The 72089-nt window shown below is 33.2% G+C and overlaps 4 protein-coding genes and 1 non-coding gene across 6 annotated transcripts; 1 reads left to right on the top strand and 4 right to left on the bottom strand.

The window, feature by feature from the left end:
- Positions 1-892: 892 nt before the first annotated feature.
- Positions 893-5329, bottom strand: LOC132030475 (protein IQ-DOMAIN 22). 2 transcript variants are annotated; one of them, XM_059420124.1, is made up of 4 exons: positions 4558-5329; positions 2593-2742; positions 1859-1936; positions 893-1779 (listed from the first exon to the last, which is right to left on the bottom strand). In XM_059420124.1, the coding sequence occupies exons 1-4, from the start codon at positions 5122-5124 to the stop codon at positions 1075-1077; spliced, it is 1500 nt and encodes a 499-aa protein (XP_059276107.1). In that variant the 5' UTR covers positions 5125-5329; the 3' UTR covers positions 893-1074. The 2 variants fall into 2 exon arrangements, with proteins under 2 accessions (XP_059276107.1, XP_059276106.1); XM_059420123.1 differs by having other exon boundaries at positions 2542-2742; positions 4558-5326.
- A 24294-nt stretch (positions 5330-29623) lies between these two features.
- On the bottom strand, positions 29624-36400 carry LOC132030474 (uncharacterized). The gene is made up of 15 exons (XM_059420122.1): positions 36063-36400; positions 34642-35035; positions 34422-34547; positions 34244-34336; positions 32870-33449; positions 32607-32647; positions 32437-32505; positions 32249-32349; positions 32031-32109; positions 31819-31917; positions 31667-31735; positions 31514-31563; positions 30543-30624; positions 30312-30406; positions 29624-30083 (listed from the first exon to the last, which is right to left on the bottom strand). Exons 1-15 carry the CDS (start codon positions 36386-36388, stop codon positions 29963-29965), a joined length of 2325 nt encoding a protein of 774 aa, XP_059276105.1. The 5' UTR covers positions 36389-36400; the 3' UTR covers positions 29624-29962.
- Positions 35130-35201, bottom strand: TRNAD-GUC (transfer RNA aspartic acid (anticodon GUC)). The gene has a single exon. It is a non-coding gene; the product is annotated as a tRNA-Asp (tRNA).
- A 10475-nt stretch (positions 36401-46875) lies between the features above and the next one.
- Positions 46876-56576, top strand: LOC132030472 (protein HAPLESS 2). Its single transcript, XM_059420120.1, has 18 exons — positions 46876-47057; positions 47585-47728; positions 48701-48789; positions 48885-48924; positions 49335-49392; positions 49485-49545; positions 49694-49772; positions 50471-50605; positions 50772-50966; positions 51538-51618; positions 51694-51794; positions 51923-52040; positions 52685-52717; positions 52807-52900; positions 52984-53072; positions 54365-54477; positions 55508-55608; positions 55697-56576. The coding sequence occupies exons 1-18, from the start codon at positions 46887-46889 to the stop codon at positions 56212-56214; spliced, it is 2220 nt and encodes a 739-aa protein (XP_059276103.1). The 5' UTR covers positions 46876-46886; the 3' UTR covers positions 56215-56576.
- Positions 56265-59584, bottom strand: LOC132030473 (cytochrome P450 87A3). Its single transcript, XM_059420121.1, has 9 exons — positions 58970-59584; positions 58533-58854; positions 58110-58259; positions 57734-57985; positions 57565-57654; positions 57395-57473; positions 57191-57297; positions 56933-57060; positions 56265-56847 (listed from the first exon to the last, which is right to left on the bottom strand). Exons 1-9 carry the CDS (start codon positions 59167-59169, stop codon positions 56745-56747), a joined length of 1431 nt encoding a protein of 476 aa, XP_059276104.1. The 5' UTR covers positions 59170-59584; the 3' UTR covers positions 56265-56744.
- Positions 59585-72089: the final 12505 nt, after the last annotated feature.

The raw sequence follows: 72089 nt of genomic DNA, 5'->3' as shown, positions 1-72089 counted from the left end.
AGATCTTCCTGGGAAATTGTAAGATATGCTTAAAAGGGTTGGCGCCAGACTGCCAGTATTGAATTTTTTTTTTTTAATCATATATACTTCTTCCGTTTCAATTTATGTGAATCCATTCGACCTTACACATATTTAAAAAAGAATAAGACTTTTGAAACTTTAGTTCAAAATACGTCAATATTTTTATTGTAAACCATTTCATAAAGTGAATTTGTTTCCAAATTAGAAAAGGGGTCATTCATTTTGACACGAACTAAAAGGGAAATAGGTTCACATAAATTGAAACAAAGAGAGTATATTTTTCAAATTTTTATACCAGTGTGAATTCAGTTCATGTTGGGGGGTTGAATCATTCCAATAATCCAAAAAAAGAAAAAAAAAAATGAAATGTGAGATTATCCACACGATATTTTCGATATTTTCTTCGGGGAATAATAGATTACCCCGATTTTCTATTGATCGTAGTTACTCTTCGAAATTAGGTAGAAGAAGAGGGAGATTATCAAAATGCGAAAAAGGATCCAATGAATTAAACAAGTAGCCGCTCTTAGTTCAATTTGGTAAAACGTGAATCTCCAAAACTCAATGTCATAGGTTCAATTTTTATTTTATTTTAATAATTTGGGAGTTGAAATACGATGGGGCGATGATTTTAGAGAAGATTCATTTTGCTTTACACTAATTTATAAGTAGAATAGCATCTACTGGCTATTTTTCAATCCTGTAGTTGAATACTCCATAATAATACCCTCAAATTTCACGAATAGAATTTGAAACTCTATGAAAATAATTATTTCTCAATTATAGTCGCTGAAAATGGCTATTTGTGAATTTTACCGAATTTAACCGTTGACATACACAAGTGACTAATACAAAATGATACCAAACAATGTGGTTATAAGTCACTACCAAGAGATTGCATTCTTTTTCCAAGTAACATTAAAACTAGACATAAAATACTTCACTCTAGCGCCGTGGTTCAAACAAAACACATTAGATATTCATAATTAGCTACATCTGGTTAGCATAATCAGTTATATAAACTCAAAACTGAAAAGTTCAACTACAATCTGCTTAGTATCTGTGTCGAAGACCGCCACTGAATCCAGATGGATCTGCTCTAATAACCGGCATACCAAGCCGGTCTAATCTACCCGAACCGGGATAAGCTTTACCACTGAAGCTGGCGTATAAGGAACCCTTTTGTGAGTTAGTTCTTGACTCACCGTACCCGTGAATCGAGTACCTTTTTGTTGAGCTCGATCTCTCATAGTTAGGCCTCTGTTTCGGTGCGCTCATTGAGCGTACCTTAGCTTTCGAGGACTCGGTGTAGGACATGTAGTTAGGATGATCAGAGTAACCACTCAAGCAACTTCTTGAACCGTCGCTCTTAGTTGGAGTAAACGGGCCCCTCTTTGAGCTACCGCCTTTTGATGAAGCCGAGTAAAACTGAGGGCTATTGTCAGCAGTACAGAAGCAAGCTTCATCAAGATCTTCATGATTTCCACAGGACGATGGGCTGGGAACCGTTTGATGAGCTGTCGATTCCTTCGATGTTGTTAAGCTATAGCTGTATTGTTCAGAATTCAAGCTAAGATGTGAGGAGTGGAAGAGGTTCCTTTGTTTAGGCGTAGCATATGGTCTCCCGGTATCTATCTCGAGGATCTTGTCACAACTCTTTTCATCATCAATAGAACTGGTCCTTGCAGAAGATCCTTGGGGTCCAATTCGTGCCTTTTCCGAATCAATCACCTTCCAATTTGATTTCGAGGTATTCCTCTGCATTGTTAACACTCCGTGTTAGTCATTAATAATTAAAAATAGTTGCTGCATTTGATTAAAATACCCCAGACAACACCTTGAGCAGAAGTGTTTCATCGTGCTTTAAGCTCCTTGTGCGGATAACATGCTCGAATTTCTCTGGAGTTGTAGGACTCTACAATAAAGAACACATTTGATCAACCATAGGCGGCTTAGAGAAAACTAAGCCCAGTACCAAGGACAAGATTTCATTTGGTCGGTCGGCCAAAAATAAATACATTCGCTAGCCAAATATACAAAAAATGTAAACACTCTTAGATATAAAAATGTATATTATATGTATATTATACATTGATATGTGAAAATATACACTTTTTGGCTATTATGTTGGTGTGCGGCTATTTATGTGAATTTCACTTTGTGTTAATTACAATATTACTATAATTAACTCATTTAAAATAAAATAAAAACGTGTGAACTGCTTTGAGCTTTCCCCCAACAAGTAAAAGAATTTTAGTGTCACATGACATGTTTATCCACTTGCAAAAGAGTGACTACTATAAGAGGAAAAAAAGAGTGGCATCTTTACAATAGATGGAAAAAAGGTGTGGGGACTGAAGTGAATGTTTAAAGTATGTATCTTTATTCTAGAAGAAGTCATTATCAAAGTATGGAACTGTTTTTAAAGACTCTAACTTTAGTATACCAGTTTTTAAACGAAATAGGAATATCTTCTTCAAATTTGTAAAATTAGAGGGGAGGAGGATCAAATTTGCTTACAGCATGAAGAAATTGAACAGACTTAGTGCTTGAGTGAGGGGATCCTGAGACCTGTGACCGCCCAGCACGAGCCCTCGACTGAGCTCTGGTTATTGCTTGTATTTGCCGTAGATAATCAGCAGTTTGTTGCCTCACAATGTGACCTCTCACCAGTGCTTGAAGCTTCACTAGCCCCTTCAACGCTCTTAAAGCTCTCCTCGACTTCAAATTACATGAAAAATTCCGAACTTTTAGTAAACTATTTCCATTAAATGTAATTACTAATTGGCAATCAAATAGTACAACAGTAATTTGATGATGCCACAAGAAAGCATGAATATTTTCAAAGGTATTGGCGCCTTAAAACTTCATTTTCACAACCCTGAAGGCTTCTTCTAAAGTGAAGTCTGACATTTTCAGAAGATTATGACATATGAGCATTCACCAAACTTCCATTAAAGAAATGAAAAGTACCATAAAAGCTTCTGACTTTCAACTCCCCAAGTACAAAGAAATTGTACTACAAAGAAAGTTCTCATCTCTTTTCCTCTATAATAATCCTCTTGGAAATGGAGGGAACAAAATCAGACTCATCAAGAATGCTACACTAGTTAGGCCTTAAAAAGAGATATCAAGAACTCCAAAACTAGCACAAAAGTTCTGATCTCAAAAATATTTCATAGATAATGTTCTCAATCATATTGATTATCATCAACTAATTCAGCAAGTGGTCCACAAGATTAGCTGAACTTTATTAATAAAACTTTGCCCTCAGGGCACAGAAATGATGATGTTTCCATATACTGAACTAAGTTACCTAACACTTAGCCATATTAAGTGTGAGATATTAATATGAAATTCGTCAGTGCCTAACCAACATAGAGTTTCAGGTTCCAGTCATCATCTATGATGCTCAAAATACCCAAAAATAGAAAACAACAAAAGAAACACAAAATTCCAAAAATTTCTCACTAATTATTTTCCTTTTAACTTAATTTTGGCTTTAATTTTTGAGATGTAATTCAAGATGTCCATCATATAAGAAACAAAAGAGTACCTCATTACTAAATGCATGCAACTTTAACATCATCAAACAATGCTTGTGACCTTGCTGCTGGCTGTAATAGTAAAACCACAGTTGCACTAATGTACAAAAACACAATCAAAGTGAATAAAAACAAGAGAAAGACAGAATAGGATCCCATCTTGGAATTCACTTTTAGCCCATTTCTCAAAAATTTTATACAGAGTACAGTTTATCCTATTTCTTTACAGTAAATTAATTGAATCTTGAAAACTCCAACCTAACCCACTATATTTCCATTTTTAGATTTTCAGGTCCACACGTCCTATTTTGCCCCATAACTCTTCTCTTCATTCCCACTCGCCATGTTCCAACTTTTAACCCCACCACCACACCCCTACACCCACAAAACAAAAAAAAATCCCCTTTTTTCTTGAAAAAGGGAAATCAAATATGCATAGAACACACTGTAAACTACTACTACAATATAAGCTACGTCGGTTATTTTATTACAAAAAAACACAGCAAAAGAGGACATCGGAAAACAACTTCAATAACAGAACTTTCGGCCCCACAAAAAGTTGTTTTTTTCTCAATAACATAATAAAAATCAATATGAAAAAGGAATTTTCACAATATCAATTCACCTAAAAAGTTATTTACTCAATAATATAATGAAATCAATGTTAAAAGGGTTTTACACTATCAACTCACATAAAAAGTGGTTTTTTTCTCAATAATATAATAAAATCAATGTAAAAAAAAAAAAAAAAAAATTCAACTCTACCACTTCACATAAATAATAACTACTTGCAATAAACTACTAAGCCAGATTAGCTGCAACGACATGTTAAAGATTAATATTCTTTACATTACTACTATATACATAAGTTAAAACCATCATATTATTTACACACTAATAACTAACCAGATAAGCTGTCAACAATATAATAAAATCCATGTAAAAAAAAAAGAATTTTCATGCTATCAATTCACATATTATAATAACTAACCAAATAAGCTCGAAAATGTGATTGTATAACAACAGCAGCCCAATCTTCAGGTTTATCAACTAAGACTCCGTTTCTTTTGACAGCCACCGTAGAGGAACTTAGAGAAACACCATTCCACGTCATCACTGCACCACCACTAGTATTATTATTTTTGTTATTATTAATACTAGTAGTTGTAGTAGCTCTACCACTACTAGTGAGTTTCACCACCGCAGCAGCAGCTTGTGCTGCAGCAATAGCAGCTTCTGCCACGACAGCAGTTGCTTCTGCCACAGCCATCGCACGCTTTGTCGGATCAACAACACTGACACTGCCACTAACAACAGCGTTGTTTTCAAGTGAATTTGATGCAACAACACCATCACCACCACCACCATAGTGTGATGATTTAATAAACGTAGAGTCTTTTTCTTTTTCTTTTTCTTTTTCTTTTTCTCTGTAAGATTTAACAAAGCTCCATTTTTTCTTTGTTTGTTTAGTGGGGTTTGGAGTTTGGTTAGAAGGGGGTGATGAGTCGTGTTTTTTGAGGCCAAGAAGACCTCTAAACCATTTGGATGCTTTTCCCATTTATTCAAAATATAAAAATGGGATTAAACAGAACATTTTTCTTCTTCTTTTTTTTTTTTTTTTTTTTTTTTTTTTTTTTGCAGAGAAATGGAAGTGAAGAGGAAGAAGAAGAAGAAGAGGAAGACGTGGGAAGAGGGGAGATTTGTGAGAAAATAAGAGAGAAGTCTAATGATAATGTGCTACTACTTCTTTCTTGTTCTTTTATTTACTTGGGATTATAAACTCTGTGTTTGTAATTTATTGTAAGCAGTGGAAGTAATATTTACTCCAATGCTGGGAACTGTATACATATGATGTGACGAAATTACCCTTGCCAAACTCACTCCACGCACCCCAATATAAAAGTTGAGAAAAAATCTTTAAAAAATAATTTATAGATATGAATTTATGATTTATTAGAACTTATATACTACCACTAGCTTTGCAGTTTTTGTTACTTTTTATTTATTTTTAAAGTTTTATGCTTCTACATGTGTATGTTGAGTGAGTTGCACGTATATGTTGAATCATGTTATATATAGTTTTCTAAAATTTATGTCAACATTATCAAAACAAATTGCATATAATAATTATGCATCAAATTAATATTAAAGTACAAGTTAATGAAATGATGGACAAGGATCGTCGTATGATCAATTGTTTGTCGAGGTCGAGATGATTGGATGTCGTTGGGACGATGAACAATAGAAGTTGAATTAAAGATACACAATGTCATTAATAAAAATAACATAATTAAATAGTAGTAAAAGACTATAATACAAATTAAAATTAATAGTACCTCTTCGTCAACCAATATTATAGTTATTGCAATACAATAGGATTAGGATCTAGTGTCTCACTTGGTTGGCAACCTGAACTTTCAACTTATTAGTGAGGGTTCAAATCCCCACGTTAAGTCTTTATATATATATATATATATATATATATATATATATAGTTTCTCTTCAATCTACCAAACATAGTTTATTAAAATATTTGACCCTAATAAAAAATGCTCATTTAAAAAATCTAAAAGATCAAGAATTGCTAAATACATATTAAGGAGAATATTTGAACCTATCCAGACAAAACGGACAATTATTGTGATTTTCTCCATTTTCTACTATTGGATTTAGAAAACTTAATTACCCTTAGATAGAGACTAGAGAGAATTATGAAGTAATTGTATAATTTTCCTCTAAACAACACTGACGTGGAGTGAAATGGTGATAAGTGACAACCTTTTCAAAAGTTACGGAGTAATTAAGGATACAATTTTGCCTTTGAAAATATTTATGTTAGGTAACCTTCCTTAACCTTTGGTTGACAAATTAGTTACCTCATTGGTCATTTGATAAAGGAGCTCTCCTCAAAATTATTTGAGAGGTACTTCTGAGGTATTTTTTTTCGTTTCAATTGATGTGAACTCATTTTTTTAATTAATTTATGCCAAAAAAATAATTTTATTTCTATTTGAAAGTAATTTATCTTTATACAATGATTTATAGTCATACAAAATATACGTGACTCATTTAATACGACAAATTTAAAAATCTTCTCTTCTTTTTTAAACTTCGTATCCAATTAAATGGGTTCACATAAATTGAAACGGATGGAATATTGATTTACTCCTTCCCTTTTTATGTGATGTTATATCATTGAACGCGGGATTTAAGTAAGAATCATTTTTAACTTTTGGAAATTCTTGTTGTAAACTAAATTATGATATTTGTGTAGCGATAAATAATCTCAAGAAATAAAATGAAAATTTAAGGTTAAATTATCTTTGAATATGAAGAAAAAGGAATTGTATTATTCTTTGAAATATGTTAAAAAGGGGGGAAAGGGTCAGATTTGCCCCTGTACCCTCACAAATAAGCTATATTTGCCCTTTGTTATACTTTTTTTATATACTTTTTAAAAACAAATATTCCCAGCATTGGAGTAAATATTACTCCCCCGGCCCCGTATTAGTTGTTACTTTTTTCTTTTGCACGCCTCTTAAAAAAAATATAAATAAAATGTATTTTTACTAATTTAACTCTTATTTCTTTCTAATAAATTATAATACTCATGTCCCATATTAGTTGTTCTGGTTAGCTTTTCGAAGTCAAATTGACTAATCTTCGGAGCTAAAATCGACTAGATTAATTTAATATTTTAAAATTATAATTTAGATATTCAAAAACTATACGAAAAGTACTACAAGTTGTAATTCTTCTCATGTTTATATGGTGAAAAACTATATCTCAAAATATCGGTCAAATTTTATATAGTTTAACTTTTAAAAAAATGAAAGTGGACAGATAATATGGGACATAGGAGTAGTATAATCAATATTGGTCATTTTTAAAAACACTTAATATTAAGGATAAAATGAAATAAAAATAATTAACTTCATTTTGATTTGTAAAATGACAAATATTTTGGGAAAATTATTTCAGTGACCTTGACAACCAATATGGGACGAGAGTGTCACGACCTATTTTGCCTAAGTCGGGCGGGCACTTACCTACCCACCTCGGTAAGCGAACCCTCAACCCAACAATGAATAAATACATAAAAGAATGAAATTAAGCAAAGGAATAGAATAAATACGTAAGTCTCACGATATAGATATAGCAGTGATAGGATAGTGCGGAACAATAACAATACCCTTAGGGTCTGGTCTGAATAACACAAAAGTCTCTAAGAAGGGAAATAGTACAAATCTGGAATACTAATACATAAATATCTATGTCTCTAAATAAAAATATATATATTCATATGACATAAAGATAAATGAAAATATTTGGTCAAAAGTTCAAGGTAATCATAGATATTCTATTTTTATAAAGATGGTTAATTATTATATTACCAAAAAAAAGAAGATAGCGTTATATAGCAAAGAGCATGCTCACCCTGGAAACATAAAAAAATCGAGAAGGTGTTGTTATATGGGTGCCGTTATAGAGGCGACTATCGAATACGCATAAGTATCTATGTCTCCGAATAAAATAGGATCCAAAGATAGATACTCGGCCATGCTCGTAAAAGAATACAAATATCAGCAACAGTGGATCCGACCTGATACTGCATAAAAGAATGCAAGATTGGTAGGCATCATCGGCCGACTAAGCATAGCTAACACAATTCAGATAATAAAGCAAATAAGCAAATAAACTAACAAGTATAAGACAATGTAATCAATTCCAAATATCCTCATCCCCTATGTAAAGCATCTAATCTCAAATGTGCCAAGTCTGAAGATATCCAATCCAATACAACATCACAATACAACACCAAAGATCTAAATCAAGTCATAATGCAATGCAATGAATAATATATATATGCAATGCAATGCCATACAAATTTGTACACACATGTACTCCGGACGGAAATATCGACGTCTCGGTAAATGATCAAACTTTGAAGTCTAAGTGCCACTCGTCCCGGTCTTTGCCCACTGAGGTTATCACCGCACCGCCCCGGGGACCCGCAGTCCATACACTAATAACGATTCTAGAACTAACATCGGATATCGGCCATGTAACAACGATTCCGGAATTGATCATCGGCCATCTCACGTCACTCAAGTAAAAGAGTTTTATCAAGTATCAATTTCACTCAATCAACGATTCCGGGATGAACATCGGACATCTCACGTCACTCAAGTAAAAGAGTTTCATCAAGTATATCATTATCTCAACAATGTATCATGAAATGAGAGTGCGTGCAATGCATGAATCATATCAATAATCATGATCAATATCATAAGTACCAACTATGGGTACGCCAACAATGTACACGAGTCACAAATACCAACAGTGGGTATGCCAACAATATATATCCGAATCACAAATACCAACAGTGGGTATGCCAACAATATATATATTTGAATCACAAATACCAACAGTGGGTATGCCAACAATATATATCCGAATCACAAATACCAACAGTGGGTATGCCAACCATATCGCAATCAAGACGATAAACAAAATCAATTATCTATCAATAACATATGGCATCAAGCCAAAGATAATGAAACAATCAACAAAGACAACACAACACAACCCAGTCCCAACACGCAACAGCCCAACTTAAGGCAATATCCAACCCAACTTCATACCCGAAGGTTCATATGCTATATCGACAATATAATCTAAATATGTGCTTTCGCTATACGAAGTCTCACCAAGGTAAGCCATAACCTACCCGGATGGACGAACCGCAACACCAACAACTCACTCCTTTTGCCTTGCCTTTCCGCCGAACCTCAAAATCAAAGCGTCTAAGCATAATCGAAATCTAGATTCGAAATCATGAAGAATGATGCTAATATTGATAATATTCAATTTAGGTCAATTCCAATCCTAGAATTTGGGAAAACGGGCCCATAAGGGCAAAACGGGAAATTCGGAAGCAAAATCTCCAATTAAGTACTAGGTGATCATAACCCAAACACTAACTGCTGATTTCACTCAAGTATTAGCCTCATTTCTGATTTCAAGCAAAACCCCCCAAATTGGGTATAAACCCTAATTCTTTGATTCCAAAATTTAACACTAGAAATGGAAGATATATGATTAATAAGCTTAGATTCATTAAAATCTAATCATAAACATCACCAATTTCCTCATACATGAGCCTAAGGAAAAAGCTCATCAAAACCCTCTTTCAACTTCCATTACTAAGTGATTATTAAAGGGAAGGGGGAAATCTAGGACGATTATGATTAAGGAAGAGTAAAGGAATAGGCAAGATTTACCCCCAAGAATTTCTCCAAAATATCTCCGAGAACTATTCCCCCAAGCTCTAATTTCGAAATGGAAAATAATGAGGGTCTAAGGGCTTATTTAAATCACACTTAGTGAAAATACCATTGCCCGTCACCGCCATGACGGTAAAGGGGCTGCTACGCCCATAAGGCCCATTAATACATGTGGCCGCCCCGGCTGGCCAACAATACACTGGCTGCCCCGGCCAACACACCGCAACAGCGGTCAATTGCCGAGCATTTCGGGGACCCAGAATTCCCCCAAATTTTCTAAGTCTCAATCGAAATCCCGAGCAATTTCTGAGGTCTTCTGCTCACAAACCACATACACAGACCCATACAAAAATATGCTACGAACACACTTGTGGCCTCAGAATTTCCAACGGAACTCTCGGTGACCGAGTCAACCCCCGATACCTTAGTTCCTGTAACATCTCGTAAATTCGAGTTAGGTGTGAATGTCAAAAAATCTAGTGTTAAGATGATATTATACCTATATGAATCCATTCTTGACGGATTGGAAGACACCAAGCGAAACCAACAATTGAATTTCTTAAGGGCTCTTAAATTCACCTAAGTTTTATTAGGTCTGTATTCTGGCGATTTTCATGAAAATTTGTTGCGAATTTGGAAAAACTTCCCGATGAAAGTTTTATATCTTTGAAATATCTTTCCAATGGTATGATCAATTTAAGCAAAGTTTATGACAAAAAGTTATGATCGTAATACCGAGCAAAGGTCAATTGTCAAAAAAAGAAAAAAATGTTTGGGCCGTTGACATGAAGAACTCAAAAACCAATATAAAGACATGATCGAGTTTGAATAAGTGTTTATTCATCAAACTGGTTCAATTATTTTCTAATTAAATATATATAAGTCCTACTCATTGTCTTATTTCACTTCGTTTCAAATCAATATATATAAAGGAAAAGAACCACTAGAAAGTCTCTACAACCATAAGGTTTCTCAATCAATATTGATCATCCTACACATATCCATCCCTCTCGACAAAATCATCTCTCAGAAAAAAAAACTAAGTTCTTGCATATTCAAGAAGAGGAAAAGATAGGCATGTGGGATTCCATCAAAAGGTAAGACTCTCTTGATTTTATGAGATTATTATTGTTGTTTGAACTAGTATAGAATAAACAAAGTTAGGAATCCAATGATTTAAATAACTTCAGAACGAGATTTATTGACACTAATTCGAATACATGAAAAACCCTAATTTTAAAATTCCAAGAAAACTTCAAGAAACTATTCAAGTTCTAATCTTTATCATCTAAAACCATTGTAGTGTATTACAAGCGAGTTTGGAAAGTGCGTTTGAAATTGATTTGAGATATGTCTCTTTAAAATAAAAATTTTTTAATATAAACTATATTAAATTATATTTTTATAAACTCTCTTGAAGATATATTCTTTATAAAAGCATGTTTTGAATGATATGATGAATTGGTTTATATTCTTGAAATTATTAATGCTTTGATTAATTAATTATATGTGCTTTCGTGAGGGACGAGCCCACATTAAACCTAGATTCTAACAAACCCTATATATATATAAGGTATTTTGTCATGAATGTTTTCCTAATGAGAGATGCAGATTAGAAATGATGGTTAATTGTTGGTATTGATGATTTTAAAAGGAACTATTCAATAATCTTGGTCAAAACAGTCCAATGTTTTCATAAATTTATGGATTTTCGTAATAATAATGAGCTTTAATGGTATAAAATGGTGTGACTATTTGAAAAAATTGTGAATCTCTTTGCAATGTTGTTGTACTTGGCCTAGATCATACTTGGGAGGAAAGGTAGCCACTAAATGGATCCTAGTGTGTTAATGCTCAGCCATTCGGGAGGATTAGTGGCCACATTTTTCGATTGTCAATTAATGCCCCAAAATGGGAGAAGAGTGGCCACCGGGATTCGCTGAGTGTGATTTATGTAACACTATAAATGGAGGAGATAGCCACCGATACATAGTCCGTGTTAGATTGATCAAGCTATTCGGGATCATAATACCATCGCGTCTTCCATAGTCCGGTGTGATTTATGCCAGCTAAGGGAAAAGGGGAGAAACGTGGGTTACCCGTCTACATAGTGTGATTTATACCTACTTTGCCAGGGGATCACTACATAGTCCGGTGTGATCTAAATGCCTAGCTATAGGGGAAGGATAGCCACGAGAATTATATGTTCCGGTAATCCTATGCGGTATGCTTGAAACGTAATTTCGGGACATTCTTATTCTCTTATGGAATTGTTGAATGTCTTAAAGATTTAAAGGCATATTTGATTCTGTAACTTGACAAAGGCTTTAGAATCGGTTTTGATACTTATTAAGATATATATATATATAAATAGCTTATTCTTACATTACTCACATGACTTCAATGAAAATTTCTTTATGTATTATGTACCCTTATTACTTATTGTCCACAACCAGCATGAAGTAATCAAGCATACCATTATAATTTATGATGGTATGTTAGGGTTTATCATGAATAAGTAGGTTCTAGAACCACGAGGGGCGTTTAGGAAGGACTTCTTGTTGCTGCTGTTCCCACGGTGAGCCCACACATTCATTTGTGGGACATTCTATTTATTTAATTCCATTTATTTATATTAGTTTCCGGCCTGTGTCCCAATGGGTTAGACATTTATTCCTTATTCTTAGAAGCTCCTTAGTATACATTCGAATGTGGGTGGAAGAAGAGTTGCCGTTTAACTCTTTCGGGCACACTATCATGTTTTGGGTGAATTATTTAAATTATAAAGACTTCTACTGACATGATTTGTTACATTTATTTTATAAACTCTTGGAGGCGAATATTGAACCTGGCGGGTTCAAGTGTTATTATGGTGTCATTGAGTTTCTTCCGATATTGTTCATGACATCAGATGCCGGTCATGTTTAGGGTGGGTTTTGGGGCGTGACAGTTCCAATTTCCAACCCAAGTCCCAAAATGCATCCAAGTGCATTGGGAACCGAACCAAATGTACACACAAGTCATAAGCAACCATCCGGACCTCTTAGAATCGACGGATTTTCGAAAAAGGTGCGTTTACCCAGAAGTCAACTTCAAGTCAAAATGCGCTAGTCAATGCTCGGAAAAGGCGAAAATGCCGAAAAGACTATAACGACCAAACGGGTTGTTACAGAGAGAGTACAAGTCAAATCGATAAAAAGAAAAAATAGAGGTAGAGATTGTACCATTAAAAGATTTTGTCTGATTTCTTACCCTGATATTCGGTATTTGTATTGGGTTTGACTATATTTGGATTCATACCGAAATCTCAAATAGGGAGATAAACGCTCCTAACAAAATCCAGGATTGAACTCAAGAACTTTAATTAACAATAAATGAGCACTTATCACTTTATCACAACCCTTATCAATAGAGTATGCTAATAAATCTTTTTAGATTGTCTCAGCTCAATAAAACATATTTGACTTGTTGTGCATAGAACTGTATATCAAAAATCTGAAATAATAAGATCAGTTTGAATAAGTGTTTATTCATCAAACTGGTTCATTATTTTATCTTCAAATCTAAAGTATGTTTTACAAGTTATCTCACAAAATTTCAATAATGTCTTCATGTCCAAATACAACTTCAACTTTAAAGTATCATTCTACAACTTAATTTCAAATAATACTTTTTTATAAATATCAACCAATTCATAGCCAAACGAGTACTTAATAATACATCTCAAAGGGAAAAAAAACTTAAGACTTTAATTGTTTGTACCAGAGCCATCCCAAGCAACAATTTTTTTTTTTTTTAAAAAAAAAAACTTTTTCTGTATTTGTTTTTATAGTAATTAACTGTTTTTCAATAATACAAGTCAACTAAACATGTGAAAGTCCATAATCAGTCAAATTATATTAAATGAACTCAGATTGAGAGAATATTATTGACACTAATTCGAATACATTAAGGGTTTGTTTGGAAAGCCAAAAAATAGTTGGTAATTGGAATTGGTGAAATTAGTAGAGGTAGCAATTACACGCACCTTATAATTACCCGATTGTAATTACAACAACTTATTTGTTAGCATACGTCATCATAATTATTTTAGTGTAATTACAAGCGTGTTGTGATTGCACAAGTGAAATTACATAGTTAATTTAATTTAAAAATAAAATTTAATTATCAAAAATTAAAAACTAATTTTAAAAAATGTGCCTTTATAAATGATATTAAACTATGTTTTTAACAACACATTATTTCTTGAAAATATATTAATTAATAATCATATATTTGTAACTAATATTGTAAACAGTAATTGATATATATTTTTCAAATTAATAATATTTTAATTTTAATTAATTATAAAAAAAATTAAAAGCAGACTTTTTCGTGAGAACATCATGGATTGGATGTTTGATAAACATATTAATCTTGATAAATATAATGCTATAACATTTGTCACGCCTCGAGCCATGGCCTGGAGGTAACATGGCACTCGGTGCATACTTTTCTCATACGTGACCGTAAGAAAATGAACCACATGCTTCTTAATCAATATATATCATATAATATATATATATATATATAAAATATATATAGTCGATTTATAAAGCGAAAGTAAGTCTGAATTAACCATAATAATATTTAGCCAAAAAGGCTACAAAGTAGAAATATCTTACATGACATGTATATATATTATGATAGTCTATGAAACCTTTAACATAATATTTAACTAAAGCATTTAATTTGTTTAGACAAGGCCCTTGAAATACCTTAAACTGAACTAACTAAACATGACATGAAATAAATAAGACTAACTTAGCCCTGAATGAAATGGGGCTCACCAAAGTGGGTTGATACGAGTGATCCTATCAAAAATTAGATGATCATTAAATCTATATCTGCATCATGAAATGCAGGCCCCCAAGTCAATAAACGGGGACATCAGTACTTTGAATGTACTGGTATGTAAACACATGAGAGAATAAGCTGGCACATGATACATAGACATGATATTGAAATTGAAACTGAAACTGAACATAAATATGAGTACTATAAGCATGAAATAATCTGCAACTGATATGAAAACATGGTAGTAACTGTAATACCGACATGAACCACCACGGGGAGAAACGTGGAGTCTGATCTTGGCCCGATCATCTAAGCCATCTCGTACTTTGCCAGGGTACGAGACATGCATGACATGAATGGATCCAATCAATTAAAAAAATCCCATATAGGGTAACATGAAGGAATCATCCTAACTGGGCGGAGCGATCCTGATCCTACGTTGGCATACGTAGTTTCAGGCTATCAGAGCCTTCTCGGTATTAGTACAACTCCCAAGCATGAAAGATAACTGAAGCCATGATTTCTGATTCTTAACATGAACATGGATACATGAAGACATGACAATTAAATACATATATACAAGATTTTCATGGAAATAAGCATAATACCTCATATCTTGTGTTATAGAACCCATGGGATGCAAGTTATAGGTTTTTCATAGATTAGGTACGAAGAGTCTCAATCACCAAAACGTGCTGAATTAAGACTAATCAAACGAATTATAAGACCCTAGACAATATAATATATCATGGTTCAATTGTCTAGGGTTTATCATGAATATACCTAGAACCCCAAAATCTGGTGTGTGTAATCATGGAATACTGAAACATTGGGAAGAATAAGGATGTTCCCACACGTGGATAGCGTCTACATACCTCGTTTGCTCCAAAAACGAATTAAAGCAATGAACTTGATGAAACAACTCCAAAGTTAAAAGTCTTGAACCCTTAAAGTTGATTTTTCTTAATAGTTATAGGCTAAGAACATGATCCTAGGATTAGAACTTGAACATACATGAATCAATATGCTTGGAAAGGCTTGGAACATTTACCTTGGTGTTCTTGGATACTTAGGGAAGGAGAGACTTCGTGCTAGGGCTTAGGAAAAGAATAAACTGATTTTTAGAACTGATCTGCTATTTATAAGTTTGCTGGGTTGGGGAAATTCGGCGGTACACTCGACGGTCCGTCGAGTCGATCGTAAAAATACAAATTAGAAAAGTCCCGAGAGTTTGTAGATCTGGGTTCAAAGGACGATGCATATCGACGGTGCATTTTGACGGACCGTCAACATGTTGACGGTGCATTTCATCCTTGTGCATTGACGGTTCGTCGATCTGCAGACTGCTCTGCGACCCTTCAGTAAAATGGTCATAACTTTCTATACAAATGTCCTTTTGACCTAGATAATATACCGTTGAAAAGGTATTTCAAAGGGATACAACTTTCATGAAGGGAGTTTCCCCAAATTCCCAGTGGATTTTCACTATATCGGCCTGGAAGACGGAACTACCGAAAATTTAGTCGATTCTATCAAATTTCATGCACCTCGCTATTCGATATCGGATCTTAAATCAACTATTTCCACCCAAACTCAACTTGATGGGACTTCATATGCCTAAAATGCCATATTAATACTCATGTATCACATTCACACCTAACTCGGACTCACGGGGTGTTACAACATTATTCAAATGTTTGACAAAAAAAAACTATCAACTAATCTATCAACTATAAGTGAAAAATAACGGAAATCAAATGTACCCAGTTTTATCAAACTTGTAGGATCAAACCTGCTCAAGGCATATTTAAGAGATTATTTTGAATCTACGCCAAACACAACGGATCATTTTTGTAATTTTCTCCATTTTTTTACAATTGGCTTCACCCTATCCCTAGTAAAAACTTATATGTACCCAATGCTCAATTCAATGAATACGTGACACGTATCTTAATTTATACATTTTTATTAAATTACTATAGTTAAATAATACATATTTTAACTCTAATTTTTTACTTAACTAAAATAAAGTTATATAAATTGATGTAAAAATGGTATGCTAATAAGTTTATACCATCCCAAATATCAACGAAATTTAGTAAAACTTCCATAGATTGAGACTAGAGAGAACTCTGAAGCTTTAGTATAATTTCCTCTAAACTACACTTGCGTGGAGTGAAATTGTGATAACTGATAAGTGAGTAACCTATTCAAAAGTTATACGGAGTAATTAAAACTTAAGGATACAATTAGCTCTGAAAATATTTTATGTTAGGTAACCTTCCTCGACCTTAGGTTGACAAATTAGTTACTGCATTGGTCCTTTGATAAAGGAGCTTTCCTATAAATTATTTGTGAGTTGCTTCTGATATAACTAGATTTACTCCGTCCATTTTATGCGATGTTGTATAATTAAATGGCGGATTTAGGTAAGAAACATTTTTTTTTTGAATTTTTTTTTGTCTAAATCAAGTTATAGATATTCGTGCAGCCATAAATAATATTATCAGGGATAAAATGAAAAATTTAAAATTAAATTATTTTTTAACACATATGATAGCAATCCAAATTCTAATGTGATCGTTTCTTTTCTTGTTTTTTTTTTTTTAAAAAAAAAAAATAGTTGGTACTAATCCACAAGCAATATTCTTTAAAAAAAAAAAAAAAATAGTTGGTACTAATCCACAAGCAATATTCTTTAAGTTAACTTGAAGGTTAAAGGGATAAAAGTTGCCCTGCACTCTAATCAAAATGCAATTACCTAAAATATGAAGTTAAAGCCTATTTAAATTTCATAGTCATACAAGTCATCATTGAAGCTGTCTATTTTAGGTTGAGTGACATGTATAGTTGATTTGATAAATCATAAAGTGAGATAGCACTTACCATAAGATTATTCAATCACTGGAGTACTATTTTTGGAACCAAAATTTAGAGTGAATTTCACTTTACCCCCTAACATTTAAGGGTTGGAAATGATATCCCCCTTACATATTGAATGGGAACGATAATCCCCTTATCCAATATTTTCCGGTGAGAATAAGTAATTAATTTCAATAAAATAATAAAAAGTCACTAAACTAGCCATTGAAACGAGATTTAATCTTTGTTAAATCTTACCTATATTTTTCTCTATATGTCCAAGTTTTGAATCTCTCTCTCTCTCTCTCTCTCTCTCTCTCTATATATATATATATATATATATGTATATGTATATATTAACAATTAAAATTAAAACACAAAATTTGTGGTTGTGAAACAAAAAAGAAGATAATTCAATTGCTTATGTAAAAAATAGTGCTAAGTAGTATATGTGTATATATATATATTGTATATTGTATATATATATATTGTATATGTATATATTAACAATTAAAATTAAAACACGAAATTTGTCGTTGCTCTCGTTGGAAACAAAAAAGAAGATAATTCAATTGCTATGTAAAAAGCTTGATGCTATAGTAATTATTAAATTTATCATATATATCTTACGACATATAATATATATATATATATATATATATATAAATACTTTTCTCATGTACATATAGTAAGAAAAGTATTTACGAAATATATATATATATATATATATATATATATATATATATATATATATAAATATATATATTGTGTATGTGTGTGTGTGTGTATATTATGAATTAAATCTAAAGATTAAATCAAATAATATTTAAAATGATTTAATTTGTTTACTATATAGATGTGTATGTGTGTATACATATTATGAATTAAATCTAAAGATTAAATCAAATAATATTTAAAAAGATTTAATTTGTTTACTTTAATTGTCTTTAAATATCGTTAATTTGAGTGTATTATATCGAAAATTAGATGATACTTAACATTTTATTATGATACAATGTCCTCAAACAAGCGACATCACAATTTAACATAGATTAGTGTTTTTTAATATCGTCCGCTCGCGCGGGTACTAATACTAGATTGTATTTAGATTGTATAATAATTAAGATCTTGGCCCTCTAGTCCAAAAAAAATAAAAAAAATCAACCATATCTAGCTTGAAATTTATTAACAGATTTTTTCAAGTAGTTGTTATACATTGTTTTCAGCGGAATAGGTGAATGGGACAATAATAAGAGTTATACATTGTATTTAATTCTAGAAAGAGAAAGAAAAAAAGATCTTTATTAAAAATAAAAGATTCTCACCGGAAAATATTAGATAGGGAGATTATCGTTCGCATTCAATATGTGAGGGGGTATCTTTTCCCAACCCTTAAATATTATGGGGTAAAGTGGGATTCACTTCAAAATTTGGGAAAGATGGTGCAAAAATCTAGATTGATGTGTCCACTAACTAAAGCAGAAACTACACAAAGTTCACAAACTTTAGCTTCAGTTTATTGAGTTGTTAATTCTAAGAAACTAACATTGGATTTTAAGGGACGTCAAAATATAGGAAATTGATACTTTTTAACAACAACTACTGCAAGTCAAAATGATCAAAAAAAAAATAGAGATAGGGATAGGGATTGTACCATTAAAGGAAATTTTTCTGGTTTCTTACTCCGTTATTGCATCTGGTTCAATTATATTTGGATTAGCACCGAAAAGACTCTTAACTCTTGATATTTGGCACAAATATCATATTTTGTGTCATTTTACATCCTACTCTTATGACTTTTATCGCTTAATTCATGATGCAATCGTCGTATTTGAACTTATGTCGTCATATTTCATGTGTATGGGTACGAAGATGACAAACAATGAAAAACTGTGCTGAAAGTGAATGATTTTGGAGCATATGACGATTAGACGAGGTGATAAGTCGAAGACCACAAGCGATGAACAAAAAAAGAAAAAACTGAACTGAAGGCCTCGCTTTTCATCCGCATCGCGTGAAGAAAGCGGACAAAAACCAGCCCCAGCACTATCACGCGATCCTTCCGCGAAAGCGAAAGCTATGTAACATTGCACCGCGATCCTTCCGCGATGCGGAAGAAAAGCGGGGTTCTGCGCAGCTTTCCCGGTTCGACTATGATTTGGTTTCCTTATTTTTTATTTTTACCCTAGACTATATAGACGTTTTATTTGCTGAGAACGGTGTGCTGGGATTATTTCAAAGACTTATAAGCCACCGTTCTCTTTTCTCTCTCTAGGTTTATTTATTTTTCATCTTTTTCAACTCTAGGTTATTCATGAATTCTTTTGTCTATGATCGAATCTAGCGAGTAGCTAAACTTCTTAATTCTAGGGTTGTGGCGAAAGACTTGAAAGTTGATTTGATGACAATTATTATCTATTGATTTTTCATATTTTGGGTTGCTTATTTATTCTTGATCTTAATTGTTTGATTATCTGGCCAATAGTTAGACACTATCTGTGGTGCGCGAATTGGACTTGAGAAAGGGAATTCACGTACGTAATAAGAATAAATAAAGTTTGTTCGATTTAATCGTTTCGCTACCGAGGATAAAGATATACCCTTTAGCCCTACTTAGTTGAATACGGAGAAATAAATGCGTTCTTGTTGCCTCTGATGACCATAGAGATATAGGCGTTATAGTAACATCTACAGGCTTGTGAGTAGGTCGAGAGAATATACAAAGTATAATTAACCGGAACTCAACTAGTAACTCCACAGAAAATAAAATAGGTGGAATTGTGTGCGTCTAAGATCAATGTTGATTGTCGAAAGCCATGACCCTAGATCTTTCTCTCATCCGATAATTCTTACAATCTTTGTCAAGATATTCTCAATCACAAAAACACCCATCACAAATTGTTTACTTTTCAGTTTTAGTTTAGTACAATAAACATCTTGATTTTCATTTTCTTGAATAGTTTCATCCGAATTTGAATTAGCTTAACGGTAGAATCTAAGTTTGTGGGATCGATATCCGGACTTAATAAATCATCTATATTACTTATACGACCACGTACACTTGCGTGTGCGTTTGGGAGCAACAACTCTTCCTAAAAAAATTCAGAATTCGAACTCGAGAACTTCAATTAAGGATAAAGGAACACTTATCACTTCATCATAATCCTTATTGAAAGAGTATGTTATTAAATCTTTCGAGATCAAGCTTTAAGCTTAATAAAACATAATTTGAGAAAACATATTTTGACTTGTTTGTCCATAAACAATGTATATTAAAATTTGGAATAATATTTGGAGATTAAGTGTTCATTTATCAAACTTATTCATTATTTTAACTTCAAATATAGAATATGAAATTTGTAGTTTGAAAAACATATTTTAGAAGCTTTTCAAGTTGTCTTACAAAATTTCAACTATATTTTCATGCTTAAACACAACTTTAACTTCAAAAATATCATTCAACAACTTAATTTCAAATAATTTGTAAAAAAATATCGAATAAATATGTAAAAGTCCATAATCCGTCAAATTATATTAAAGCAACTCATATCGAGAGAATATTATTGATACTTAAGTCGAATATATTAAGAAACACATTAAATAACTACTACTCCAATAACTTTCAATCCCAATAGGCTAAATTAATGGTGAATCATAGATAGTGTCTCTAAAATTACCCAAAGTTAACAACTTTCGACTGTGGGCAGTGGCTCGTGAGTAAAGATTCCTGGCAAAATCTTGTAATTTATTTATTGGAAGAAAAAAAGATCTACGTTGTAGGCTTTAGCCTTTAGTAGAGAGGACTGACATAAATATTCCACAAGACCACCCCCTAATTCCCCCTCAATTATATCTCACAATAGGTCAATACAAGACAATTTTCTAGTATAGTCCTGACATGCCTCTTTTGAATATTTGTCCATTTATTCAGCAACTTCAGAGTCTAGTCGTGACGTGCTTCTTATAACTGAAAAAATAAGATTACTTGGCCTCTTAGAATTCGAATAAAGAAAAATAATTTTTTCAGATATTTTATATTTTTTTTAAAATTTCTTGTGTAAAAAATAAATATTTTTTATAAAAAGATCATAAAATTAAAAATAAATAAATAATGGACTAAAAATCCATTTCTCCCAAATATTGTGGTCCATTTATTATACAGTAGTTTCTTCGTGTTAATATAATTTTTATTTTCCATACTACATTTTAGTTGAGAAAAAAGCTACTCATATTATGGAGAGAGTAGAAAATAGAAGCAGTGGTAGAGTTATAATTTGAAGTTTATGAATTTTAGATTCTAATAGCCTGTTTGGCCAAGTTTATTTTTCCTCCAAAAGTATTTATTTTTTCAATAAGTGCTTATATGAAAAAAAGTGAGGTGTTTGACCAAGCTTTTGGGAGAAAATAAGTGTTTTTGAGTAAGAATGGCAGTTTTTCGGAAGCTAAAAAAAATAGGCTTTTGCAACTAAAAACACTTTTTTTGAAAAGTACTTTTGAGAAAAATACACATATAAACACTTTTTAAAACTTGCCAAACACTAATTCGCTTCAAAAATCTTTTTTAAATTAATTGGCCAAACACAAATTCTTTTTTGCTAAAAAGAATTTTTTGAAAAGTACTTTTTAAAAAAAAAAATACTTTTTAAAATAAGCTGATTATAAACTTGGCTAAATAGGATATAAATTATCTTAAGTTTTAAAATAAACTAAACACAATATCTGAATCAAAATTATTGGATTTGGCCAAAATCCGTAGTCGATATTCTAGTTCAGCCCCGATGTGAAAGTACTCTCTCTGTATAATATTGTCAAATCCCTTTAAATAGTAGATTTTTTGGCTCTGAGGTCGAGTTACAACTATTTTGCTTCTAGTTAATTTTTGGCCAAATACATAGGTGGTCGAGAGAATTGGATTTTTGGTCTTTTATAAAATTTATGTAGTTTTATGATTTTTTTACAATTTTTTATTTTGAAAGTATAAGAAAAAAAAAACAAGCAGAGATTTAAAAAAGGCTTATTTTCTTATTTAAATTGTAAGAGGGCAAGAGATTTTATTTTCACAATCATAACATATATGCGTATAAAAATAATATCATAATTATGATATAACTAACCATTCTCACATTTATTCTGGATTATTTAATTCCTTCTCCAAGTCTCACCGATCAAACAACCCCTAACAGCAGACAAATTTTTATGGGGACCAAAATTTCATACTCATAAAGTCATAATTCAGTCTGTAAATATGTCATGTGTGCCGTTGCTTAATTGAAGGGAAAATCAGGTGGAAGAAAAGAAGAAGACGATGATAAGGAAAATTGGGAACTCGTCAAAGTTGAGGGACACGAGTCTCGCTAGTAAGAACTTGGTCAACAAAGAGGGCCTTATAAGTTATAGCCGTCCAATTACTGTTTCCTTTTCCAATAACATCATTCATTGTTTTAAAAGCAGTTTCTGAGCCGAGTCCTGGGGCTGGCCGCCTCCGAAAAGGCTCCGAGGCGGACGTGTAGGGCGTAATTATCGTGGGGCATATACCCCAACTTTTCTGGCGTAAGCCCCAACATTTTGGGCGTTCGCTTGGGCCGTAAGCTCTAAAAACTTTTTCAGATTTAAGTTAAAATTGCTTAATATTTTTTTTTTTAAGTTAAATTTCCACAAGTTCACGCATAGTAAATTCTCAAACTAAAAATCTCAAAAAGTAAAAAAAAAAACTGATTCTTTATCCTAATTTCATAGTCTTTTCTCTTTGTTGTTTACAGAGTAACCAATACACGTTAGACATTTGTATAAAAAGTGCAACCTACAAAACAAAGAGTTTTGTTCTCCAATTCTTACGATGCTTCCATGCTTGCATTTTCATTCTTTATGCTTTATTTCCTTCAAAATCAGCATTCTTCAATTTATCTTTTTCATATCGTTTTTAGTTTTAGAATTATTTTTGGTATCGATCTAGTTTAGATAATGTTTTGAAGACTCTATTCTGGCTATTTGTATTATAATGAGTATTAATTTATTATCTAATTCTAAGTTTTAAATTAATAACTTTATATTATTGTCATTTTTATCTTTAAATTATTAGGATAGAATATCATGTTGACAACTCTAATTATGTTTCATTATAGTCATGTTATTGTTGTAATGCATCTTTACGTCGTCATTCATTTTTTAAAGATTTTCTTTAATGGATCGGGCAGATGTTAGCATGTTAAGAATATATATATATATTTTTTTCCATTAATTTTTCTTTTATAATTTTAATGTATTTTTTATTTGTATGTTTATTTTTGTTAATTTATAAAATATTAAAAATAAATACTCATGGGGCTTATGTCCTGCTAAGGCATATGTACATGTGGGGCGTATGCTCCTACCTTCCGGGCATTTGTCTAGGCGTAAGCCCGAATATTCTGCGCGTTCATTTGGGGTGTAAGCCACGAGAACTTTTTCAAATTTGAGCCAAAATTGTTTCATAATTTTTTTTAAAAAGTTAAATATTCACAAGTATAAATGGGCATTGGGAGTACATTCGCCATGCATTGACTTTCTGGTCAATTATAAAAACAAGGCTTTGGAAATTTCTAAACAACTGCTGCACAAAGTAAATGTGAGACTGGTTGACAAAAAATAGATTCGAGGAGTAAGAGAAACTCGATTTTGACGGAATAATTCTTGCCTTGAAATTTAAGCTCTCATTATTTTGTTGTATGAGTAACAAAATTCTTCTAGAATATTATAAAGCCGAATGAAATCTAAGTTTCAACATTAACTTGAATGTCCCTCGAGAACAGGCTGAGATTTTACTCTTTATCATGTATTAATCCTCAATCGAAACCGGCCATAATTTGAGTGTCTAACTAAAATTTATCGATAAATTTAAGTGATTGTCGATGTATTCCAGCCTTAACTAAAAACTTACTTTGTCTTATATTATTAAGGGAAAAGGGTCAAATTTATCCTCAAAGTATGGTTTATAGTTTAAATTTATCTCCCGTCAAAGTTTGGGATCAAATTTGCCCTCCCTGTTAGGATACTTGTTATATTTGCCCTTTTTTTGGATGGAAGTGTGAATTGGACTAAAAAATTAGCCATGTAGGCTCTACGTAAACTCTAAAGCCCCACGAATTATTTTAACTCATTTCATGCTTAGCGATCTGTTTTAAAAATCATATAAAATAATATGAAACTAATCCTTTTATTTTAGAAAAGAGAAAGAGAGGGAACGAAAAGCTCAACTACTGTCATTTAATAGCTAGATTTTGGAGGCAAGACACAAGCCAATTATCAGGATGCTTGAAGATATCAGGCTAAAGGTAACACTTGTCCATTTTAGCTTATCTATTTAGTTTTGAGTTTGACACATAAAACTAACACTTTAATATTGTGTAGGTAATGGACATGTTGGTAGCCAATGAAAGTGAGGTACACAAATGGCTACCAACTACATTCCTACAGCAGTAGAGCTTTACAAGGACTATGAGGTTATTCTTTGAAAACTGTGAGGTCCATTTCAATGGTGATGTTAGGTATGAAGTGTATGAGAGAATTGACACACATGTTGTGTCCCAACCTTGAAGAAATGCACCTGTAGAGCAATAGAGCTTTTCGTTCCCCCTTTTTTTTTTTCTAAAATAAAAGGATTAAGTTTATATTATTTTATATGATGTGTAAATGGGTTATGGGTTAAAATAATTGGGTTGGTAGTCTACGTGACTAATTTTTTAGTCCAAGTCAAATTCCATCCAAAAAAGGGTAAATATAACAAGTATCTTAACAGATAGGATAAATTTGATCCCAAACTTTAACGAAAGGTAAATTTAAATTATAAACCATACTTGATGGGTAAATTTGACCTTTTCCCTATTATTAATCACTAACTACACTAACTAAGATATGGGGGAGATACATGTAATTCATGTACCATTAATTCTGGTTTCATATTTGTGCTCCGTAGATGAAATTTTTTTGGAAGGGATTTTCTATGAATAGACTTTACGATGACACAAATTTAAAATAATTAGATTAATAAATTCTGGATATATATCAGATTGTTAAAAGAAAGTGGGGGCTCTTTTCGAACCATGAAATTTGTACTGACTTGGGAGAAAGAGTCAAAGGGTGAACCATATTGGGTTAATCCCGTATCCAAATTCTGAAAAGTACATGTTAAAGCAGAATCAATTTTTCTTCTTTTTGCCTTTTGTAATGAGTAGTATTATTAAATTAGTACTCTATGGTACTATCAACTGATCAATGAGTTGTTAATAGCTTGTCTTAGACGGCAAATTAGGCAGTACTACTGTATGAGATTCTGATGAAATGACTAAACATAATCTGTCTCTATATTTTATTTGACAAAAGGATTGATTCAGTATTCACGTGCTACCTACTCCTTGCTCTTTCGCTGCCCACAAACTTAACTGCTTGTGTAGTTCCTAGTTTATACAGTATTTCATTTTATAAAAGGGTTGTTTAGTTATCTCGTAATTACAGTTTTGAATTTATAATCTCTCCACTAATTTATGATATCAAGTCTGACCTAAGATATAATAAATTTATACCTTCAATCAAATAAAATATAATTTTAATATCAAATCTAATTTTGAAATATCTTTATCTTCAAACTCGTTTTAATAATTGTTATGTTTTATCTGCCCACAGCATTCTCCATTTATATATGTCTTAAGAGAAAATCAATCAAGCTTGTGTAGTTCCAAAGTTAAATAATAAAAATATTTAAACTTTCATTTTTATAAAAGGGTTGTTTTCTCTCAATAAGTCCCCCCTATCTCGTAATTACAGTTTTGAATTTATAATCTCTCCACTAAATTTTGCACTTTATGATATTATATATTTATGTTTTATAAACACTCGATATACTAATCCAATTAATTATATATTCATGTGTACTTACATCTACTTAACAGTCGGATAAAAAACCAAGTGGATATTTGAGATTTTTTTTTTTTTAGCATAGTTTGTATTTAAAAAAAAAAAATTATAAACTTTGTTTAATCGGAGGTTGAAGATATAATAATTAATCGTGTGTCAAGACCAAAACTTCATTTATACCTTCAATCAAATAAAATATAGATGTTCGGATCGTCATTTTTTAAATCTTAGTGTTTTTTCCATACTTTGACCAACGATTAGTAAGACTCAAACGTCAATATTTTATATAGAATCAAATTTTTTTTTACTTCTACCCTGTAAAAGAATTTATTTTATAATTGTTTGAAAAAACTGTTTTTCCATACTTTGACCAAATTAGTTGTGTGTCAAGACTCCGAAATATCGAGTTTCAATGTTAAGTAGACACGACTAATCCGGAAAAACCTAAGTTTTTTCAAACAAAACTTACTTCGGCACCTTTTGAACCCCTAAAATGACGATCCGAACGTCTACGTATCCTTGATTTATCGAGCCTGCGCTATTGTACGCCGAAAAAATATCGTTATATATAAAATATTGACGTTTTAGTCTTGATTTATATATGTTGGTCAAAGTATGAAAAAACACTTTTTTTCAAACAAAACTTTTCGCCGAGAGAAAATCAATCAAGTCTCGAAAAAGTTATTTGGATAATCATTAGTCAAAGTAAAAGGATAAATTTATACCAAATTTTTATTTTATTTTAGTGTTATTATTAAACAAAGTATAAATTTTAGTTCTATTTTTTATAATTTTGGTTCGAAATAGATGTAAACACATGAATATATAATTAATTGGATTAGTATAATACCGAGTGTTTATAAATTATTTCCATAAATATACAACTAATTCTCTTATGACTTTTGGAATAGGAAGAAAGTGCAAAATTGTTTGCAATTATGGAACATTCTTTCGCACAAATTTTGTGCGTAGGGTTTTTTCAATTGTTATGTTTTCTCTCAATAAGTCCCCCTTAGTCCTTACTGACAATTTTCACCTAGAGAAAATCAATCTAAGTCACGAAAGTATATTTGGATACGTACAATTGTTCAGTGATATATTTGGACCTTTCCAATTTTTAGGGACATACTTCAAATAATTGTATAACACTTATACAAACCAATTTGATAATTTAGAACTTCTTTTTTCTACACGATCCCGCTTTGTGCATGTCAAAACTAAGGTGGACAGCTAATAGAGGGAGGGACAAAGCGAAATTAATATTGTGCGTGATTTACATCGATTGAAAAGTAAATAAAGAACCGAAAACTTCAGAGATAATTTGAACTTTTTTCATATACCAAAACACATAGGTTGTTGAAATATACTTATTTATACCAAATAAATTAATTTAATTTTAAGATTAACAGATTGAAGTGGCAATACATATTAACGAATCCTAACTTCTTGTTAATAAATATCCTGCATTAATTAATTTGATATAAATACCACGATTCAGGTATAACAAGAGCCGGCCTCATGGGCCATTGTTGGTTATAGCGAGCCCATTTTCCAATCTGCACTGGAATTATGGTTATACTTTTTGAACTTGTTCTGGGCTTCTAACTGTGACACATTTCATGTTTGTGCACAATTTGCACGATTATCCTTATTCGGGGATAGTCTTTAATTTTTTCTCTTCGCCTAATTGCCCAGTTTCCGTTTTCGAACCCCCGCTCGGTCAAAAATAAATAAATAATCCGCAAGACAGATTTTGGATTCGCAACATAGAGTTTGCAAAGGTAGCAAACTCTAACTTAAGGCAGAGTTTGCATTAAACTCTACCTTATAAGGTAGAGTTTACTGAGCGGGAGTTCAAACCCGAAACCTCAGGGTATTTTTGGTCACTTTTTTAAGCGAAGATCAAAAATTAAATACTGGCCTTTGAAGGACAATCCGCACAAAAAAAAAATGTTTGTGCATGTCCCATCGTTGTGTTTTACTTAATCAAATGACCAATTCTATTTGAGATAAGGGTCAAAAACACACCTAAACTATCACTTTTTTTTGTGTTTCATACCTGAACTATCCGAAGTGAGCAAAACACACCTAAACTATCACTATATAGTTAGCAAAACACACCTGAACTTATATATGATGGTGCGTGTACTACACTCTCTCTTTTGGTTTAAAAATAGTGCCACGTGGCACTCCACGTGGCACTCCACGTGGATAAATAATTCCAACATGGCATAAGTTAATTCCACATGGATGAATAAAGGTTAAAAGTTAAGGGGTAACATATTTGGGTAAACTTAGAAAACACGATCATTGTAAAAATTTAATGGGTCTCACCGTTTGTAAAATTCTCACCGGAGATTCTCTTCTTCTCCGACAGTGGTCTCATCTCTGCCGTGGTTGGTGTTTTGCTTTCCCCCATTAAGCTCCAATTTCCCCCCAAGAAGATGAAGGGAAACAAAAAAGAGGAAAAAATCTTATTAGCCCTTGGAGGAAGAAGAAATGAAGAACAAGGTTGATAATGAAGAAGAAATAAATGAAAAAAATGAAATAAATGAAAAAAATCGACAAGAGAAGAAGAAATGAAGAAAAATGGTTGAGACATGATGAAGAAGAAAGGGGAGAACTTAGGATTTTAAAGAATTAATTAGAAAATTTTAAAAAATAAAATAATAATGAGTCAGCAAATATATAGCAGTTACATATGCCAAATGGATGAAATTTTTTGATAAAATTTTGTTTCACGGGCATTTAGGTGAGTTAGGTCAAAATTTTAGTCTAGTCAGCGTTTAGGTGTGTTTTGCTACCTATATAGTAATAGTTTAAATGTGTTTTGCTCACTTCCGATAGTTCACGTATAAAACACAAAAAAAAAATAAAAAAAAAATGATAGTTTAGGTGTGTTTTTTATCCTTATCTCATTTTATTTAGAAAATAAGTTGTTTCTTATATTTGGATATACAGCAGAAATGTAAGAATCAAACTAAAATCCACGAATTCCTTGCTGAGCTATTATTTTGAGCATTCATAAAATAATTGAAATTGAGACATAGTCGATTGATATGTCGTAAACGTAAATATAGCTCTAATATGTCCAGTTATGCAATTCAACCAGCCCATACATCGATATACTCTCAATTTTGAGTACTAAAATAAACTTCACCAATCTGGAGTCTGGACAGGAAAGCCTTGAACATTAGAATTATTTTGGTTCCATGGAAAGAAAGGGAAGTGAAATTCATTTAGTTCCTTCCCTTCAGTAACTTCACCTCTACAAATCATTTTCATGAGGCAACAGATAAACTTGGATGATTACTTTATAAAAAAAGTTTCTTATTAAAGCAGCAAGGGAATTTCAGACTTTTACAGTCCTACATTATGCTATTAATACACTCCTTCGCTTTTTTGCAAGCAGAAAGCAGCAACAAGATATTTAACATTAAATTAAGAAGAACATTGTTATCAGTTGTCGATTCGCTTTAAAAGCTTGTGTTTTTGTATAGGTTGTTTGTCTTGAGTAGCCTATCAAACTGAGCTTGATATCAGACCTCCTGAATTCTTCCTAGATGTCAATCCCCCCAACGAGAGAATTATTTCTGTCATTCTTCGGCTAATGTCTTCGAATGATGGACGAAGTTCTGGTGAGCTGTTTGATAGTTATAAAACAGAGGCTTAATTCTAGTTCATGTACAATCTATATTGCTTGGACGCCTGACGGATCCTCCAAAAGTAGTGCATTTTTGAACGATCCGACACGAATCCAGGCATTTTTGGGTATTCCGAGCAACATATAGTTTACAATATAACTATTGATGAGAATATTAAACAAAAGGAAAACGATCATGAGATATCAAACGAAAGACGAGAAAAGCACCTTTGCCAACAATCAACAATAATAGGTGAAACGCGAGGATCAAGTTTTTGCGGAATGTCCAGTCTGCCATCCATGAAGCCAACAACTCCAACAACCTTCAAATAAATAAACTCCGTTGGTACCAGTACTGACCATTGAGAAGCACACTATCAAATCTTTATAGATGGACAACATGCTATCGGCATTTGCTTGCATATATACACCCATATAGTGAAAGAAACATTGAGGTACCTGTAAGGGATTAAGGTCCTTCCACGGAATAGATACAGTCATTAGCTCCCATAAGATCACACCGAAGCTGAAGACATCAGATCTGCAAACAGTGGAAGAATCAAATGTCCAATCCATTTATTTTTCTGGTATTCAAGCAGGTTGGAATATGCATTATCATAATAATGGTAGAAATGGAATCATATTTGTTTTAATATTCTATACAAAATCCTATAACTTAATTAATAAGTAAACACAAGCAAAATCCGCATTAACATCTCAAGGGAATGTTACTAATGGAACATGTAGGAATAATAGGTCCTATTCATTTTTTGTTGACCCTTATTTCAATTGATTGGATGCTTGAGCGCTCAGAGATTTTCGTGAGTTCCTCGTATATAATAAAGTATCTTCCGCCCCCTCCACAACTGTCAAGATAGCCATTGTAAGTTATATGTTAATTATGTAAAATGTTGCAGCAGCATGAAACAACATGCCTAAAATCCTTTTCTTTGCAAATTAAGGGGCTTGTCTTTAACTGTATTATTGGAATTGATCTCGGAACTAAACTCCATCAACAGTCTGAGTGTAAAAATATTAAGTTAAATAAATAGGATAAACTATGCAAGATAGGTCAATGATATTATCAGAAGCAAATCTTTATCTAATTTAAAACCAATCACATGCTTATATTCCGTTTTCCAAATTTAAATAATACTGACCAAGTATCTGCAAAAACACAAAATAATGGTCACCGTATTATAGTCCAGCATAATTTGTCCATGAACAAAACAGTTCATAATTAGGCGACACTTTACTTGCAAAAGAATGGTTCTAGAAGTTTCTTCTTTCCTCCTAGAATGCTTTTAATTAGTCCTTGAGAAAAGGCACAAGGAGCAATAGCTCAAGTTCAATGATCGGTTTCGCATTACACCATCAAGGTTAACTAACAGAAGCAAAATAATACAGAAATTAAAGCCTGTGAAACTCACTTCTCTGTTGAAGGTTCATTTCTAAGTACTTCAGGAGCCATCCACTGCGGCTGCAATTACAGCAGTATAGAAAATTTTTGTGAGAGTAAGCAACAGCATTAGCGCATCTGATAAAACCACTATACGAGAAAAACATAAAGCTAAGATGCATACCGTCCCTCGTCCAGAATTTGCAGTTAGAAAGGTAGCATGTTTCAATTTGGAAAGGCCAAAATCTCCAACCTGAGGAAAGAGACACCGATAAACTTATCTAGTAAAAGGGCTTCACCAACAATAATCTTAAGGTTCCACAGAGAAATCAAGACCTTGACAGTCCAGCTCTTATCCACCAGCAGGTTTGAAGATTTAAGGTCTCTATGTACTATAGGAGGGTTTCGCCGATGCAAGTAATTCATACCCCTAGCCTAAATCAAACATAAGAAAGAGTGAGAAACACCATGAGTTCCAATTAAGGTCAAGCCTCGTACTTAAAAATGAATGACATAAGGAAATTGACGAGTTCAAGCAGAGAAAAGACCACGTCAAGGGCCATCCTAAGACGTCTTTTGAGGTCTAGTGGCTGATTATTCCTGTGAAGTGCTTTAAAAAGACTTCCCCTGAAACACATGATGAAACAACATTTTTCCATAAAAATTTAATTCCAACTATATATAGTGTGCAATCATTTGTCTGTCTAGTTTTATGGAAAATTTCATAACCAAGACCATGTCAAATGAGGATGACGTGCTTCGTTACCTGGGCAAATACTCGGTGACAATGGCAAGCTTTTCTTGTGAAGACACTGCTCCCATAAATAATAGCACGTTCGGATGTCTAAGTCTTTTCATAATGTCAATCTGAAGACATATTGAAAGTAAAATTAAAAATCTAAATTAAAAAATTGCTATAATTTAAGTCGATGACCATTTGATGGCATCACATACCTCCTTTTTGTAGTCAAGCAAAGTTGTCTCACCACATTGGTTCCCAAAATAAACCTTAACAGCAACATCCTGAAGGATCAAAAAGGAGAGAAAACACAAATACTATGAAGACGAGATGTTATTTCACTGCTCTCAGAATGTGAAAAGAATACTGCGAACTAGGAAAGTACCGATCCTTTCCAGATTCCGCGATACACAACACCATATGCACCTGAAAAGGAAATATTAAGGTGAGTATTATATTAGTACTTAATTAACTGAAATGCTCGGTCCAGTTATGTAATGCCTGCAATTTGAGGCAACAAGTGTACAAATAGATCTCTAACAATTAGTGGAGAGTTGCTTCTAGACCAACTATGGCCGATGACACATATATACACATAGCCAAAGTGTACAATGTCAATAACATTGCTACGATGTTATCAAGATTTACCTTGTCCAATTTCTTCCTTTAGGCTGATATCCTCCCAAAATATTTCACAATTTACTATCAAGCTCGACTCGTTCTCATATTTGTTTGATGAACTTCCATTGCTGTTTCTATTGCTCACTCCCAACTTCCGGAACTGTTGGTTTTCTAACTGCTGTCGAGATGAATTTTCTATCGCTGAAAGTTTTGAATTTCCTATTTGTGGCTTAAGATAGTTATCATTGATTTGGAAACAAGATCTCGGCAACTGTTCAGGAGATTTGAAAGCCTTAGGACATTCAACGAACTTTCTGGAGGAGGTAGCTATAGGACCCTCTACAACATAAGTGGATGATAAATGTGCATTTTCGGGTGAAAACGTTCTTCGTTGAGTAAAACAGGATCCTTTCAGTATATTCTGAAAATCATGATAGGCATCAAGAACATGACTATATTTTCCCTCTGATGCTGATGGTGAATTAGGTTCTGTGACATCCTCATTCGCGTTGGTTTTATAGTGCCCATTCTGTTGAATATTTCCACACTTCTCTCCTCCAATGGTTCCAAATCCTGTAATGTGTAGCTTCGACATAACCTTCGCCACCTATGATTTTCATAAAACCGGTAAGACTAGAATAAGAGAAAGTCATCAAAACTCGATTGAAAAGCCTTCATTTATTAAAGAAGCTATAGAGTCAATTACTAATACTACTAGTTTCACAGGCTTTTTGGAATTGATCCGGTATGGGATTAACAGTTTATGCAACATAAGCATCTGAAGTACCGTAGGGGGAATAGGTATTAGTTTTGTAATGATGGAGCAGCAAACTTGGATTCGGGAAGAATCTCATTTTTTGGTAGTACGTAGGGGGAATTGGAACAAAAAATTGGTAGTAATAGTCAGCCACCTTTAGAAGAAATTAGATGAAAGCCAGTAAAGTAGGCTGAAGCCTAGGGCTGCAAAATGGTTAAAAAAAAAAAAAATTAATCAGCCAATCCAACCCATTAGATATGGGTTGGGTAACTGAGTTTTTTAAAAAGGCATCAAATATGGATATTATCCATATTATCTACCAAAAAAATGGATATCCATATGATCAATACTCATTTGTCTGCTTGTTATTTTTCATGAATTCTTGCTTTCTGGGAGTCTAAGCTTATTTTGTCTTTTAGCTTGTGTTTTCACTTGACTATAACCATGGATAATACGGATATCCATATTATTTGTCGGTTAACCCATAGTTTATCCATATTAAATATGGCAGATCGAATATTTTATTACTTTTTGTTTAAACTGTCTTTGACCTGCCCGTTTGCCACTCCTACTGAAGGCCAAGAAGGAACAGGACATATCCAGAAGAAAATTGTCCTAGTCATGAGAGGAAGCAGTAACAGTACTAGTTTAGAAGGCTGAGCAATATCATCCATCTCTGAGCTTTGTGCATTAGCTCTGCTCTTTCTACCTAGCAAACTGAAACTCAGCCGTGCAGCCTGAAATGATAAATTTATCTCATACATCTCGTTAATAATTTAAAAAAGGCAAGGAACCTGAGTACCTGAAGTCCTAAACACTTACGGGTGCTCTTGGTGGCCTTTGTGATTGCCCTCCTATGGCGTCTACGTCAGCATCCTCCCCGTTTCTCGCATTTGCAGATGCATTGCGTGCATCCTCTCCACGATTGAGTGGTAAGACTTTTGAGGCCTTAAGATATAGCATAGCAAAGGCAGATCACTAACTACGGAAACTAACTCAAAAATGTTACTAATAAGCACATTGATAAAGCAATAATAAGCACCAGACTGGAAATAGACGATGCGGTTTGTTGTTGATGTGGATGCCATCGGATACTTTTGATATTTATTCCCCGCCCTCCAGGTTGTCCATTAGACTGTGAGGTTCTTGCTTTTTCTGAGTTTATCTTATTTAAAAAGGCTGCATCACTTGAGACAGTGATAACACCGAAAAGATCACCGTCCTCGTACCATAGGCTTTTTGTCACTATTGCCATAAAGATCTGACCCGTCCTCTTCTTAAAAGGAAACTGACCAGACCATGATTGTCCACAGCTCAATCTTTTCACGGCATGCATAGCCAATTCATGATATTCTTCACAAACAAGCAGTTCAGTACACCTTTGTCCGACGACTTCATAGTCTTTATAACCATAAAGTTTCTCAGCTGCTTGATTCCTGCAACAGAAAAACTTGATTGTGTTAAACGCAAGCAAAAGCTTAACTGGGTTCCACCTTTGCCGCTGAACCAGCGGGTACTTCTAAAAATAAACGCCGTTGCCGGGGATCGAACCCGGGTCACCCGCGTGACAGGCGGGAATACTTACCACTATACTACAACGACCTTGTTGAAAGGAGTTATCAACTATTGCTATATGTATTCAAATTTAAGGTAGAGATGCAAAAATAAATCTGTCTGTCCATCTCACTAAGCTTACTGTTCGTTCAAAAAAAAAAAAAAAAGTAAAGTGGTACTTAATTTTTGTGCCTAATAGTAGAAAAAGTTGCTATGCGCCTCAAAGGCAACTGCTGAAGCTACTGTTAGCGTCTAAAAAGGGCACATTTTATATACTTGTTTAAGTCTTCAACACGATCCCTCTAGTTCGAGTTAGATTCTTTCATGAAAATTTTCCGATGAAGGACATAATGACACTTGAACTCAGAATTCTGATACCATATTGTATTGACTTACCACAGGCGATGGGTTCCTACAACGACCCGAGTAAATGTATAATAATAACTGAGTTCACAGTTAAATATTTATGGATGTTTAGTAGACATTTTAATACATATACAAATTCTGAAAAACTTATTGGGTTCGCGTGAACTCATATCTTAAATGCTAGATCTGCCTCTGGGTCTTACACGTTGTTAGCAATGATACTCTTTAATTTACCATTACGCCAAAGCTCCCTGTAAGACTTTAAACTAGTACTCCCTCTGTTTCAATTTGTTTATCTGGTTTTGATTTGACACGAAGTTTAAGAAAATAAAGAAAAACTTTTGAAATTTGCAATCTAAAACTAAAGATATATCGAATGTACCATGCCACGTGGAAAGTTGTAATTAAAAAGTCACCACAAAAAGAAAGAGACATTCTTAAACGGACTAAAAAGAAAAGTAAGACAAAGAAATTGAAACCGAGGGAGTAATAAAATGATAAAGATTTCATTAAAAGGAGCTAAAAATGACTATATATACTTACCAGTAGATGATCTCTCCTGTACCAACTTTAGTAACGTAAAGTGCATGTCCCATATCTTCAAGCACATTTCTATACGGACTCCCTGAGTAGAAAATTCCAGGACCACAATACGACGATGTACCACCAGCGGCATATGGTATCTTCTCTTCATCTGAATACTTACTCTTTTCTTCCAAAAGTAATTTAAATTGTTCCCTAAGTTTCACATAACTCGCTTCTAATGATCGCAACCGTTCAACAAGAACACAGGACGTAGCCAATTGTGACTCATTGGAACCGTCCATGATGGTGGAATCCGATGGTGGTGGTGGTGGTGGTGGTGACATGGTGGTTAAAGGCTTTTTTGTAGTTGTGTGTTCAAGTTTTTTGAATTTAAATATTGGAGTATTTATATTGTGTCGTGGGACTAAAAGGTGTTTGGCACGTGGCATTTGTGAGCCAAAAGGGAGCTAATCCCTGAAAAGGGGTTTCGGCTGGACATAATGTTAATTTTGGTTGCAATTTCGAGGCTGATTTTGTTACCATGCATCTAAACATAGATGGGCTTATGACTTTTAATTTATAAGTTAGAAATTTTAACTTATAAATTTAACTTATTTTTGTCATTTTGACTTAGAATAAGTGTTTAAAAATAATTTTTTTATTTTGCTCAAACACTATAAAAGAGTTTAAAAATTATTATAGCTTAAAAACACCTAAAACAAGCCAATCCAAACAGGCTCATAGTAAAGCCCCTTAAGTTTATCGGTATATTTTTATAGATTTTTGAAGTACAATTTTTAATTAAACACCTGAAAATATAATAAATTGTTTATACTTAAAGATGTTAGAGTCCCACATCAAATGGGTATGAGTTACTTGATTTTCTTATATGATGCGTCTGAACCTAAGCGAAGCTAACTTTTGGGTTAAGTTAAGCTAGCATTAAAATTCATTTCTTTAATAAAAGACTTTCGATTCAAATAATGAAAAAAAAAAGACATGCACATGTTCTCAAGCTCGTAAATAAATTCACCACTTAAAATATGTCGCGATCTTTAATTAGATTTATTAGCCACAATAAACAGTAAAATCGCAGGCAACTTAGTTAACGTAATATCATTTAATGTTTGTAATAATTTATAAAATTTTAGACGTGATTAAGATTTTTAATTTATTCAAAAGAAATCTTCATACCGTGATTTAGGTCCATAAATTATAAGAAAAATAAAAAAGAACCATTTTCTAGAAAGTTGTCACAAAAATGGATAACCGATGAAATATTCACGAAATTTGAGGGTTTACGAGCTTCGGTTCTGCAATATGGGTCCTTTTTGGAATAATATGCCACATTGCGTCATTGCTTACATCTTATTTAGAAAAAGATAAAATTTAATACCGTAAATTGGGTTTTCGTTTCTATTTGATCGATTGGAATTTGGAATATCGTATTTTTTTCCTGATGTTCTTTCTATAAGAAGTTCCAAGATCACTGTTGAAAAGAAACGAAAAAAAGTTCCAAGATTTAATTATGTGACTTCACTGAATGAAATAACTAAAGTTTGCCAAACGCCTGGACACTATAGTTGAGGACTTAAGGTGTCCAAGTGCAAAGCATCCAGGACCAAAATATTCCTTGTACTTGTATCATTATTCATTATTTATCACCTTTTATTGTTAATTTATTATTCAAGTGAGATTCAGATAAGGAACTTTTTTGGTTTAGTAGGGGGTGGGGATCAGGAAATTTAGAGATATGAGTTGGATGACTAATGACAGCCCGACTTTTCATACTAGTATACTACGATTTTTAGGGGTACTATCAATACTATCCAACCTGTAGACTGAAAAGAATGTTTTTTCCTTTTCCTTTTATGATCCAATCTGAAACAAACAATAGCTTTCTTAAAAGGGAAGTAGTAACGTATTTTAGACATTATACGGATATCTAATATATTCTTCCGTTTTAATTTAAATGGCGTAGTTTGATTGAGAATGTGATTTTAAGAAATTTAAACGAACTTTAATGTGAAACTTGTGGTAATATGACATATGCAATATTGCATGGGCAGTGAAGGAGGCCACCGTTGTCCAATGTGTGCATGTGACATCTTTTCGCTGAAACATTCATTGTGTAAAAAGCATTTCTCTTACATATAAGAGCTTTTTTTTAGGTGTGTTTCTTGCTTTACATTTCATCTTTCAGCGAGAATCTTAGGCTTTTCGCTTGATAAAATAAAAGTTTAAGGTGTTAAACATGTCAATGACGTCATAATATTTGTTATAAAAATTTGTTATTAAGAGTAAAATAAAAGAAATTAAATTAAATTATTGTCGAAGTTTATAAAGCGTAATAAACAAACTCATAAATAAATAATGTCATTTTGTTAGAACGTAAAGAGTGACAATTTCTTCAATTCTATCCTCTGTCACGCACGATGTAGTGACCTCACTAAATACAATTTCTTTAGTCAAGGACCAACAGAAGCAAATACTAGTTGACTATGAGGAAAAAAGACGGAGAATTTAGTTCTTGCATGTGGTTTTACAGCAAACATGAAGGATGTGTATATCTGGCAACCACAAAAATGGAAAACACTAAGCTCCTATGAGAGCATTTCTCGGGGTATAAGTCTAACAACCTCAACGAATAACTCTACTTTTCTGATTGCATCACTTTCATGCACTGTCAACAAAAAGGTGATTAATGATTCATGAAAACAAAAAAAGTTGAATATTCTTTGGAACTAGACATCTTATCCAGAGACAGATGGAGTATCTAATTTGTGGATTCTAGTTGAATTCAGTATTTTCAACGTGAATTAAAATATACATGAGAAAAGTGACTAAATTTTTTACTAACAAATTAAATATTAAATATAAAATTTATAATTTCAAAAGTGCAATGAATTTGACATAGTATGTTTAAAGGTTACACTTATGTTTATATTCTGGATCCGTATTTCAAATCCATATTGTTCACCAAGTACTGACTCTAATAAACTCCCTTCGCCTCCTCCTACTGTCCACCAAGAAAGTTAACCTTTTGCTTCTTGAATTGATTCGACTTTATTATTATTTTATTTGATGGTAAAAAAAAAAAAAAAAATTTTATTAATATTTTTATTTTAATTAACATTTTCATTTATATTCAAATTTAAAAGACCGGAGTCCGTGTTCCCCGAAGGCACGACCCTTCCATCTCCATCATAGCTATCCAAGAGAGAAGAAAAGATAATGTAAGCACAAAAAGTTAGGGAATATGCTAGCATTTTGCCGATACTATATTTGGTTTCTCACCTGATATTCAATATTTGTTTTGGGGCTGCAAATAATTTAAATTTGTATCGTGTAAGGCTCATTCAAGGAGAACAGGCTTCCTAATAATTTTTTTACTCAAGGCTCGAATTCGATAAACGATTAAGGATGAAGGAATCCTGTACATCTCACCACAACCCTTATTGGTTAACTTGTGAGTTGTGACCATCAATTTTGGCTAACAAGTTTTTTTACTTAATAAAAAGGAAACTACAACCAGACCAATGGAAGCCTTTATAGATTAATAGATGTATCATCCAGACCAAATAAAAAACAATGAAGGAAACTTCTCTCTCTCTCTCTCTCTCTCTATATATATATATATATATATATATTCACAAAGTGCTAAGCCCCGGCCCAAATTCCGTATATAAAAGTAATATTTTAATTAAGGAAATATAATTTATGTTGGTCATAATTAAACTTCAAATAAGTATATTTTCAATATATAAAAAAAACTTTCATTTCACTCTCCTTTAATATCTTAACTTTCATTTTGATGCAATTATTTACTTCAAATTAATGCGGAGCCATAATTTGAAATATATGAGTTTCGAATCAGTTTTTTAAGTTATTTAGTTCTAAATTAATAATTTGTACCTATTTAATGAACTTTTAAGACAAATATAGAATTTGACCAGTGCTACCGAATCAGATCAAATCGGTAGTCGACACTCTAATTCTACCTACTTCAAACTCATTTTGTGTTTAAAAGATTAATTTTAGTTAATCAAACAACAATTTTAAAGATAACCCGATCTTTTAATCGATAATATTTTCTTTATTTTAACATTACATGGCATCATATAATAATTTTTAAACTATGCGAAAATCATTTTTGTGTACTAATCTTGGTAAGCACATATGAGCTCATTAAAGTATAACTATAAAGTAAAAGAAATGTTTACATGTAAAAATCTATAATAAACAACAAATGAAAATGAAGAAAACAGAGAGCAACAAGAAGCAAGAATATCTAGCGAAGAAATGACTACTTTTTAGGTTAATAGATAAGATCAATAGATAACGGAAAATAAAGTGCATCTTATTCCTCTCTTAACTGGGGTTTGGGGTCGAGCCTAGGTATGAAAAAATTCTTGGTAGGGCTCTCCCTAATATCTTTACACGAATCCGGATTAGGCTCAAAGAAAAAACGGGTAAATAAGGCAGAGAGAAAAAGTAGACCATAAGAACAAAAAATAAATTTGACTTTAAAAAATAGGTTAGACCCAAAAGTAATTAATTGAAAAGTTTAATATTTTTGAGAAAGTTTTGTGAGGACTACAAAAGTCCTTTTGTTCTCCCTTATATATAATAGTAATATATATATATATATATATATATATATATATATATATATATACACCCATATACTTGTCTCTTTTTTTCCATTTTGGCACCTCGGCTAAGTGTTGTTCCTATTAACCCCCGAACTTAGATGGTCAAAAAATCCGATTACCTAACATATATGACGAGTTCTAATTTTTTTAGCCTTGCGCGTGGATGTCAATCGTTTTCTACGTGGAAAACTCAACCAATTAAAACACCCACCCACACACACACAGAGATATATATATATATATATATATATATACTGCGATGGTATCACGGAGAAAGGGTTTAGAGGGGGGTACTTGGGTAAATATTTTGGTCAGTTGGGTAAGAAGCTATGATATAGGCGGGTAAATATTTTACATTTTAGGGATATTTTGTGTTGTTTTCCCTTTTCACCCCAAAATTGAAGGTTAGACCATCGTTTGGGCCCCGCTTCTCCGAGCCCATCCCTCCTATAAATTCATTTTTTTGCGCGGATTGTGAATGAGAATTGAAGAAAAGGGGATGAGAAAATTGAAAACAAAAAAAGTTGAATATTCTTTGGAACTAGACATCTTATCCAAAGACAGATGGAGTATCTAATTTATGGATTCTAGTTGAATTCAGTATTTCAACACGAATTAAAATATACATGAGAAAAGTGACTAAATTTTTTACTAACAAATTAAATATTAAATATAAAATTTATAGTTTCAAAAGTGCAATGAATTTGACGTAGTATTTTTAAAGGTCACACTTATCATGTTTATATTTGGGATCCGTATTTCAAATCCATATTGTTCACCGAGTACTGACTCTAATAAACTCCCTTCGCCTCCTCCTACTGTCCACCAAGAAAGTTAACCTTTTGCTTCTTGAATTGATTCGACTTTACTAATTTTTTATTTGATGGTAAAAAAAATATTTTTAATTTTATTAATATTTTTATTTTAATTAACATTTTCATTTATATTCAAATTTAAAAGACCGGAGTCCGTGTTCCCCGAAGGCACGACCCTTCCATCTCCATCATAGCTATCCAAGAGAAAAGAAAAGATAATGTTACCTCAAAAAGTTAGGGAATATGCTAGCATTTTGCCGATACTACATTTGGTTTCTCACCTGATATTCAGTATTTGTTTTGGGGCTGCAAATACTTTGAATTTGTATCGCGTAAGGCTCATTCAAGGAGAACGCGCTTCCTAATAATTTTTTTACTCAAGGCTCGAATTCGACAACTTTGATTAAGGATGAAGGAATCCTGTACATCTCACCACAACCCTTATTGGTTAACTTGTGAGTTGTGACCATCAATTTTGGCTAACAAGTTTTTTTACTTAATAAAAATGAAACTACAACCAGACCAATGGAAGCCTTTATAGATTAATAGATGTATCATCCAGACCAAATAAAAAATAAAAAATAACTAGGAAAGAAACAAAGAAAAAAGAGAGAGATTCTTTTAGCTAATGGTGTTAATATAATAGCTTGATATATTATTCAATACTAGGAGTAATTGACGATGATGGTCAAAAAATATATTTTTTTAACTGACAAAGAATTTTTACTAATTTTCAGATTTTTCTTATTAATATATACGAGGAAGAATATTCTACTCTATGATCTAGGGATCCTAGATTTCTTTTCATAACATACTTTTTTTTTTTTTTTTGGGAAGAACATGTTGCCCCTAAAAACAAAATAATTATCCGCCCATACTCTTCTTACTTTCATGCCCTTGAAACTATTTACCTGAAATGCCCCCAAAATTATGATACCAACATATTATATAAATATATTGAGATGGTATCATGTTCATTTATTCAAAAGACACATTTTTCTCAGAAAAACCTCTAGGATACCATCACCTCATATACAAATACTGTGATTGTATTGTGGAGGACTACTTCAGTTCTTCAATGAGACACTTCTCAGTCCTTCATGATACCATCATGGTATAGGCCTATAGGGGTGGGCATGGTATGGTATATACCAATTACCATAGTGAAATCGAAATTTTTTATACCATGGTTTTGGTAATATGGTATTTGGTATGCATTTTTAAAAAGTTCGGTATGGTATTCGTATTTATAAATAATATACCGAAATACCGAATACCATATCGAAGTATATAGATACATATACAAGTCATATATATTAGTATTTTAATACTAACAAATATATAAACGAGTATTAGTACAAAATTAATTGTTTAAACGTTGGAATTTTGATTAATCTATGTTAATTGAAATGCCCTTTTGTGTAATTGATTTACGAAGGGGATTAATTGTGCTTCTTTTTAATATATTTACATGTGTAAGGTGTTGGCACAATATAATTGAGACGTTTCTTGAATAGCCGAAGTCGTAATTATCTATTATATAAGTATATGTAGGTCAAAGTCGAAAAACTATGGTTATCGATTTACCATTGAAAAATATCGAAATCAAACTTAAAAATACCAAACCATACCAAATTAATTTGGTGTGGTAATGGTATAGTGTTTTTAAAAAATCAAAAACCAAAATTACCGTACCGAACTTTCCAATACCGTACCGTACCATGTCCACCCCTGACATAAATATACTGAGACGACATCATGGAGGACTGCTTTAGTCCTTCTCTCTCTCTCTCTCTCTCTCTCTCTCTCTCTCTCTCTATATATATATATATATATATATATATATTCACCAGTTTGAAGCCGGGCCCAATTCCAGATATAAAAAGTAATATTTTAATTAAGGAAATATAATTTATGTTGGTCATAATTAAACTTCAAATAAGTATATTTTCAATATATAAAAGCAAAACTTTCATTTCACTCCTTTAATATCTTAACTTTCATTTTGATGCAATTATTTACTTCAAATTAATGCGGAGCCATAATTTGAAATATATGAGTTTCGAATTCTAATTTTTTAAGTTATTTAGTTCTAAATTAATAATTTGTACATATTTAATGAACTTTTAAGACAAATACAGAATTTGGACCAAAGTGCTACCGAATCCGATCAAATCGGTAGCTGACACTCTAATTCTACCCTACTTCAAACTCATTTTGTGTTTAAAAGATTAATTTTAGTTAATCAAACAAGAGATTTTAAAGATAACCCGATCTTAACTGATAATATTTTCTTTATTTTAACATTACATGGCATCATATAATAATTTTTAAAACTATCTGAAAATCATTTTTGTACTAATCTTGGTAAACACATATGAGCTCATTAAAGTATAAATATAAAGTAAAAGAAATGTTTACATGTAAAAATCTATAATAAGCAACAAATGAAATCGAAGAAAACAAAGAGCAACAAGAAGCAAGAATATCTAGCGAAGAAATGACTATTTTTTAGGTTAATAGATAAGATCAATAGAAGAAAGTAACAGGGAAAATAAAGTGCAGCGATGGGGTTATTCCTCTCTTAACCAAGGGTTTTGGGGTTGAGCCTAGGTATGAAAAAATTCTTGGTAGGGAGCGCTCTCCTAATAGGGCCCTATGCTACACGAATCTGGATTAGGCAAGCTCCTTAGTCAGGATAATATGATAGAAAACGGGTAAATAAGGCAGAATGTTCGACAACTTTTAAAAAGTAGACCATAAGAACAAAAAATAAATTTGACTTTAAAAAATAAGGTTAGGACCTAAAAGTAATTAATTGAAAAGTTTAATATTTTTTGGAAAAGTTTTGTGAGGACTACAAAAGTCCTTATATATATATATATGTGACCCTCTATATATATAGTCAATATATATATATATATATATATATATATATATATATATATATATATGATGAGTTCCAATTTTTTTTAGCCTTGCGCGTGAATGTCAATCGTTTTCTACGTGGAAAACTCAACCAATTAAAACACCCACCCATTTTAATTATACACATCAGCTATTAAGTTTTGGTTTTGGTATTTTAGTTTTCAGTTTGGTTTCCAGTTTTGATTTCTTATTTTTCAGTTTTTAATTTTTCAGTTTTAGTTTCCAGTTTTTATTGTCCAGTTTTGGGTTTTTATTTTCCATTTTTGGTTTCTTATTTTTCAGTTTTAGTTTTTAGTTTTTATTTTCAGTTTTAGTTTCCAATTTTGATTTCTTATTTTCCAGTTTTGTTATTTGATTGGTTCAAGTGGTGGTTCTTCACTTGTATAATACAGTAGCATACTTCTTCTTATTTGATGTGTATAATTAAAATGGGTGGGGGCGTTTTAATTGGTTGGATTTTCCACGTAGGATGCGATTGACATTCACACGTAAGGCTAAAAAAATGAGACTCACCATATATATGCTATGTAAGTCGAATTGTGTTTGATACACACACGAGGCAAGTTCGGAGTTCATATATATATATATATATATATATATATATATATATATACACACACACACACACTATATATATATATATGTACTGCAATGGTATCACAGAGAAAGGGTTTTGGGCGAGGGGGTACTTGGGTAAATATTTTGGTCAGTTGGGTAAGAAGCGAAACTAGTTTAGGAGGGGCTATAGGCGGGTAAATATTTTACATTTTAGGGGTATTTTGTGTTGTTTTCCCTTTTCACCCCGAAATTGAAGGTTAGACCATCGTTTGGGCCCCCAGTTTCTCCGAGCCCATCCCTCCTATAAATTCATTTTTTTGCATGGATTGTCCTTCATCGGCGTTGGTCTTTAATTTTCCCCCCTCAAATTGTTGGTCTTTGATTTTTGGCCTTCGCTTAAAAAAGTGGCCGAAAATATCTCGAGGTTCTGGGTTCGAATCCCTGCTCAGTAAAAAAAAAAAAATCGTAAGGCAAGGCTTCGCGAAAATTCTGCCTTATAAGGCAAGATTTAGCTTTGCCTTAAATTTTGCAAGGCAATTTTTTTTTCTTTTTTAATCTGCTGGGATTCTATAGAAGTTAGGCTTTAAGGCATAACTTTTGCCCGAATAGGCCTAATTTGCTACGAAATTCTACCGTGCGAATTTTTTTTTTATACTCTACTGGCGTTCGAACCCAGAATCTCAGAGATATTTTCGGCCACTTAAAGTACCGAAGGATAAAAATTAAAGACCTCCCCCGAATAAGGGCATTTGTGTGAATGACCCCTATAAATTCACAGCTCCATCCGGTTTATGCTCCCTCCGTTCCATTCTTTGATTTTAATTTAATATTAATTCTTGTTTACCATTTCTCTTCGCGTTAATAAAGTAAAGTAAAAGTGAAAAAAGAAGAAGTTATTTAAATATTTAACTCTTAAGTGCTGCCCCCCACCCCACCCCCCCCTAATGACCTTAAAAATGGGTGGTTTTATACCCTAATTTGCTCACGAACAAACCTTCTAGATCAAAACTCAGAACTTGTTAAATTTGAAGTTTTACCATGAAAAAGTGAGTTCACAAGTTCAAAATGATCCACTTCCAACGCAATCCTTGTAACCCAACCCCCCACCCGAAGCCCAAGAATAGAACTAGAACTCGGAATATTTTATTAGTCATCAAAGTGACACTTGAAGGTCCTTTGTGCACTGTCAATGACAATGGAATCAAGGTAATCATTATCGAAAACAACAACTCTGGATAGAGCAAATCCCAAATTAGTATAATCAAATGGAGTAACGGTTCGTTTGGCTCAGATACAAGTTCTAACCCTTGGGCCTTCGTTCATTTTGTTTAAGAAAGATGCTGACACATATACCATTTTTTCATAGATTTTTTCTTACCGGGATGAAAATACAAATTTATAGATAGCAGATTAAGATGTTATTAGGTAAGGAAAGTCAGCCCTTTCATTCCTTCATGAGAATGTGATCCCCAATAGCTCGCAGATGAGGAATCGTTCCGCTACGACCTTTAAGGAAGCTAGTCAGTCTTGTTTTGTCAAAAAATCCCTCCTCACTCTATGCATAAACTACTACCAATACTTATTTAACACAATATTAAATTAAACGCCATAATTTCATTATACTCATATATAAATCTTAAATTGGTAACACTTAAATTATCTCATTTTAGTTATCCAACAAAGTACTACGTAATTCGAAAAAAGGCTAAAACGTAGAAGCATACAAAAAGACACTTCTCAGGGCACTTTTAGAATTACTGGAGTCTTAGAGGACTTAACTGCAAAACCCAACCGTTAGTTGCAGTTACAGGCGCGCCAAAACCGTGCCCACTACACTATATATACACTGAAATTACCAAAACGCTCAAAAAATTCAAAATTCCACAATGAAACCGCTCATTCTCATAATCTTCACTCTGTTCTTTATTCTTCAATACGTTTCCTCAGTACAAATCCTCTCTAAATCAAAGCTTCAAAAATGCGAGAAGGTTTCGGATTCGAAGAGCCTAAATTGCACCAACAAAATCATCATCGACTTGGCTGTTCCCAGTGAATCGGTAATAATCTCTTCTAGAAACTTCTGATTTATCAGTAGATTGTTGTAGATGAACTCATTGCGTGTAAATTTGAGTTTGATGTTGGAGTACAATGGAAAATTACGCTCTATGACTATTTTTGAAAATATTTACGCTACGTAGCCTATACTTTGAGTTTGTTACCCGGTTTAGCCTATATTTGTTGTAAACACCTTTTATACACTTGTATACAAGGTTGATACATTATGTATAACATAGTTTGAGTTTGTTACCTGATTTAGCCCATATTTGTGTATAAAAACCCTTTATACACTATTATACACTTGTATACAAGGTTGAAACATTATGTATAACATATTTTGAGTTTGTTACCCAATTTAGCCCATATTTCTGTATAAACACCTTTTATACACTTTTATTCAAGGTTGATACATTATGTATAATGTTATAATGTTGTATAATATTGTATATTGGGCTACGTGGCGTAATAATTTTCAAAAGCTGTATATTTTTGAAAATTTCACTTCTTCTTTTTCTGGTGGCGGTAGAGTGGAAATGAGGCTTCACTGGTGGCAGAGATAGTTGAAGTGGAAGAGAATTCAAGCAGTAACATGAGAACACTTCGAGTTCCTCCGGTGATTACAATTAACAAATCCGCTGCGTATGCTTTATATGAATTGACATATATACGAGTACGTCTTCAAAAATTCTATGTTTGAATGGATACCGAATTATATTAGTTTGACCTTTGCACTTTTTTGGTGATTGTGGAAGAAAATATTGAAGCATTGTTGTAAAGTTAAGCTTGACTGAGAAAACTTTTCATCAATTGTTAAAATTTGAACTTTTAAATGAATTAAATTCTCAAAGGCTGAAAATTTTGCATTTACATGTTGTTAATTTTGTCAAATATTTTGCAATATTTCAAAATGGAAAAATGCCATTTAAATTGGAACAAACAGATTATATTTGTTTTCTTTTATTTACCTTATTTTGTCTTCTTTCCTTTCTTATGTATAATGTTTGTGGAAGAATATTTTTGCTATTTCAAGAAGTGAGTGAACTTTGTTTCATTCAGTAATGCTGCTGAATTGTATCTTAGAAATATTTAGTTCTTCTGAGAACTTACTGGAATTTTTGGAATAATTTGTTTTGTTTATACTAGGTTATTTTTTTGAAGGCGGATGCCCTTAGATTACATCTTTACGCAAACTTGGTTGTAGTGTCTATATTACAATCTATTGTGTAGATTTTGTTTAGCAATGTCTATTTCCAAGCAATCCTTCCATCTCTGTGATCCATGTAATTCCTCCAAATTCATGTCACATGTTTTCTGGTGGCACGAGTTCCCGAGGAAGCTTCTCTATTGCTGCGTGTATTATCATGTGCACTTCCATTTCTCTTATGGCGAATAAGCAGCTGGTTTGATTTGCTTAGAATGGTGGAACTGTGGAACAATGCTTATAGATGAACATTGGAGTCAAGTTCTATAAGGCTTATTAAGGCTTCGTCTTAAAGATTATAGTCTTGTCAATCTGTTTAGGCCACTAGATAGTACAAAGGTGGAAAAGCAAAGCAAAGCAAAACATGTCTGTCCTTGTTTGAATTACTTGAATGGTAATTGGTACTGCTTTCTCCTAGTTCAATTGACCTTTCTCATGCAGGATGTTGCTTATAAACCGCAAGAATTCTATGTAAATACACGCAAGTGTGAGCCAGATGCTGGGGCAGATGTTGTGCAGATATGTGAGAGGTAATTCATTTTGATAGTGTTCTTCTCCAAATTGGACTTACTTTAGGCGATTTTGCTTTGTGTCAGCTGAGTAACTTTTTGATCTGTTTCCATAGGCTGAGGGATGAGAATGGACACATTATTGAGAACACTCAGGTAATGTTTGAGATTTTTAATTGTTTTTTCATCCTAGCAAAATGTAGAATAATTTTTGCTGGTCGTCGATGACAAGTTCATCAATTTATCATATTGATGACAAGTTTATCTGATATCTAGGCTGGACAAGATATGTACGTTTCCTTAATGACTGCTATAACTATAGGTCTAACAAAATTTGTCGCCAATCATGATACCTAAGAGCTGTCTTTTATAGTCTTCCATTTAGAACTATATTTAGAAGTCTTTTTTAAGGGGTGACTGAGGATTTGTCTAGTTAATGGAAAGGATCTTATCTACTTATAACCAGCAGATTGTCTTCACTTCAAGTATTTTCTCACATTGAAGACTTTCCTTTACTGATTTCTCCTAGTACAGGATATAATCCTTCTTCTATTTTTTCTTCTCAGCCTACCTGTTGTCCTTGTGGGGATCAGCGACGGGTTCCTTCGTCATGTGGAAACTTTTGTGAGTTCACCTCCAGTTCTCATAGAATATTTTTTTCTTCGTTACAGATTTGCAAGAACTTGCTTTCTAGCTCATATAGTTTCTTGATTTAGTTGACAAGTTGACGAAAGGGAAGAAAAACACTGCTCACTGTCTTCGGTTTCCAGGTGACTGGTAAGGCCTTTATAATTGTGTATTGTTTGTGTCAATGAGATCTCTATGGAAATTCCTGTTTTATGATTTGAAATACATTACTTTTGAAGGTCATGTAGTTTTTTGTATAATAATTAGTTAATGCTGCAACAGTTCTCTCTACATTTAGGTTCCATGTATATGGCATTGGGCAGCACTCAGTTGGATTTAGCATCCGAATTGATGTTAAGAAACAATCTCAGAATTCGGTATTTGCTCTGGAAATCCTTTCCAGTAACTATTGTATTTATATTCCTTGGTGCATACTTGGTGCCTATTTCAGATATAATTTCTCAGTATGCAAAATATGATTAGTAAACACCCTAACTTTGTTTGGTATTGAGGCATAGTTTATCAATTGATGTATGTTAACTATTAGACCAGGAAGCCAGCAGCATGAACTGGATAAAGACCATTGTCGCAAAATAGTGTTCCTTTGATAGTCTTCAGCACTGCGTTTATCCCCTTTTCTCATCTTCATGTACAACTGGTTATTGGTCATCTGTCTTTCTGGGCATTAGCTCCAAAAGATCAGCTAGAGACATGGCATTTTCCTCAAATTCACCTTTCACCATTTCATCTCCATGTTAATATCTACTAATTCATACTCCCCTCATCTCATTTGTGTGACACTATTTAGTTTTTGGGATGGAGAGTTGTTTTATTCCAGCATCTTACAAAATCATGATTCCAATAGTATAATATGAACGAGAATATGCTGTCAAGCCAACTCCTTTTGTTAATGTTCATGATGACTGATTATGAGTGCAAGGATTAATATAGCAGAACCTATGAATCAACAGTGCATATTTTTATTTTTTATTTTTTATGGAATGACGATATTCCATTCACTTTTTCATCTGAAGGGTATAAGTGTCACAGTTTCATTGTGAATATTTGGTGGCAGGAAGTGATTGTCGGTCCGGACAATAGAACTGCTATATCCAGTGATAATTTTCTGCGGGTGAATCTGGTTGGAGACTACGTTGGATACACTGATATACCGTCTTTTGATGACCTCTACCTTGTCATACCTAGACAGGTAGCTCTTGTCACTCATTTGGCCACATATCTTTCGTTTGATCATGCAAGCATTTCTGTATACTCACTTCCATTAGTTTCTTGTTTCGATGGAATTCTTTGTTTGTCATTCTTGGGTAGTCTTGTCATTTGTGATACTAAGAGGTTTTATATCCCTTTTGCTGAAGGGTGGCCCAGGTCAACCACCGAATCTGGGGAGCAATTTTTCCATGTGGATGCTACTTGAGAGAGTGAGGTTTACACTAGACGGTGTTGAGTGTAACAAAATTGGTGTAGGTTACGATGCTTTCAATGCACAGCCAGATTTTTGCTCAGCACCATTGTGGAGTTGCCTGCACAACCAGCTATGGAATTTTTGGGATGTCAGTAAATATTAAACACCTAATACTTAAACTATGCTCTTTTTCTGTTATAAGAGCTTGAGTGCCGCATATTTTCACAACACTTGGTCCATCTTTGATTCCTTTTAAATAATTTCTGTTCCATATTTTTTACCACTACAACTTTTGCACTACAATGATGGTCTTTTCTAATTCTCATATATCTGTTTAAACTGCATGAAGAGACATCTTGGTTTCAGATTTCTGTAATGGCTTGTCATCTGTTCATATATCTGCGGGGGCTTGTGCTGCCCATGTTTTCCTTTTTTCTTTTGTTGCTACTGAATGAAGACATTTTGTCCATACATCTCTACAATTCCATTGTCTTGTACAAAATTTTCTTTCTTTATGACAAATACCAATTGAGAATCAGCACGTAAAGGTAAAGCGTGTCAAGCGTTTATGTGGCTGTTTCTTCAATAATTTATACTAAAAAGTAGATACAAATAACACTGTGAAACCTGTGGTTTGAGTTTGACTGTGGTTGTTGTTCAAATCTTCAAAGCAATTTTACAATGTTTCAGACTTGAACTGTGAGTGTTTTATTTCACAGGCTGACCAGAATAGAATCAGTAGAAATCAGGTGCCGCTATATTGTGTGCAAGGAAGGTTTGAAAGAATCAACCAGCATCCAGTTACGTTTCAGGTTTAGAGTTTGTGTCTGCACAGATATCTTTTTCTTTTGCTTGTAATTTACAAGTATCTGCAGAATGCAGGAAGCCATGCATTCTCTATTGGAATTACAGAAGTCTTGAACACAAATCTATTGATAGAACTGAATGCAGATGACATAGAGTATGTGTATCAAAGGTCAGTCACGTTATTTGGTATTAGTGCTTTGTCCTTGTGGTTCTCCTTTGCATAGTTTTTTGTCCATGTTCTCCTTTATCTGAAGAATTCTTTATAGTCCGTCCACATAATTTGGGCCTTTCATGCAGGAGTCCTGGGAAAATTCTCAGTATTACAATCCCTACTTTTGAGGCTCTAACTCAATTTGGAACAGCAACAATTACGACAAAAAATATAGGTGAAGTGGAAGCATCCTACAGCCTCACGGTAGACAATTACTTTATGTTCCTTATGTTTAGACAGTTAAAATATGTGCTTTTTCTCTTCTCAGTTTAATGTTCTGCTATGCTATTTAAAAGGAAGAGCTTTCATATTCATTTCCCAGAATTAAATGACCAAAAGGAGTGGGCTTAGTTGGTGAGGATTGAATCTTGAAAGATCGTTGTTATTCCCTATGGTGGATAACCTGTATTTCCAAAGTACTTTGAGGCCTGCAGCAAGCTTTGGCCCTGGACGAGTCCTACTCTCACTGAACTTTTCTATAGACCACCCTCTCCCCCCAATCCACAAAAGAGAGAAGGAAAAAGAATATGAAAAGAAGTCCCAGAATAAGTCATGCTACATCATTGTAGCATCATCTTGGTTTATCTTAGCTTTGAATATCAACTTGATAATATCCAATTCTCCATTGTGCTACCGCCAGTTCTAATCTAAACAAATTTCACCAGTTTGTTAAATATCTCAGAGGTCCTTGATGCACACTTCTTTTTCATTGTGAAATTTCGCAAGCCTGCAGACTTAACTCTAATTTTAGCTGGTCAATTTGCAGTTTTTGTAGAGGCATTAATATACTTCATTCATCTGCTTGAATAATTTGTGAAACTTACATAATTGACATTTTCATCATACAGTTCGATTGCTCAGCCGGTGTCAGCCAAATGGAGGTTATCATTACTTAATTTCTGATATATGATATGAAGTCATGATAATTTTAGAAGAAGAAATAACTTTAGTAAACCTTATGGTGCTGCAGGAACAGTTTTATATAATGAAGCCAAATGAAGTCATTACTCGAGCATTCAAGTTGTACCCAGCAAGTGATCAAGCTGCAAAATATGTCTGTTCAGGTAAAGATATTATGAGGAAGGCATGAAAATTTAGTAGATGATTCCAAAGATGCCAGATTTTCTATGTTTACTCTTTGTTGCAGCCATACTGAAGGACTCAGATTTTAATGAAGTTGATCGGGCAGAGTGTCAATTTACAACCAAAGCTACTGTTCTTGATAATGGATCACAGGTGAGCTGTAGTTTATGTTGGAAAATCTTGGTATACACTGCGTGTGCATTTTGTTTTCTAGCAATATAAAAAAGAAAAAAATAACAATGTTATAATGGGCTACATGATGGGGAGGTTGTATTGAAATGTGTGACCATCCATCTAAAAGCTTAAGCGGTTAGAGAGAGCATACTTTTATTTATTTAATTATTTCTTTCAGTACACCCCTAGCATGCGGCCTGGGTTTTTTTCATGGGCCAAGCAAGTAGAATTTTTATTTTTTTGATAATGAGTAGGGGTGAGACTCGAACCTAAGACGTCATCTCATCGAAAAGCTTACACTATTAGAGAGAGCATACTTTTATTTGTTTAATTGTCTTTCAACAGAGTCCCTACTTCCCAAGGTAGGGGTAAGGTCTGCGTACACTCTACCCTCCCCAGACCACACTATGTGGGATTTCACTGGGTATGTTGTTGTTGTTGTCTTTCAACAGAGTGGAGTAGAGAGACCAAGAGAGTTACTCTATTCCTGCATAGTTTACAAATTTAGACCTATGATAGTTGAAGTTAGTAGTCTGATATGGGGGGCAGTCAGAGTTTATGCCTTCAAGAGAGAATGTATTGTGTTTTCAAAGTATTTGCTATAGACACAGTTTGGAGTTGAGCCAGCGATGGTGTTAAACTCTTAGCACCTTCTATGACTACTTTGTTGAGGGTCCAGAATGCTACAGATAAGAGAGTGGCATATGTGCTTCTTTTCAATAGGACTACCAGATTACAAATATGTGTGGGTCGTGAAGCATTTGTTTAGCACCATGTCATACTTCGTTACATTTGTAATGATCTTTGCATTGTTCTGTAATCGATATAGGTGTCAATCTGGAAAGAGTTTTGGTTTCCGCTGTCATCAGTTGAAATGAAGTGTGCTTAAGTTCGCAAAAGGGTAGAGAGAATCGATTAGAAAAGATTTATTTCTTTTTTCTCTTTTTGCCTGATTGAATTAAATAACTGCACTTTTAAGAACTGCTACTACCCCATCAGTTTTACCTCCCAGATCTCCGACGAGGTTCAGTTCACTTCCCAGTAAGAATAGTTTTGTTGAGTTTCAGTTAGTGCTTTTGAAAATATGCATTCCTTTTCTCCTCCTACCAATCCCTTTTGCCATTAAATTATCCTAAGACTGATCTCTCTAGTATCTAGGTTTCCCAGCCATTCCTCAGAGAACATTGTTGGTAGGGCTGTCAGATAAACATGTAATGTCTTGCACTCACTATTATTTGTATCACTGATCACATGTCGTCTTCTTAATGCAGATTCCGTTTCAACCTCCTAAGACAAGCATCAATGGTTTCTTTGAGAGCATTGAGGATCTTTGGAAAAGAATTTGGGAGAATTTGACAGATTTTCTAACTGGGAAAAGCTGCAGGTACTTAAATCTTTTGATGTCAAATGATCGCCGATGTAAAGCATATTATAGATTAGACTCTTGGAAGACTTTTATGTCAGTCACGGTGTTTTCAATCGAGTTTCACTAAAGTTACATGCTCCTAATTGAGTTTTACTGAGGTTATATAATCACTTGAATGCTCTGCTCTAGGCAGGACTTCGAGATATCTTTGGTGATATGCCCTCAAAGTTAAGTTTCTGGCTGTCTTACATGTTAAACTATGGGGAAGCTAAGGATTTATCACATCCACTTAAGGTTTTTGAATAATGTTTGAGGATTCCTATAGAATAACTTCAAATTTTCATGTTAATTGTGTGAATAGCTTTTCTTTTGACAAATAATTTCCTGATTAGCTTTCGTCAACAAATATTGTGAACTAAAGGGTTGTTGGTCTTTTACAAATATTAAGTAAAAAGACAGGTGAGAGTGTATATATTTAAGTTTAGGAGACCAACAGCATCTTTTTTTCCCCAAACTGAGAGCTACTTGGGTTCAGTATCAGTTCTTTCTACATTATGATGTGGCATGTGCTTCAGATATTGCCTCCGCTTTCTGGACTAAAAGTGATATAATTTTAGATTTATTCCTGAGCAATGTGTCTCTCATAGGCATAGCTGGACCAATTGAAGTTTTATTTGAGAAATTGATGCATCTCTTTTCTAGATTTCCAATTCTCTCTGGCAAATTGGTCCTATTCTGATTAAGGAATTGGCTGTTTCCATCATGTTGAGTGCTTGAATATATAATATATCATCAAGATATTTTCTATCAGCCTAAGGACATTATTTGTCTTCTGTAAAAGAATGCTGACAACCCTAATCTCATACTGAGTGAAGGAGGAAATACAAACTGCACGAATTTTTATTTAATTTGTTATTTATATTTATTTGCTGATGTCTGATGTGGATGTTATATTTTGCTGAATGTAAGAGTGATTCCTGTCTATTTCCTGAGAGATATTAGTTGTGTCTAAGATAGTCTTTGATCGGATTCTGCAACTCTTGGGCAGAATGAAGTGCTATGGATTCTTCGACTTCAGCTGCCATATACGGTACATCTGCATCAGTTGGGTAGTGATGTTTTGTCTGTTCTTGGCAATTCTTCCAACAGGTTTCATGCTTACATAACGTTTGTAGTGATCTTTTAGAAGTTGAAAGCAGAAACATATTTGATGATATGATACTATTGTGACTTGCAGTGATTGTACTACTCTGGCTTCTTCACCAGAAAGGTCTTTTTGATCCTCTGTATGACTGGTGGGAGGATCATTTTTCAATTACCGAAGATAGACATATGAGTCATTGGAAGCACAGTTACGATGCTGACCCGTTAGGAATTCATCATAAGAGAAGTCATAAGAATGAGCCAAGGCATCATAAGCATCATGCACATAGAAGGCACACAAGGTTTCACAATGACCCAAGGCGCGAGAATCTTTTGGGAGAAACTGATTATCATTACTACCTTCATCATGTGCACAAGGATAAGCATAAACATGGAAAAATCAAGAGCTCAGGCATTGCAAAGCCACTTCATCCAAGGAAGGGGGACGACAACCACATGAGCCATCACAGACGAATAAACGAGAGAAAAACTTTGGGAGGACTTATCATAAACAAGAAGCGAGGTGCTGAAAATCAAGAGGAATATCTAAGGCACAAACATTCTATCTTAAATGACACACATCATAAGAGGCAAAGCAAGTGGAAAGAATGACTAAAGCTGGGTGACAGCAATTGTCAGAGCCTTGCAGCTATCTCATGTACAGAAGCTGTTAAATTTGTGTTTTCTTCTTTATAATGTGCTTTTGACCTCTCTTAACTTACAAACTAAATATTCTAGGGATATTTTGCGGGGCAGAACAGGGTTTTGAAATATGGGGGAGCAGGAAATAGTGATATTTGCAAATTAAATTGCTCTCTGATTCTAGTAGGACTTCTTCATTCAAAACTGTACCATGTATTGAATTTATACACACTTTTGCTCTTTTCTTCTTCAATCACAACTACACTTTGTGTTGAGATCGTAAAAAAGAAAAGAAAAGAAAAAATATATGTATAGGCATCGATATCAGTAAATTTTTTGCAAAATTTTCAGACTAATGATTTGCTGAGTTCTTTCTTTCTTTGTCCCAGCCCTCTATCAGCGACATAATATTTTGCTGCTTTGAGGATATGCTGGTGAGTTTGGATTCCTGGTATCGTCTTTAACCACTTTTACTGACTATCCCATCTATTGCGTGTTGGCTATTGTATCTTCTCATCTTTCTCTGAGATTTTAACGTGGTAACCGTTGGGAAACTGTAAACCAGGAGTCCGCACTGTGTCTCCTCCTTCAATTGTTTGCCACCTGACAGTTTTCACCATTTATAATTGATTAGCTCCCTGCTTCTTCTTTTTTTCCTCAAAGATATTAATGCGAGTTATGTTCTTACCTGTATTTGGTCACAAGAGAGTGGAGAAAGACAGCCATCTGCACCTTAGTGAAATCTGTGCCAACACAAAATCTCATACCACCTCCAAAAGCCATGAAATTTCGAGATGCACCATTTATTTCTACTCCCTGTTTTCCATGAATATTTCATTGTAGAGTTGAGAAAATCACTCTATGATAACATGCAACCAATTTTATTTTTTCTAACCTTCAGTATCATGCAAATACTGTAATAATATACAAATTATGAAAGGCTCACCTCCCATCTCCATGGATTGAAGTCAAGGGGATCTTGATATTTGTCAGGGTTTAAGTGTACAGCTGGAGGACAAACCATAACCGCCCAACCAGCTGGAATGGTATGCCCTGCAATCAAATAAGTATTATATTAAGGTATGTTCCTATGAGTAAATCTGGAGCTTTATTCACAAGAAGATGGTGGCAAAGAATTTAAATCATGTACCTTTGAAGTTGATATCTCTTAGTGCTTTCCGGAAAATAGCAGGAACAATATTTGCCAGTCTGACTGTTTCATTAATAACCTACAAATCCAGTATTCATGTTAATGAAGAATGTTCTTAGTGATGGTTACTAAGAACTTTGAAAATGGAAAATCAATTTTAACTGAAATACCTGAAATGTAAATTTCATTGATTTATATTCTTTCCATGTAAGTCCAGAAGCTGGGTTTTCCCTTGCTCTAATTATTGCCTCATGTTCCTTCTGAAAGGCATTATATACACGTTAATTCTGGCATGTAAAATATAAGGTTAATTAGTTGAAGAAGAATAGTCACACTTACTGTTAATTCTTTTAAAGCCAAAGGATGGTCGTGCAGAAGTTTAACGGCTAAAGTTATAGCTAGAGAGGTGGTCTCGAAGCTGGCAAAGAGCAGTACAAACATCAAATCCAGAGCTATTGCCTCTGTGAGGATTGTGTCCTTCCTTTGAAGTTCTTCTACGACATAATCAAAGAAATCACTTTGTTCCTTCCTAGGCTTTGCTCTTCTTTCCTGTAGCAGTGTCTTTAGCATCTTCATTGCCTTCTTTCTTCCCTGGTGATCACCTCCAGAGTCAGTTAATCACTTCAACAAGTATATGGGCACACCATTCTGACGTGAATTTTGCAGACTGAATACTTGTACCAGATGGCTAAGTCTAAATATTTAGTGTTAATACCTGTAAGCACTTGTGATAGGCAGTTCCGGGAATGTCAATAGGAAAGGAAATCAATCCCTGTATAAAAGCTACAAAACTTTCTCGCAGATTCTCTGATGAGTTCTCAGAATCATAGCTGATTAGCTTTTTTGCAGTTAGATCAAATATCATCTGCAGAAACACCAAGAGAGAAGCTGATTGAAATTGAGAACGTTTTAATATAAAGGCAAGATTTGAAGGGGGAGCCTTGGTGCAACTGTAAAAGTTGTTGCCATGTGATAGGTCACGAGTTCAAGCCGGGGAATTGCCCATTGCAGAAATGCAAGGCAAAGCTGCGGACATAAGACCCAATGCGGTTTGGTCCTTCCCCGGATCTCGCGCGTCGCAGGAACTTAGTTCACCAGGCTGCCCTTTTTACTGAAGGAGAAATTTTGGATAACTTACAGTGGCAGTTGCTTCCTTCATCTCTACGCTTGTCTGACCTGACCACCTCTTCAATTTAGTTTGTGCTGCCTCTTCAACCTCAGGCATCATCTTTTTCAGACTTTCAGGACCAAAAAGGTTTAATACCATGTTCTTCAAGTACTTGTACATGAAACCATGCAAGGAACCTACATTTTGCCTTCCAAATATCTCAGTAAATGTATCTGGATACCAGCTCTGAAACAACTGTCCCTCTTGCTGAAAGATGAAGTAATTAAGGTCTGGGTCTGTAGATACTATAACAGGACGTCCCACCACACTCGTTTTAAAAATCGGTCCATACCTGAAAATAATTGCCAAAGTTTTGTTTATTAGAATGATAAAATGAAGTCTGGTAATGTCAATTTGTAGTATTACTACTATATATAGAACCAAAAAGAGTGGATTGCAGCAAACACCTTTGCATCCTCTCCTTCACAAAGGGAGCAATATCTGATGTTTTATTTGGGGCAAAGAACTGAATCGTCTCGCCAAGTAACGGCCAGCCCATTGAACCTGGTGGGAGTTTTCCATTGCATCTGGGATTCCTCCAGTTGTAAACCCAATGTATAATGACTATAACAAGAAAAGCTCCAATGCACATACCAACTGATATCATCTTAGTAGATATGTATTATCTGCCTCTGTATCTCTATAGATTTACGAATTGAAGTAGCAGATTTTCCGAAAGAACTTCCCAAAAAAGGAAGTGGAAATGTAGTTGAGGGCAGGTATACAAGAGAGACTGAGAATAAATGGAAAAAGATTGTTCAAAGAGAAGGAAATGTATTGGTTTTATTATCTATAAGAAGTGGGAGAGTAATGGTAGGAGATGTTGTGAGAAAAGGACTTGTAGAATGAGAAGAAACTGCTGTCATGTACTCCATATCCACGAGGAGGAGTTCTTAAATAGGCAGGCTAGAATTACAACTAATTAGAATAATAATTTTATAGTTGGTTGCTCAAAAAAAGCTGTACAGGTAGTTGGAGATAAGAATAGTATAGCCAGAATTATTTTGCGTTGAGAACACCCTCATTCTTTTGTCAACGGCCATACTTAAAAAATTGTAAAAGAAAAAGCCTAGCATAACGATGAAGCTTACACGATCCTTCCTCTCTTTTTTTCTCTCTCTGTGTAGATTATTATCTTTGAAAGGTTCTTAAAACACAAAACTGAGGGAGCACTTGCCAGAAATGTTGCATATCTTTAGGAGCTTTATTAGGAGATATAAAATCCTTTTCACTGATTTAATAAGGTGAAAATTGGATTTTAAGACATTTATTGCTTGCATTTGGGAGTTTGAATCAATCATCAATATGGATTGCAACAACTACAAAATCTAATGGTTGCATCAGCTTCATTCAAAAATCTAATGGTTGCATCAGCTTCATTCAAAAATCTTCTCAATATCTAAGTTAAATACTGTCTTTCAAACAAACTTAATGTAAAAGAATCAAATATTCAATTTAGTTTTTTCAAGATTTAGATCTCATCTTAGATCTTATTCTTTAGCTGTAGTTGGTTATAACATACACCATGTCAAATTCTGAATCTTAATTACATAAGCAGTGATTCTAATTGGAGCCTTCTAGATATTGAGGCAACTACTGTATCAGGTTCTCTACTAAGTTATCTCATCTGACAAATGGCAAAATGAGCTATTCTTTTGCCTTATAGTAAACTCTTTTTTCGTTTTCAACACATAGAGCACCACCCCCACCGTCGAGCCGCGGGCTTAATCCCACTAAACAATGAAGGATAGGTAGGTTTGGATAATGACCAACCATTATATCCAGATTTAGCATGCTTCTTCATGCTAATCCTGCATTTGTTTGTACTGTAGTATTATAAAAATGTACTTAAGATTCATGTATTAGACAAAAACAGAAAGGGATAATGAATTTATCAAACTGTTTAAGTCTTAAACTAAACATAGCTGGTTCTGGGATTTTTGTGACTAAAATAAACTAAACTCTCGTGTGCAATCAAAATCTGTTGTCATTTTCTGGTTTTAAAGGTTCTGGGATTTTTGTGTTTTGTCTAAAATAATTAGGAAAACTAATGCTGTACTCGTGTGCAGAAGCCATCACCATTAGGTTGTGAACTGAACTGTTTATGGTCAATGACTAGGGGGGACATCCATTTAGCCAAAAGAGATTGTAAAAACCAAAAGGGAGGAGGCTAGATCAGGATGTGTTAATGTTTCATTTTCTTGGTTTTAAAGTGTTCTTTTTGGTCACTATTACAGAGAAGTTTGGTGTTTTGTCTGTTAAAGACACATTAGGAAAAATCCTAGTTATTGCTGAAATGGTATCACTAATGCTGTACCATTGTACCAATTTATCGGTGATTTATTTTAAAGGTTTTTAATTCAGAAAAGTTTAAGTGAATACAGAGAAAAAGACCAATTCTGAATGGATTGCTTAAGAGGATGACACAGATAGCTCAACTGCCTTTTGGACTTAAGCTTATGTGGAGGTGCAGAATAATGACAGCTCAATTTGACTATTAGTTTGAAGCTTTTTTAAAAAATAAACAATTAGTACTAACTATATAGATTAAGAGAGATTAAGGAAGTGCTCAATGAAGTCAAATTCTCTGGACCTTCTTAAGTACTTATTTGTTTAATAGCTTAAGAGTAAACGACTTTTTCTTTCTTTTTCCCCTTTTTTTTTTCCTTCCGTTTTGTGCTTCGAAGAACCGACATATAAAGGTCCTACTTGTCTTGATGGTGTAAAGCACAGATCTGATATTGGGGACCCACCAATTTTTAAGGCAAAATCTCTCCACCTGGTGTCATTTTTTTTTTTTCGGTAAAAGTTCATCCGCACCTATAATTTTTACCAAATCAACGATAAGATGATATGTGTCAGTCTTGTGCACACTCTTTTATTACTTAACTTTGATTATTAACGTGTGTTTTGACCTCATTTATTGTTTAATTATGACTTAACTTTGATTATTTTGCATCTCCTGTTAAACTGTTTCTTTAGTTTACCCATGAAATACACAGTAAACGGCTTCTTTTTTTACGGAAGGTATTTGATATTCGAAATTCATTATGTGATATATGGGGTATTTGATATTCGAAATTCATTATGTGATATACGGGGTATTTGATATTCGAACTCTACTAATTCGAATTTATGTCGAGTAAATAGGAAAGTGTTTTTTATTTCAAATTTTTCCATTTCTATGACTTAAACTCGATAGGTAAGCCTGATTTTTTTTTTTAATCATCTTATCACAACCCTCAATTATACTACTGCAGTATAAATGTCTCAGAGCCTATTTGGATTGGCTTATTTTAGGTGGTTATAAGCCAAAATAGCTTTTAAGCACTTTTGTAGTATTTGAGTAAAATAAAAAAGTGTTTTTAAGTACTTGTTTTTAAGCCAAAACAATAAAAATAAGCCAAAAGTCATAAGTTAAGTAAGTAAAAAACTTAAACCCATCCAAACGAGCTCTAAATTACTCGCTTCTCTCTCAAAATGAGAGGTTAAGAGTAGCATTTGACTTCTTAACTTTTAACAGCGACGGGTGAAAGACACTACCTGTGAAAATAGTGTTTGGTCACAGAGAGTGCTCTCTCCGATAGAGATAATTTACCCAAAGGAAACCTTCGATGGATTCTACTCTAGTAACAAATTTTTAAAAGCTTTACTCTCTTTTTGGTGTTTAAAATAAAATACTTTTCACCCCCTAAGCTTTGTAATAGGGGTGGATGCACAGTATATGGCATGGATTAGGGTAAATTTCATAGATGGTCAAATAGTTATTAATTTTTTTCACCAAAGTCACTTAACTATGTTTTCTAATATAAAAGTCACATAACTATCACTTTTTTGACCAAAATCACTTAACTATGTTTTGTAACACAAAAATCACAAAACTTTGAGCTTACTAATACAATAGTCACACCTACTGAAAAATTTAACTTTCGATGTGCAACCTAATTAATAAGAAGCGAACAGACCCAAAACCCATATACAAAAATTAAAATATTAAAGAAACAGAACCAATCCTTTCACCAAATATACGATCCTTCTCTCTAGGAGCTCTCCAGCCAAACTAGAAATAAAAATATCATTCTAGAATAAAAAAATTTCAGCTTGATAATTTACTTTTTTTTTCTTCATAATATTAATGCAATTCAACACAATTTCTATATGAATCATTTCCATGAGCGGAAATAAAATGTTTTGGCTTGTTATGGTAAATGTTGGATGGTAGAATGGACATGATGTGGTACACAAACAAAATGTATCGGAGATAAGCTTGTCCTTATTTATTTAATTATATGCACAACGAATAAATTTTGGAGAGTTGTTCTTGGAAAAACTTACCTTCATAAATTATATTGCTTGATGTAAATATTAGTTAACTTTGGTTAATTTACTCGAAACAACTTCTTAATTTTTCTAATCGTAGGGCATATTAACCCTTTTTTCCAATATATAATAAAAAAAATGTTACATTTTGTTGGATAGTAGGAAATTGAATTTATGGATTACTCCCCCTGTCCCAATTTATATGGCACATTTCGGATTTCGAGATTCAAACAAGTCTTTTTTTTACCTTAATTTTTTCATGTATATTTTAAATATTTTGACTTATCAATTATTGTGACCGCCAATACTTTTTACGTAGTTTCCAAATATGTAAATTTTATTTCAAAAAACTTAAAGATTTCATGTAAATTTTATTTCAAAAAACTTAAAGATTTCATGCCCGAATTCACGGTCAAAATTAAACTATTTGACTGTCGACTTTCAAACTGTGTCACATAAATTGGGACAGAGGGAGTAATAGTTATTACTATTTGTATCGGAAGTAATAATCTTGTGATAATTTTTTTCAAATTTATTCACCCATTTAGTATTTTAATATTTGCATGAGTTTTGGATCGGATCGATATTTTTAAATTGGGTTTGTAATTATTAGACTAAAAAAATTAAAAATATTACACATCAGAAGTTGAATTTTCCGATAGGTATGTATATTTTGTGTTAGTAAGCTCAAAGTTTTGTGACTTTTGTGTTAAAACATAGTTAAGTGACTTTGGTGAAAACATGTGATAGTAACGACTTAGAAAACATGGTTTAGTGACTTTGGTGGAAAAAAATGATTGTTATGTGACTATCTATAAAATTTACTCCATGGATTAGGCAGAACACCATAGTTTTGGCATAATCATTTTACTTATGTGTTAAAAAATTCACTAAATATATACATTTAATAAACTGCGAACTGAGTAACACAAATGAGTTATGAGTTCTGCGACAAGCGAGAAATTGTCAAAACCGATAAATTTAAAATGCTGATATCTATCTATAATGCAAACAAGTAACTGTACCAAAAAAATTTAAAAAAAATTACAAATTTACAAGTAACAACTTCAGAAACAATTTTCCATACACTGCCTGCTGTTGGTCTCCCTATCTCGAAGTCCCCTGTTTATTTGTCTTTTCGATCAATCGACGGGCTTAGTCTCCACCAAGCAAACCAACTCATGTGAGAGTTATACATTCACAAGAAATCTCGCTCTCTCTCTCTCTCTCTCTCATTTTATAACTTAAAAACGGGCCGTAATCCAACCTACTAAATTCTTACTATTTTTTTTTATAATTTTTTTAAGTACCTAAGACATTTTCCCCCCTTATTATGCAAAAAATTGCGCGGATTGACCTTCATAGGGACTGGTCTTTCATTTTTTACCCCTTAAATCGCTGATCTTTAATTTTTGCCCCTACTTCTTATTTAATGAACATTTGTGGGTCAAAGTACCCTTATTCGCCAGTCTATGAAACCAAAGATTCTGGTTTCAAACCCCAGAGTAAAAAAAATAATAATTTCGCAAGACAAGGTTTTCATTAAAATTATGCCTATTCGGGGCAGAGTTATGCCTTAAGGCATAGTTTCTAAGTAGTGTTATCTTACAGAACTATGTCGGACAAGGCATAGTTTCTATGTAACTTAATTCCTACAGAACTATGTCGGACATAGAAACTATGCCTTGTCCGGCATAGTTCTGTAAAAATTAAGTTATACTACAAAACTATGCCGGAAAAGGCATAGTGTAGAACTATGCCTGAAGGCATAACTTTTGCCCGAGTAGGCGTAGTTTCTAGACCTTGCCTTGTGATTTTTTTTTTTTTTACTCTGCCGGGGTTCAAACCCAGAAAGTCAGGGGTATTTCATTTTTTTATTACTTAAAGTGTCGAAGGGCAAAAATTAAAGACCAGCGATTTGAGGGACAAAAATTAAAGACAACCCCCGAATAGGGCAGTTGTGCGAATGACCCCTTATTATGACTATAAATAACATGTCAAAATTTGGGCTACATGTCAATCCAATTTTTAAATATAATGAATTAGATTGGTCAAAATGAGCCGAGCGTTGACCTGTCCAAACTTAGGCGAGTTCGGCGGGTCATATGTTCATGGGCAACTTTTACCTAGTTTCATTTACTATTGTTTTGTAAATGCAAGATGAAGTTACTTTTATATAAAGGTACCACTTATTTATGTTGTTCTAGAAGTTCTAATTGTGTATATTTTGTTGAATAAATTCTTATAGTCAAACTCGAACTTCACACCGACGTGCTAGAGCTAAAGATACGGATAGAGAACTCGTTTGGATGGAGGAATTTGACCTTATGTATTTTAAACTCGTAACTAAACTTAAATCCTTTGTCCTGTATGGAAGTATGTTAAAACAAAAAAAAAAGGATATGAGATTCAGATATATAATAGGCTGTCTATTTGAATCTACATTTTACGCTTTCCATTTTGAGACATTTAAAAAATGTATGACACTATCCATATTTATTCTTTCTTTAAACTATTTAAATATTAAATTTTGATGTGATCTTTTATCTATCAAATTAACTTTTCAACAAATATTATTAGATAGATAGTAGTATATTCTTGAACTGATACAGTATTGCCCGATAAATTAAACTGCTCAAACTTTGCTTCTAGTTTCAATATGTAGGAGAGCATATGCATTTCAACCCTTATTTCAAAATCATTTCAAATGATCCTAGAAAAAAGGTCGTTTGAAATATTATTAATGTTGAAATCTGCATCTGATTTCAAATGTTTCTGTCCAAAAACCAAAGATGAAGGTCGGACCTATTGTATAATATTGTGTGTCTATAGGTAACAATTCGCTCGAACTAACTCGTACATATGCTCAAGAGTGTAACATACAATGACGAAATCAGAAGTTTTGTTAGATATTCATAATTTTATATATATGTATAAAAAATAATATTATCCTATTTATACAGTATAATTTTTTGATAAGAAGTGTTCATGGAATACCTTAATTAAGCCCATAATGTGGCTCTACCACTGATATTTCGATGCATTAGTATTTGCTCTTCAGACTAGTTAGAACTTAGAACTTAGGAATTCACTAACTCTCATCCTAGATCCACCCTCCAAAATGGATCCTAAAGTAAATTGACATCCAAACAATCCAATTAATAGTAGTCTGCAAAATATGGCCCTTCTGGAAAATAGGCTGAGCACGCCAGTGTGGGTAAAGGGCACATGCTTTGGAATTTGGAAGCACTCAACTACCACCTGTAATATGCTCACAGTGTATTAACTGTATATGTAGTGGCGTCTTCTATATTTACTTCCAATTATTATTAATATTATTATGTTTATATGGAAGAAAATAAAATTATATTAACAGGAGGAGGAGAAGATTGAGGAAAAAGTAGTACCTTCTGTCTGTGCCGTGCGCATGGGGAAAGTATTATTTCAATCAAACTTACGACAATGATCCTGGTCAACTGCCTTTAAACTAGTTCTCCCTCTTCCTAAATTAACTCGACACCTAAGATTTAAGACCTCTCACCTGATGTATGTTCATGCAAAGTCGGATTCAAGATTTTAAATAATTAAAATAAAGTATCATCATGCCCGCCATATATACTATTTGAGGTGCAATCCTTAATTTCCTGAATTCCGCGTACACTTCGGATGCTTCATGCACCAGACTACCACTTATAAACATATTAGGATAATGAGAGCGAGTTTTTTGTGTGTGTGTGTGTATTTGATTTATACATAGATTTAAGTTATATAACATGACTTTGTAAAAAACAATTATATCATTAGTTCAATTAATTAGTAGTTATAGCAGGTTATTATTTTGTTTTCCTTATTATTACATCAGGCTTTACTATAAAACGTTACTCATTTGTTGTCGGTACACTTAACCGAATGGTGTGAAAAGTTTTTACATTGCCAGTGTACAAAACTTAGTAGGCGCTTGGCCATGAAAATCAAATATTTTTCACTTTATTTGATATTTTGGAGTTGGAGTTGAAGTTGGAGTTGTGTTTGGTTATAATTTTTGCAAAGAATATTTGGTTGTTTGAATGTATTGAAAGTGATAAAAGTGAAAGCAAGTTTTTTGGTATTTTTCAAATTCCAAATACAACTTCAACTGGTATTTGAAATTTTCATGGCCAAATGTTGATTTTCAAATAAAGTGAAAACGTTTTTCGGAAAAAAGTGAAAAAAATTCATGTCCAAACGGGCCCTTAAAATTTATAATTATTCACCTACATTACCACTGAAATCATGCAACTACCCTCAGGTGCCTGTTACCTGATAGGGTGCCTGTTACCTGATGTTATACATAGGCCAAGTTGTAAAAAGCAGTCAAATTTATTGCTGAATCTCTGTACCTACGTTGACCAAAAAAAAAAAAATGACTTGGCTATGGCCTAGCTAATAGGTTCTATCGAAGCAAAACAAAATTGAACAAAATGAGAAAACAGAAATTTTGCATCTTCTTGGGATACCATAGCCAACATTACGTTATAGAAATAACGTTAACTTGCTACGTTCGGCCCTATCTTTGAAAAACAGTTATTGTCCTAGAGTTTCAACTTTCACAAGTGAATTTTATGACAGTATACTGGAATTTCACTCGTAGAAGTTAATATTTCATGAGCTGAAATTTTTTACCCTGTTAGGGTAGGGGTTTTGAAAAGGAAATTCCATTTAAAAGCTACCAGAATTCAAATATGCTGCATTTTCCTGGAAATAATAGAACTATGAACAAGTGCATCAAGCTCTCTGCATTCGACAATTTTGGAAGCCAAAAACAAAAAAAATATTTGCATGTCCATGGGTAATCTTGGAAATGGTATTCCATACAAGTAAATAGTAGGGAACTCCTTGAATTTTGCTCACATAGTTCTCGTGGTTTGACTTTTGACTAGTTAGGTGCTAGATTTTGGAATTTTTAATTCGTTGGAGTATGAATTCATATAGGTTTTAGGTACTTTTTATGCTTAATTAGATAAAAATAATTACTTCTGGGAAGACGTTTAATTAGTGTTCACATTTCATGACGCAAAATAAGTCTTTCATTACAGTGTCAATGAAATATCCTTAATTTGAGATATTTTCATACCTAGCCAAATTATGTTGGAGTTCTGTTCTAAAATGACTGCCCTTTAATTGAGAGAAGGACTATGCGGATTCTCGAGTACTCTAGAGTAAATGAGATTTATTACTCTCTTACGATTAGAATAGAAGAAAATGACCTTTACAGATCTCTTATTTGTTATTTTTCTGTGTAAAAATTAAGATCTCTTGTAAAAAGGCCATAAAACTAAAAACATTTTGTAAGTGGCCTACAAACCCCACGTCTTAATCAATCTCCTTAATTATCGTCTTAAAAATTAAATAAATTGGAGAAGAACTTATTAATAAACTATCCAAACCCCTAATCTGCAATCAATATGAGACTAAGGTCCTGTTACCAATATAAGATATATGATCAGTGTAGAATTTTATTAGAGATGGATGTTGATAATTAGTTTGTTATATGCGGTTCTCTTCTCGTTTCTTCATTTCCAATTTTATATCTAAAGAAAGACATTTCTTGTTATCTTCCTCCCAACCTTGTCATATATTAAACTAAGTCATAACCGATCTAAGGCAAAATAGTGCAATCTTTTAAATGTATGTAGTGTTCATATATGAAGCATTTTCACACTATATTAAATTATTTGTACAGACAGGAGTAGAAAATTTTGTTGTTTTATATATTATCCGACTCAATCGTGATGATTGGATACAGAAAATAGTGTCAATTGGAAAACTTAGTCGATTGTCAGATCTTATATTAACATTATTATTCTACACGTTGAATATCCTAGACTTCGTATGATCAAGTTAATTTGAGCACTAAAGTAGTAAAATATGTAAAGACAGTAATATAACTCTAGTTTCCCTTTACCCACAGAGGTCATGGATTCGAGTCCTGGTATGGAGTCGCCTTTATTAGGTTGCACTTTATCCCTAATGTGGGATTTCCCAGCATGAACGAATTTTGTACGGGCTCCAGTATGAATACGGGACACCGGGTGAGAAATCAAAAAATGAGCTCTAGTTTCTACTTTAGGAAAACCGTGAAAAGATATTTATAAATCAGAAGACAATTACTATACATTAATTCATACTTCTTACAATTTGATAAAAGAAATTAAACTAAACTATGAAACAGTACGATGACCATAAGGAACTTAATTTAGCAATAGCTAAAAAATCCAACGAAAAAAAGTAAAGAGAGATCGAGAGAAGAACTAAAGCACAATGTTAGAGATTCTTGATATAAATAAATTCCCTGCTTCATTAAAATAAGATAAACGATAAGGTAGAAATTGGAATCAGTACACTAAAAGAAAAGAGAAAAAACAATTAAAAAAAAAAAACCCAATAGGTACTAGGCATAAGTTGTCCTACTGTCACTAATATTTAGAGTTTGACAATTTGTTCTGCCCTGCACGTTTAATGATAGGAAATATAATATAAGTTCCTGCCCTCCTCATACATGCATAGATTATTCACCAAAATAATAAAAAGTTGTTAAGTTCGCAGACTAGATTATCCGAATGTTATGAGAGTCCGGAGCTAAAATGGTTTGTTTTTGGAGCTAATAGCCCAAAATAGAATGCCTTTTTTTTTTTTATACCAAAATGGGTATTTCGTTGGTTATCCAACGAAATACCCATGAAACTGTTCCGGTCCGGTTGCATTTCGCTACATTTGTAGCGAAATGTAACAAATAATATATTTATTTTTTTTTGTATTTTGTTGGTAAAAAAACCAATTAAATATTTTTTTTTATTTCGTTCATACAAAAAACGAAATATGAAAATATAATTTTTTTTTATTTTTTTTTTGTATTTCGTGGGACTACCCACCGAATAGGATAATTTTTTTTTTTTTTTTTTTTTTGTATTTCGTTGGTATTTCGTGGGAAAACGAAATAGGATAAATATTTTTTTTTTTTTTTTTGTATTTCGTTGGTAAAAAAACGAATTAATTTTTTTTTTATTTCGTTCATACAAAAAACGAAATATAAAAATATAATTTTTTTTTTTTTTGTATTTCGTTGGACTACCAACGAAATAGGATAATTTTTTTTTTTTTTTTTTTTTTCGTTGGTAGTCTAACGTAATTTTTTTTTTTTTTTTTTTTTTTTTGGTATTTAGTTGGTAGTCCAAAAAAATGAAAATTAAATATTTTTTTTTAATTTCGTTTATACAAAAACGAAATAGGAAAATATATATATATTTTTTGTATTTCGTTGGTATATGAACGAAATAGGATAAAACTTTTTTTTTTTTGTATTTCGTTTATATAAAAACGAAATAGGAAAATAATTTTTTTTTTTTTTTTTTTTTGCATTTCGTTTATATTCATCGTATTCGATTATCTAAATCTCAAACTAACTAACTTCATTAATGTCTAAAAAACCTTTTTTTCGGCGGATGGTTTTAAAAAAAAAAAACATAAAGGAGAGAGGAGTTGGACTACGACGCTTTGTAGAGCGTAAGGGCTTGGACTGCGACGCTCTCGGATGGGAGGGGAAATCGCTCGCTCGATAATGAAGATGGACGAGATGGAGAGAAAGATGAAGATGAAGATGAATACGATAGCATTAGCGTCGTTCACGAGAGCGAGAAGATTAGAATATTTACATTAATAAGATATCGTTTATATTTTTAATGAAGTCGGATTTATTTACTTGAAATTCAAATTGAAATAACATTGAAAAATGAAAAAAGTATAAATACAACACTTAACTAGCCGACATAACAACAGAAAATGCTTATGGAAAATCATCTTCATCGGACATTTCGCGATGCGAGTTCCAATCGGGGGTAACATATAACCCCCGTCAGTGTCCCTCCAAATGCAACCATTGCAAACGCATCCTATTATTTTCTTCGCGAATGCGATTCAAAACAAGATTCAATTCTTGGGGTGATGTGAGCGGCATGCCTATTGCACGGCGTTTTGGACGATGTAGGCCACTACTTCTTAAATCGGTCTCAATATTATGAGCTTCCGAGGTGGTAGTTCCGCTCTCTCCTCTAATGTCTTGCTAATGTATTGTCTAGTTCCATTCTCTCCTCATTTCCTATTGACTCAAAAATGTCACACCGGGTGATATGTCGATTCGTGGATTCCACGATGACATTTTGAAAGGTTTGTTTTAGCGTGGTGAGATGAATGAGGATTATGGAATCCGACGGTGTTTTTCGATTTTCTAATTAGACTTCTATATGAATTGTTTTTTTAATAAATACGAAAATTGCATGTGGGGTTTAGATCTTTACGCACCATGTATTTTTCTATAAATAGTCTTCCATAATACCTCATTCATCTCACCACGCTAAACAAACTCTTTCAAAATGTCATCGTGGAATCCATTCTTCTCCGGCAACGAGGCCCAACGACATATCACCCGGGTGACATTTTTGAGTCAATGGGTAGGAAATGGGTTTTGGAACGTGAATTTGAGTACTCGCTTAATCCGAGCGAGCGCTACAATAGACAATACATTAGCAAGATGAGGAGAGAATGGAACTACCGCACCTGACGAAGCTCATAATATTGAGACCGATTTAAGAAGTCGTGGCCTACATCGTCCAAAACGCCGTAGGATAAAACTTTTTTTTTTTTTGCATATAAAACAGGCATGCATTTGCTCACATCACCCCAAGAATTGAATATTGCTTTGAACCACATTCGCGAAGAAAATAATAGGATGCGTTTAGCGATGGTTGCGTTTGGAGGGACACAAATTGAAATAGATTGGGATTATATGTTACCCCCATCGGAACTCGACCGCGAAATGTCCTATGAAGACGATTTTCCATTAGCATTTTCTCGTTATTATGTCGGCTAGTTAAGTGTTGTATTTGTACCTTTTTCATCAATGTTATTTCAATTTGAATTTCAAGTAAATAAATCCGACTTCATTAAAAATATAAACGATATCTTATTAATGTAAATATTCTAATTTTCGTCATGGTCTCAAGAACGACGCTAATGCTATCGTATTCATCTTCATCTTCATCTTCATCTTATCTCAATCTCGTCCATCTTCATCATCGACCGAGCGATTTCTCCCCCATCCGAGAGCGTCGTAGTCCAAGCCCTGTACGCTTCACGATTCGTAGTCCAACTCCCCTCTCCTTTATGTTTTTT

The sequence above is a fragment of the Lycium ferocissimum genome, chromosome 9, assembly GCF_029784015.1.
Source record: "Lycium ferocissimum isolate CSIRO_LF1 chromosome 9, AGI_CSIRO_Lferr_CH_V1, whole genome shotgun sequence".
Classification (NCBI taxonomy): domain Eukaryota; kingdom Viridiplantae; phylum Streptophyta; class Magnoliopsida; order Solanales; family Solanaceae; genus Lycium; species Lycium ferocissimum.
Note: the sequence above shows the minus strand (reverse complement) of the source record. Positions and strands in the feature narration are given on the sequence as shown.

What these genes read in the sequence shown, in the direction of transcription:
- LOC132030472 (XM_059420120.1), top strand. Translation starts at nt 46,887, where the DNA reads ATGAAACCGCTCATTCTCATAATCTTCACTCTGTTCTTTATTCTTCAA. An exon ending in GTTGTGCAGATATGTGAGAG is followed by an intron (nt 48,790 to 48,884) that starts GTAATTCATTTT and finishes CTGTTTCCATAG; the next exon opens with GCTGAGGGATGAGAATGGAC. An exon ending in AGCTATGGAATTTTTGGGAT is followed by an intron (nt 50,967 to 51,537) that starts GTCAGTAAATAT and finishes TTTATTTCACAG; the next exon opens with GCTGACCAGAATAGAATCAG.
- LOC132030474 (XM_059420122.1), bottom strand. Translation starts at nt 36,388, where the DNA reads ATGTCACCACCACCACCACCACCACCATCGGATTCCACCATCATGGAC. An exon ending in TTGCTCAGCCTTCTAAACTA is followed by an intron (nt 33,450 to 34,243) that starts GTACTGTTACTG and finishes TGAAAATCATAG; the next exon opens with GTGGCGAAGGTTATGTCGAA. An exon ending in AGGACCTTAATCCCTTACAG is followed by an intron (nt 30,407 to 30,542) that starts GTACCTCAATGT and finishes ATTTATTTGAAG; the next exon opens with GTTGTTGGAGTTGTTGGCTT.
- LOC132030473 (XM_059420121.1), bottom strand. Translation starts at nt 59,169, where the DNA reads ATGATATCAGTTGGTATGTGCATTGGAGCTTTTCTTGTTATAGTCATT. An exon ending in TGAAGGAAGCAACTGCCACT is followed by an intron (nt 58,260 to 58,532) that starts GTAAGTTATCCA and finishes GTGTTTCTGCAG; the next exon opens with ATGATATTTGATCTAACTGC. An exon ending in TGGCTTTAAAAGAATTAACA is followed by an intron (nt 57,655 to 57,733) that starts GTAAGTGTGACT and finishes AATGCCTTTCAG; the next exon opens with AAGGAACATGAGGCAATAAT.
- LOC132030475 (XM_059420123.1), bottom strand. Translation starts at nt 5,124, where the DNA reads ATGGGAAAAGCATCCAAATGGTTTAGAGGTCTTCTTGGCCTCAAAAAA. An exon ending in CTGTTCAATTTCTTCATGCT is followed by an intron (nt 1,937 to 2,541) that starts GTAAGCAAATTT and finishes TCTTTATTGTAG; the next exon opens with AGTCCTACAACTCCAGAGAA. An exon ending in ATGAAACACTTCTGCTCAAG is followed by an intron (nt 1,780 to 1,858) that starts GTGTTGTCTGGG and finishes TTAACAATGCAG; the next exon opens with AGGAATACCTCGAAATCAAA.